This window comes from Sminthopsis crassicaudata, chromosome 1 (genome assembly GCF_048593235.1).
Source record: "Sminthopsis crassicaudata isolate SCR6 chromosome 1, ASM4859323v1, whole genome shotgun sequence".
Lineage (NCBI taxonomy): Eukaryota > Metazoa > Chordata > Mammalia > Dasyuromorphia > Dasyuridae > Sminthopsis > Sminthopsis crassicaudata.
In genome coordinates, this window is record NC_133617.1 from 505,238,786 (window position 1) to 505,310,874 (window position 72,089).

Here is a 72,089-nt window from a genome sequence, read left to right on the forward strand (position 1 = left end):
TTCCGGGCCACAATGGCAGCGAGAAGGCACACAGCAGCTTGAGCTCTGCGTTTTCTCTCAGGACTTACTTCATGAAAAGCCTTGGAATTAATGCTTGACTGGAAAAGAAACCCACAAATAATCACCAACAGAAGACATCCTTGAAATTTGCCAGAAAAGGTCTGTGTTTGCTTGGGGGAGGGGACAAACAGACTGGGCACAGCCTGTGGGCAAGCATTGAGAGGCAGCTCACACTTCTCAGAACAGAGGGAGGAAGGGTGCGATCTCTTCCGTTTCTGTGAAACGACCTTTAAGCCAGTGTGGATATTCCACCTTGGTAGCAAGCCAGGAGCAGCAGAGAAGGTGTAAACACTGGAGGTAAAGAATAAAACCCCAGAAAGCTAGCATCTCTCCTGACCCAGCCGCCCCCACCTCCATCCAGAGTGACTCAGCCCTTTCTTAGAGCCTCAGCGTGCAGACAAAGCCCAGCCATAGCTATCCTATTAGTGCCTTGCTACTGTCTCCCACAGTCTGTAGATAAAGCCCAGTAATACTATCCAGCCCCACCTCACTCCAGAAACAGACCAATTATTTCTCTTGTCAATTTGTTTTCTTTGATTCCCACTCTGACAAAATGAACAAAAAATTTAAAAGGGCTCTAACAATTGACAGCTTCTGTATGAAGAAAGAGCAGATTTCAAACCCTGAGGAGACTAAAAGCAGACTGTTTTCAGAGGAATCCCTTAAGGGGGATATGAGCTGCTCCTCAATACACAAAACTCTCATAGAGGAAATCAAAAAGGCTCTCATAGAGGAAATTGAAATGCTCTCACAAGAGAGCTAGAAGAGAAATGTGAAAAGGAAAGGGAAGTTTGGCAAGAGAGACTGGAGAAGTTATCCCACACATTTAAAGACAGAGTGGATAAAGAAAACAAATAATTGAGAAATAAAATCAGTGAGTTGGAAAAAGAAAACAGCTCTCTAAAAAATAAAGTTGATAAAATGGAAAAAATTTTCATAGAAGATAAAAGCTCAATTGGACAATTACAAAAAGATATTTAAAAAAGTGAGTGAAGAAAATATATCATTGAAAATTAGATTTGAACAAGTAGAAATGAATGACTCAAGGAGAAACCAAGAAGTAGTCAAGAAAAACCAGAAAAACAAAACAATTGAAAAGAATGTCAAGTACCTTATTGGAAAGACAACAGACCTGGAAAACAGATCCAGGAGAGAAAATTTCAGAATAATCGGACTCCCTGAAAAATGTGAGGGAAAAAAAAAAAAAGAACCTGCTCACTATTTATCAAATTATCAAATTATCAAAGAAATTATCAAAGAGAACTGCCCACATGTTTTGGAAACAGAGGGTAAAATAATTGAAAAAAATTCAATCACCTACTAAAAGGGACCCTAAAATCAAAATGCCAAGAAATATAGTGGCCAAGTTCAAGAACCATCAAACGAAGGAAAAAAATATTTGAAGCTGCTAGAAAAAAGCAATTCAGATATGGAGGAGCCACAATAAGGATAACCCAGGATCTAGCAGCGTCCACATTAAAAGAATGAAGGGCCTGGAATATGATATTCCAAAAGGCTAAGGAACATGGTATACAGTCAAGAATAACTTACCCAGCAAAAATGAACACCCTTTTCTAGGGAAGAAGATGGGTATTTAATGAAATAAATGAATTCCATCTATTCTTGATTAAAAAAACAGATCTACACAAAAGGTTCGATCTTCAAATACAGAACTCAAGAGATTTCTAAAAAGGTAAAAAGAAATCTTGAGAACTATACTTCTGCCATAAAGATATGTAAAGCACACATGTATAATTTGTCCTAGAAACTGGAGGTGGAAAGGAAATTATATCATAAAAAAGGATAAAGTAGTGATACTACATCTCATGAAGAGGCAAAGGTAACCTATTATATCTGAGAGAAAGAAAGGAGGGGGATGAACATATTGTGCATCAATAGACATATTTGATTAATGGTAAAACTTCTTCCACTTCATTGAAAAGTGGGAGGGAAGGAGTAAGCTAAGGGGAAATTATGAGGAAAAGGGGTAAAATAGAGGGAGGAAGTTTAAGGTGGGGGAGGGATACTAAAAAGGGAGGGCTGTAAAAAAACAAGTGGTACTCACAAGTTTAATACTGGGGAGGGGTGTAAGAAAGAAGGAAACGAGAAAAGCATAAGCAGGGGTTAACAGGATGGCAAGCAATATAGAATTAGTCATTCTAACCACAAATATGAATGGGGAAACTCCCCTATAAAGAGGAAGCAGTTAGCAGACTGGATTAAAAGCCAGAATCCTACAATATGTAGTTTACAGGAAACACACCTGAAACAGGGTGATACATTCAGAATAAAAGTAAAAGGGTGGAGCAGAATCTACAATGCTTCAGGTGAAGCCAAAAAAGCAGGGATAGCCATCCTCATCTTAAATCAAGCAAAAACAAAAATTGATCTAATTAAAAGAGATAAGGAAGGGCATCATATCCTGCTAAAGGGTAGCATAGATAATGAAGCAGTATCAATATTAAACATATATGCACCAAGTGATGCAGCATCTAAATTCTTAAAAGAGAAAATAAGAGAGCAGCAAAAAGAAATAGACAGCAAAACTATAATAGTGGGAGATCTCAACCTTGCACTCTCAGAATTAGATAAATCAAAACAAAAAATAAATAAGAAAGAAGTCAAAGAGGTAAATAGAATACTAAAAATGTTTGATATGATAGATCTTTGGCGAAAGCTAAATAGAGACAGAAAAACCTACACTTTCTTCTCAGCAGTACATGGAACCTATACGAAAATTGATCGTATACTAGGACATAAAAACCTCAAAATCAAATGTAGTAAGGCATTAATAGTTAATGCATCCTTTTCAGACCAGAGTGAAATGAAAATTACATTCAATAAAAATCCAGGGGAAAATAGACCAAAAAATAATTGGAAACTAAATAATGTTATACTAAAGAATGATTGGGTAAAACAGCAAATCATAGACATAATTAATAACTTCACCCATGAAAATGACAATAATGAAACATCATACCAAAATGTGTGGGGTACAGCCGAAGCAGTAATAAGGGAAATTTTATATCTCTAGAGGCTTACTTGCATAAAATAGAGAAAGAGAAGGTCAAAGAATTGGGCTTACAACTAAAAACGCTAGAAAAGGAACAAATTAAAAACCCCCAGACAAACAAAAAATTTGAAATTCTAAAAATAAAAAGTGAGATTAATAAAACTGAAAGTAAAAAAAAATATTGAATTAATTAATAAAACTAAGAGTTGGTTCTATGAAAAAACAAACAAAATAGATAAACCTTTACTAAATCTGATTAAAAAAGGGAAAGGGGAAAGCAAATTGTTAGTCTTAAAAATGAAAAGGGAGAACTCACCACTAATGAAGAAGAAATTAGAACAATAGATAGGAGCTACTTTGCTCAACTTTATGCCAATAAATTCGGTAACTTAAATGAAATGGAAGAATACCTTCAAAAATATAGCTTGGCCAGATTAACAGAGGAAGAAGTAAATAGTCTAAATAGTACCATTTCAGAAAAAGAAATAGAACAAGCTATTAACCAACTCCCTAAAAAAAATCCCCAGGACCAGATGGATTTTCATGTGAATTCTACCAAACATTTAAAGAACAACTAACTCCAATGCTATATAAACTATTTGAAAAAATAAGGATTGAAGGAGTCCTACCAAATTCCTTTTATGACACAGACATGGTACTGATACCTAAACCAGGTAGGCTGAAAACAGAGAAAGAAAATTATAGACCAATCTCCTTAATGAATATTGATGCTAAAATCTTAAATAAAATACTAGCAAAAAGACTACAGAAAATCATCCCCAGGATAATACACTATGACCAAGTGGGATTTATAACAGGAATGCAAGGCTCGTTCAATATTAGGAAAACTATTAGCATAATTGACTATATCAATAACCAAATTAACAAAAACCATATGATCATCTCAATAGATGGAGGAAAAAGCATTTGATAAAATCCAACATCCATTCCTACTAAAAACACTTGAAAGTATAGGAATAAATGGACTATTCCTTAAAATAATAAGGAGCATATATTTAAAACCGTCAATAAACATTATATGTAATGGAAATAAACTGGAACCTTTCCCAGTAAGATCAAGAGTGAAACAAGGTTGCCCACTATCACCATTACTATTCAATATTGTACTAGAAATGCTAGCCTTGGCTATAAGAGCCAAGAAAGAGATTTAAGGAATTAGAGTACATAAGGAGGAAATCAAACTATCACTCTTTGCAGATGACATGATGGTATACTTAGAAACCCCAAAGACTCTGCTAAAAAGCTATTAGAAATAATCCAGAATTTTAGCAAAGTTGCAGGATACAAAATAAATCCACATAAATTCTCAGTATTTTTATACATTACCAACACAATCCAACTGCAAGAGATACAAAGAGAAATTCCATTCAAAATAACAGTCTATTGTATAAAATATTTGGGAATATATCTACCAAAGGAAAGCCAGGAATTATATGAGCAAAATTACAAAACACTTGCCACAAAAATAAAGTCAGATTTAAATAATTGGAAAGATATTAAGTGCTCTTGGATAGGCAGAGCGAATATAATCAAGATGACAATACTCCCTAAACTAATCTATTTATTTAGTGCTATACCAATCAGACTCCCAAGAAACTATTTTAATGACCTAGAAAAAATAAGAACAAAGTTCATAATGGAAGAACAAAAGATCGAGAATTTCAAGGGAAGTAATGAAAAAAAATCAAATGAAAGTGGCCTAGCTGTACCTGATCTAGAACTATATTATAAAGCAGCAGTCACCAAAACTTTTTGGTATTGGCTAAGAAATAGACTAGTTGATTAGTGGAATAGGTTAGATTCGCAAGATAGTGAATAAAAATAGCAACCTAGTGTTTGACAAACCCAAAGATCCCAACTTCTGCGACAAGAATTCATTATTTGACAAAAAACTGCTGGGAAAACTGGAAATTAGTATGGCAGAAAGTAGACAGGAACCCACACATGGACCCACATATTAAGACAAGATCAAAATGGGTCCATGATATAGACATAAAGAATGAGATCATAAATAAGTTAGAGGAACATAGGATAGTTTACCTCTCAAACTTCTGGAGGAGGAAGGAATTCGTGACCAAAGGAGAACTAGAGATTATTATTGATCACAAAATAGAAAATTTTGATTACATCAAATTAAAAAGCTTTTGTACAGACAAAACTAATGCAAACAAGATTAGAAGGAAAGTAACAAATTGGGAAAACATTTTTTACAGTTAAAGGTTCTGATAAAGTCCTCACCTCCAAAATATATAGAGAACTGACTCTAATTCATGAGAAATCAAGCCATTCTCCAATTGATAAGTGTTCAAAGGGTATGAACAGACAATTTTCAGATGATGAAATTGAAACTATTTCCACTCATGTGAAAGAGTCTTCCAAATCACTATTGATCAGAGAAATGCAAATTAAGACAACTGTGAGATACCTGTCAGATTAGCTAAGATAACAGGAACAAATAATGATAAATGTTGGAGGGGATGTGGGAAAACTGGGACACTGATGCATTGTTGGTGGAGTTGTGAAAGAATCCAACCATTCTGGAGAGCAATCTGGAATTATGCCCAAAAAGTTATCAAACTGTTAATACCCTTTGGTTCAGCAGTTCTACTATTGGGCTTCTATCCCATGGAAATATTAAAGAAGGGAAAGGGACCTATATGTGCCAAAATGTTTGTTGGCAGCCCTTTTTGTTGTGACTAGAAACTGGAAAATTAAAGGATGCCCATCAATTGGAGAATGGTTGGGTAAATTATGGTATATGAAGGTTATGGAATATTATTGTTCTGCAAGAAATGATGAACAGGATGAATACAGAGAGGCTTGGAGAGACTTACATGAACTGATGCTGAGTGAAATGAGAAGAACTAGGAGATCATTATACACTTCAACAGTGATACTGTATGAGGATGTACTCTGATGGAAGTGGATATCTTCAACATAGAGAAGAGCTAATCCAATTCCAATTGATCAATGATGGACAGAATCAGCTACACCCAGAAAAGGAACACTGGGAGCTGAGTGTAAACTGTTAGTATTTTTTTGTTTTTCTCCCCAGGTTATTTTTACCTTCTGAATCCAGTTCTTCCTTTGCAACAACAACAATAAAATTCAGTTCTTCACATATATATTGTACCTAGGATATACTATAACATATTTAATATATGTATGGGAATGCCTGCCATCTAGGGGAGGGGGTGGAGTGAAGGAGGGGAAAATTCAGAACAGAAGGGAGTACAAGGGATAATTTTGTAAAATTTTTCCTATGCATATATACTGCAAAAAATGTTATAATTATAAAATTACTTTTAAAAATTCAATTGTGAGTTTTGTGTGTATTGAGTATTTAAATAGTTGCCCTATACATGATCTCATTAGGCATTGAACACTAAACTTCTGTAAATCCCATTTAAACTTGCCCGAAACATGAGCTACATCTAAGCTTTGTTGAAAATATTTTTATCTAAAAATACAGATTGGGAAATTTAGGGCCAAAATGAGCCTTTTTTTTCCCCCTGAGGCTGGGGTTAAGTGACTTGCCCAGGGTCACACAGCTAGGAAGTGTTAAGTGTCTGAGACCATATTTGAACTCAGATCCTCCTGAATTCAAGGCTGGTGTTCTATCCACTGAGCCACCTAGATGCCCCCATGAGCCCATTAAAAAAATAAAATAGAAATATTATCCTTTTTTTAAAAAAGAGGCTAGGATCTTCTAGGACATAGATCTGAGTTATATGAGATCAGAACTGTGGTATAATGGTAAGAAGAGTGATGCCCCTGTGTTGTGAATATTTGATTCACTCTCTCCCTATTTCTCCCTTGTATCAATAGTTTAGGATTTTGCCAGATTACAGACAACCTGATGAGAGTAAAAATGATAGGATTGAAATATAGTCTGACAATTTTGCAGGATTAGAAAAAAATATCAATTAAAGAAGCCTTCCATTTTAAATTTTGTTTAAAATTCAAAACTTCTTTTGGAATCTAATTTTCAATATGTTTAGAGAATCCATTGAAAAGCTGGCTAGAGAAACAACTTTATGATACATAGCTTTCTTCCTCTTGGGAATGGGTATTTTGTTCTCATCTTAAAATAAGAGCCACTGAAAGGCCAAGGTAATATGAAAAGCCCCTGAGAATCTAGCATCCCAAGTGAAGTGAGTAGAACCAAGAGATTGATCAACTCTGATGGATATAACTCTTTTTAACAAGTAGGTGATTCAGGCCAATTCCAATAAATTTTTGATGGAGAGAGTCATTTGCATTCAGAAAGAAAACTATGGAGACTGAATGTGGATCACAACATGATATTTTTACCTTTTGTTTTTCATTTTTTTCTCATATTTTCCCTTTTTGAAATATTTGTTTCTCATTTTCCCCCCTTTTGATATATTTCTTGCGCAGGATGATAAATGTGGAAATATGTATAGAAGTATACACATTTAACATATATTGGATTACTTGATGTCTAGGTGAGGAGATGAGTAGAAGAGAGGGAGAAACATTTGGAATACAAGGTTTTGCGAGATTGAATGTTGAAAACTATCTTTGCATACATTTTGAAAATAGAAAGCTCTTATTTAAAAAAGAACAAAACAAAATGGAAAAGTCACAGAAGCTTGAATAAATAATGCAATTAACAGAAATAAAGCTAGCTTCCCAAACATAAGCAATTTTTATCCACAAGCTTGTGCTTTTGATATTTTCATATAATTTATGCTTTTGACACATTTTTTGCCTCTTTCTTTTGGATCTCACTTCAATTCTCTGTGTATGTATGTAGAAAATGTTAGAATCAATAGCAAAAATCAGTAGTGTTTACTTGGTCAGTATGATTTTTTTTCTTCATTACCTCTTAGTTAACATTTGCAGAATTATAGTGTTTTCACAGAACAGCTACATCTTCCTTAGTTGAATCCAAGTTGAAGAAGCAAAGAAATATAATATAGAAGGCAGAGTCCTATTGCCAGTTAGAAGATGTAAACAAATTGCTTCTTACCTATGTGATATTGGAAAAGTCATTTCTCTTTTTTGGGCCTCTGTGACCTCTCTTGGGTTTTTTCCAACTCTAAATGCTAATAGAGAAATAAAATAAAGTTCTAAATTCACAAACCAAGAACAGGATCATAGAATTTCCTATTTGGAAGGAACAACAGTGGCCATCTAGTCCAATCTATATATCTAGTGAAAAAAATACATCTATATATCATACTTGGCAAGTTGTCATCTCAGCTGTTCTGCAAATACATTAAATGAGTGGAACCTGCTACAGCTTGAGGCAACCCATATTCTTTTTGGGTAAATAATTATTAGTAAGTTTTTCTTTGTTTAGACATGAATTACTCTCTCTTCACCCTGTTCTCTCTAGTTGTCATCAGCTAAGCATAATAAGGGCAATTCCTTTTCCATATGATGGCCTTCCAAATACTTTAAGCAAGATACTTATTCTTATTATGGTACTGTTTCCAATGTTCTCACCATATACTGGTCAAAATCTTCAGGATGCTCTTCAACTTATTAGTGCTCTCTTTAATATAGTGTGGCCAGCCATAACACAACATGTAATGTGAACATGGCAAGACGTAATGGAACTTTTGTCCCTGTTTTGGATACTCTGCCATTCTGAATGCAATTTAAAACTATTATTTGCTTTTTGTTGGTTACTGTAGCTTATTTTTGACACATATTGAGCTTGCTGCTTAATAATTCTCTTAAGCCTAAAACAAAACAAAACAAACAAAAAGGAAATTACCTCCCCAAAGAAACAAAAATCGAAAACAAGCAAACAAAAGAAATCTTAGTTGATTACAGCTCTCTATCTTATACTGTAAGAATGGTTTTTGTCTTTTATTTTCTAAGTGTCCATATTCATTTATACTTGGAAAATATAGGTTTTATTCAGAGACCTGATTCCAAAAATTATTATCATGGAAGCTTTGACTAGGTCCCTTCCTGATCTGAGCTAGTTTATGTGTGCTTAAGTAACCTCATGACTCCCATCTTCCAGGAACCCATGACATTAATGTGGACACTTGTGTTCACCCAATATAAACAGTCCATTAAAGCTCAGGAAATCTAGCAGCATATGTCTATACAGTAGCTTGGATTATAGGTATGGTATGGTGACACCTGAATGTCAAGTTGATTTTTTAAATGTCTCTCAGTCATTTTTTTTTAATTATACATATATCTTCATTATTTTTTCCTCATTATATTTGGTCCCTCTCTTTGGATTGTTGAAACAGCATATCTCCTAACTCTGCCATCTAACATATCTTTCCCATCTGCAAATTTCACAAGCATACTCTCAATAGTTTTATCCAACTCATTGAAATAAATGTCATATAATACAGGACAAGGACAGATACCTGGAGATTCTGGCACTTTCTAAGTTGACAGTATACTATTAATTACTTTTTCTTGTATCAAGACATTAAATCAATGTTGAATCCAACTAACTATACTACCATCAAGCCCACATCTCTCCTTCTTGTCCATGAGGATAATACTTTCATGAAATCTTCTTATTGCAAAGTGATTCTTTCTTGCTTCAATATGTTTTCAAAATCTTAATGAAATACTCCTTTTCTCTTTTATTGGTGTTTGCAATTTGGGATAAGTATGTCATTTTCACTTTGTCCCCACTTACCTTTCTAGTAGTTTAAATCTGGGGTAAAACATGATGTTTGATGTTTGTTATTGAGAAGTATTTGTTTCAGAATTTAAAATAACTTGGAGCTATGTAAAACACAGGTGATCATTTCATGATTACATCACAACTGCATTGAGGTGTAAAAAGTATTCCTGGCAAATGTGGTTCAGGTAGAATCTTTGTGTTTATTTGGCAATAGAGATATCTTGATAGTAGATAGAATTTATGTTTGTTCTTTGTAAAAAAAATAAATGGGTCATATAAAATTGTATCTGTTTAAGCCAGTGGTCCTACCTGCTTTGGACTCTCATATATTTTTATCCCTACAAAGTCAGAAAATAGGGAACTTCTGTGGTTCATTTATCTAAGTGTTTAGTTTTTTCATCACAAATAAATGAATAAATACTTGCTTATTGCCTTGTTATGAGAATAAAGGCACTAAAGAGAAACAATTCTTACATTTAAGAAGCTTATTTTAATTTTGAAATATATAATATACATAGTGGGGTGGTGGTCAGTGATAGGCATTTTAGTATAAAAAAATCTCAGAGATGATAAATGGAAACACTGGACAGGCTATTTTTCCCGTTTTGATCTGATGTTTCTTGTGCAGCATGATAAATGTGGAACTATGTTTAGAATAATTGTACATGTTTAACTTATATTGGATTACTTGCTGTCTAGAGGAGGGAGATGATGAGAAGGGAGGGAGAAAAATTTTAAACCCAAAGTTTTGCAAGGATGAATATTGAAAACTATCTTTACATGTATTTTAAAGTAAAAAGCTATTATTTTGGAAAATATTTAGGATTCTGATATGAGAGCCTTTCTATGCAAACAGAATACGGGAGTTAGAGTACAGACAAACTGGTCCTCTCTACACAATTCTACTATTGGTACCACGTATCTGCTATTATCCCTTATCTAATCATTACTGGCTTATTTTGGCTTTCTTGTACAACTATATGCCATTACCTATCATAGACATATTTATAAATTATCAGTTTTTTTTTTTTCTTAGCAATCACAAACTCTTTAGAGTATCTCCTACCTTTTAATTCATGGCAATCTTCCCTCAATCTATACAAGGTTGTGAACATAAACAATTTCAGAAAAACACCTTTCCCCTAGTTTTCCTGAGTAACATTTGCATTTCAGGTAAAGGCATCCTAGAAATGTAGCTCTTTATAATCTCAACTGGACAGTTCCTATTACATTTAAATTTTAAGTTTTGTTTTAGTTTGTTTGGAGTATGTGAGAGGGAGTGGGATACACTAATGGACTTGTGGAAAGGTGTAAGGAATGGCAATACAGTAGCTTTTGCTCTTTTGTTAAAACTGAGATATGAAGTCATCCATGGTTTTGAAAAATCAATACACTAACTTTTATTAAGTATCTACTGGGTACAAATTACTGTTTGATATTGGGAGAAGGAGAGATGGTCCAACAAGTACCCTACTACTTCTAATGTAACCTTAGTGTCCTCTTCAATACTTTTCATCATCACTGTACCCATTTGTTGCATAAATTGGGATAGCTAAATGGCACAGTGAATAGTGCACTAGGCCTGAAGTCAGGAACACTCATTTTTTTTTAATTCAAATGTATCTCAGAAATTCCTAGTGGTATGACCCTAAGCAAGTCACTTAACCCTGATTGGTTGAGTTTCCTCATCTTTAAATCGAGCTAGAAAAGGAAATAGTAAACCATCTGGCATCTTTGTCAAGAAACTCCCAAAGAGTCAGACATGACCAAAACCAATGAACAACAATACAAGAAAGAGACTGAGCATTGCTGAAGGTCAATTAACAGTTATTGTTGATTCATAATTTGCCTTTGGTAAGGAATGTAAAGCTTATTACCTACCTACTGGTGCTTAAATTCTCTATTCTGAATTTTTCTGGTCTTTGAAGATTAAGCACTGAGTCACTAGGACAATACTTTCCAATGACCACCTTGGACAACTCATACATCAGAACTTGTCAGAATTCTAACAAAATCTTTGGCACTTAAGGTCATATTGATACTACAATAAGACTTTGGCTTGGCGATGCTCTCTATGTATATGAATCTTTGAAAAATTAATTTAGAGTGATTTAGAGGTGAGGACATCCATTGTAAACATCAGTATATGTTCAAAAGGAAACTGGGTTTATATAGAATACTGGATATCATAGATTATGATTAGAAATTGATATAGGTTATTCAGGTGATACAAGTCTGAAAACTTATTCTAAGAACTCCACTGTTATCCTGGAAATACAAAACCATTCTTCCATAGGGAAAGCCACTTAAGTGAATGAATCCCCTTTGTAAGATCATGAAAACAAATAAACAAAACCAAGCAAACAACAAAATAAACATGTTATTACTAATACGAGACTAAAAAAAGTGGAGTATGAATGAGTTTCAATTTATTCCAATAGAACTGATGAGATCATGGAATCACTGAAGTGATAATATTACTCCAACAATTCATATTTATATAGGTTTTCCTCATAAACACCCTGTGAAGTTGCAGGTAGACTTATTTATCCCCATCTTACAGTTGAGAAAACTCAAGATTAATAGTTTGAGTTGTTACAAATCAGACTAGTAATGTATAAAATGCATGTCCCTGACCTCAGTGATATCATTCTTCCCCACATTGTTAAACATCTTATTCTGAATTTGGCTGTTTTACTGAACAGAAAAAGATGTAGTGATAAGATAAATACTTATTGAAATAAGTTAACAATAAAAGGCTTTTGGTGTTTTGCACATTGATTTAACAACTTCATTCAGCATAACCTTGGTAACTAATCCCCAAATGTGTAGAAGTAGAAAGTCATTCTTTTTCAGAGAAAGAATATATCTGGTGGAACACAGATTTCAATTTTCAGGGAGAAATGCCTCCAAGAGCATTTTCAAAATGGGGACCAAAAAGTCACATTCCCATAAGCCTTCTCTATGAGGACAATTTTTACTTAATCATACTTATCTCTGGCCTTCCAGAATTATAAAAATGAATGATATAGAGTTTATGGAGCATTTACAACTTCTCTGAATATAAGATGCTTTGTAAAGTTACATAGATCTATGCTTCTTGTAAACGTATATCTATCTTTTCTATTTATACTCATCTAACCTATAATAACCCTTTGGTATTAGATTAATAATAATGATAAATTAAAATCACAATTATGTTTCCAACAGTTACTGGAAAGAGCTAGGAGTTCTCTTTAGTTATTTGCATACTGAGTTACTGAGTTATTTTGTGCTTTTGAGTGTAGAACAGAGCTGAGTTCTAAAACCTACTCCAAGAATCCTTTCTGAATAACTCAGATACAAAATATGTTGTTGTAAGAATCAAATGTGATAATATAAATTTATTTTGTAAAGTTAAATGTTATATAAACATTATCTATTATTATTTTATTAACATTATAATCATTATCATATTTATACTTATCTTTCTATCTGACATTCAATAATACAAAATCAGTCACCTCTTTATATTTCTTTTAATTCTGTTTGTTCATTATATCAGCTTGAAAAAATGTGTGATCTTATTCAATGTGGCTCAAAGAACATTACATTTGGAATATGAGACCTTGATTATACTTCTGGTTCTTCCATTTGTTAGAAATATGATTTAGCATCAGACTTTTTACATCTTGGAGCCTCCTTTTCTTCTATGGATGATCAAATTGGAATGGGAGATTTTTAAGCATAAGCTGATTCACATTTCTTTCTGCAGGAAAAATTAAAACAAGGGCCACACTAAAACAAGAGAAATAAAAAGAAATAGAACTATAGCAACTAGGAGAAATATTGTGTACATTTACTCCTGAGCAAAAATGGGTGCCTGATTCCAAAGTTAACACCACAGGAGTTTGAGCATCTTCACTCTAGAAGGCTTTTTAAAATTCTAAGATAGTAAATATATGCATTTAAGCTGATTTTACTGATTTACTTTTCTGGTACAAAGTTCACAAACTTCAAATATGTGCAGTTTCATGGAGACAAAAATTAATTTTACAAGCTACAGAAGCATGTCTTTGTTTGAAGACACAAAGACGGCAGGATTCATTAGCCATTCATTCTTCAACAATATAGCAAGTACTCCCATTACAAATGAGCAGAGGCTGCCCTATCATTGAACCATTCAACCCTGTACTTCCTTATGATCATTTCCTCCCCATGTATGTTTCTAAGAATAATACTTTGTATTCACGTAGGATTTGTCTCTGTGAAGCCTTGCAGATGTTACTTAATTAATCCTGAAAATATCCCAGTGAGTTTGGCAGAAGGTATTATTATGCTCATTTTGCAGACAGTGAAGCTGCAAAGCTGAGTGACTTCCTCAGAGTCATAAAGTGAGTCAAGGGTGGTATTAGAAATAGGTCTCACTTCCAATTCAGGGCTGTATCTCCTAGAAGCTAAGCAGTTCTAATGAAGCTCTTACATCCCTAGTGATTATTTAGGTGTCTGGTATGACTCAACTAATCCTGACTTTCCCTGCCCACTGCCACAATAAAAATGAACCTTAAAAAAGAATGGTATAGCAGGTTAAGAGAAATCGCACAAGGAAGTAGAAGGTGTGCTTCTTTTAGATTTGAATGGATCAATTTACACATTTTAAAGAATTAAAAACATTAAATAGGCTTATTTGCACCTTACAAAGGTTATGAGATTTTAGTAGCTTATTTGCATAGGCAAAGATCAGGAAAACCCAAGAACTAGTTCATTATCTTGGCTCACTGCTCAGCTACTTCCCTAGTCTTTTTTCTATGAACCATACACAACTTCATATCCATTATGACAAGGTGAAAAATAAGCCCACTATAAGTTTTTATATACATAAAGTTCTATAAAGTGCAAATTGATATTCCCAAATCTGAAAGGAACATATCTTAAACTAAAATTGACACAAATTAAGTTTTGAGTGATTGGGGAAAGATTCAGAATCACACAAGTTCAGAACTGAAAGACACTTTGAAGACCATGTAATTCAATCAAACCCTACCTAAAATAATTTTTAACTATCAGGTAGTGTTACTAACCACTATCCTTATCCTATTTAATTGGAAATGTCAAGAGCTGTCCATTCCCATAATCACCTTTGGGTCACACATCCACCTTACTTCCAGAAATCATGAAGGAATACTGAATTCTTTATGTTCTACAGGAACTTTATCTTCTACAGCAAGTCTTTCCTAATCTATAGTAATTCCCAGTGTCTTCCCTCTGTTTGCATACTATCTACTCCATTAGATTTTGAGTTCATTGAAAGGAGTGGAGATCTTTTGTCTCTTTTTGTATCACCAGGCTTTTTGATACTGTCAATCTCAAGAACTTATGAAAAATTATGTCAAAATTTGATTGCTTAGAGAAAGTCATCAATATTGTATGTCAATTTCATGGCATGTTTGTTTGCCTGGGTTTCTAGATAATGGATGATGCCCCTTGTGTTTTCCCAATCACCACTGAAGTGAGAAACTGCTTGTTCCCATGCTTTTTTAGTGTAACATTTTTTTGTCATGTTGCCAGATTTCTTCAACAAGGACAGACAGCATCAAATCAGCTTCCATGCTGATGATAATTATTCAACTTTAAAAGATTACAAGCTAAGACTAAAGTAAAGGGAATGTTGGTGCAGGATTTTCCATTTGCAGATTTTTGTACACTCAATGCAGCCTCTGAAGCCAAGATGCAACAAAGTATGGCCTTATTCTTTGCTATTTTTATTAAATTTTGGCCTTACAATGAACATAAAGAATACATAGGGTCTCTATCAATTAGCACCATACCATATAAATATGGAACCATTGATTACAGAAAATGACCAAGTTTTGAACACTGTGGATAAGCTCACTTACTTTTGGCAGTCTACTTTTCAGGGATGAACATATTGATATAGAAATTGACTATGTATTGCCAGAGCTAACTCAGTGTTGGGAACGGTCTGAAGGAAAATGTGGGACAAAAGAAATATTAGATTGCTTACAAAACTGTAAAGAGCTATCATGCTGACTTAATTGTTTTATACCTGTGAAACCTGAACAATACGCTAAGGCCATGCCAGGAAAATGAATCATTTCCATTTCAATTTTCTAAGAAAGATTCTGAAGGTCACCAGGCAAGATAAGCTACGAGATACTTGGGTCCTTTCTCAAGCTTAACTTCTAAGTATTCATACTTATTGTAGAGAACACAATACCAATAGATTAGCCACATTATTCAAATGTCAAATATGTTTGCTTAAAAGACCATTTTATGAAGAACTCACAGAGGGCAAGTGCTTACATAGTGGTCAGGAAAAGCAATACAAGGACACTTCCAAGGTCTCTCTCAAGAAATATGGAATTGATTGTGTCATGGGAGATGCTAACACAGGAATATCCAGCATGGTGTGCCCTTATTAGAGAAGGTGCAGTGCTTTAAAAGCAAAGCAGAATTGAATTAGCTCAAAAGAAACATGAGACATGCTAATATAGACATCTCTGCCTCAAATGTTCACATAGTTTATTTGTGTCTGACTTGTGATAGAGAATTTCAAATTCATATTGATTTTATATATATATATATATATATATATATACATATGTATATGTATATATATAAACATTCATGTATGTATACATATATTTGTGTATATATGTACTTATATACATATGAATACATATATATATATACATTTTACACAGATACACACACATACAATATGACTTCTATGGAATATCTGGCATAACTTTCAATAAGGGCCAGTTGTTAGATAAAGACAATTTCTGGGAGTACTTAGCTCTGGGAATCATGGAACAGGGGTTTGCTTCAGGATACAGGTTAACTTGAGATAAGAGAGAACTTCAGCAAAACAACTGTGTGGACATGTATACATATATTGTATTTAATTTACACTCTAACATATTTAACATGTATTGGTCAACCTGCCATCTGGGGGGGGGGAGGAGGGGAAAAATTGGAACAAATGGTTTGGCAATTGTCAATGTTGTAAAATTACCCATGTATATATCTGGTAAATAAAAACTATTAGATATGAAAAAAAATAAATAATGAGAGAAGAACTTACATGTTTTTGTTAGGTTCTTATGAGTATTGCTGGCATCAGCTAGGTCACTGTGAAGCTGAGTGAACTTTCACAGCCAAATCCCTCAAGCAAGATCTTTACTACTATCACCTACGCAGTATCCTTATGGCCTTGAATACAGTATCCCTTTTATCTAATTTCTAGTCACTAGTCCTTTCATTTGGTCCTGAATTGAGCAAAAAATCCATCCTCTCCACTCCAAGAGATGAGGAGCAGGCACATTTCACAAGTATCTTTTTACAGAATATCCAATGTGGACTTTTCTTAAAGAATTAGTAAGGGTAAATTTCTCTTTTCCAAAACAATAGGTTCCACTTTTAGGTGGTTTTACTTGTTAGCAGGTTTCCCCCACCTTTTTTTTTTTTTTTTTTTTTTTTTGGTGAAACCTAAATTTATTTCTTTGAAATTTCATTTCTTTACTGCCTATTCTTCCCTCTGAAACCAACTAGAACAAGTGTAATCTCTTTCCAGTGATATAATCTTTCATGAACTTGGAGAAGGCTACTTTGTTCCTGTCCCCCCCAAAAAAAAAGGAAAGAAAAGAAAGAAAGAGAGAGAGAGAGAGAGAGAGAGAGAGAGAGAGAGAGAGAGAGAGAGAGAGAGAGAGAGAGAGGGGGGGGGGGGGGAGGGAGGGAGGGAGGAGAGAAAACAAACCAAAAAACTGTTCTTTTGTTAATCATCTTTAGTCCCTTTAAATAAACCTATACAGCATGATGGTTTCCCTTTTTAAAAGACCTCCGGGGTTTTGTATATTTATCTGTAAAACAAAAGGGTCATGCTTTATGATCTCTAAGATTATTGCTAAGTCTGAAACCTTGGGATTCTATGAGTTATCTTGCTCCTTTATTGTAGTCCCTTGTTCTAGAGGGATAGAAGTTAGAAATAACAATATTGAAGACTGTATGAAATGTAACTATCTTTCTGATTTTTTCCCAGCTGAATTTATTTTAATTTATTTTTTCTAGGCTACCTTTTACAAATTTTCATTAGCTATGGCACATATTCATATTTGTTTCTAATATCACACAGAACCATCATTTTAGATTTGGAATGAACTTTAGATTTCATTTTTACAACATTTTTTGAATATGCTTCCTGCTTCCCTCTGATACTGCTGTAATTCTGGTGTAGTCCATTATCATTTTATGCCTGGAGAGCTGCAATCATTGTCTGATGGGTCAATCTGCTTTAGGTCTCACCCCACTTTAATACATCCACTTTTCAGTTTTCAAAATAAATCATTGTCTTAAAATCCAAATCCAAATCTCCTTTCAGTCTGTCTATCTGTCTGTCTGTCTCTGTCTCTTTCTCTGTATCTCTCTCTGTCTCTCTTTCTGTCTCTGTCTCTCCTTTCTTTCTACACACACACACACACACACACACACACACACACACACACACACACACACACCCCCTCAATTCCATCAACTTCCTATCATCTCCAGAATCAAAAACAAAGCCCTTTGGTTATTGTTTAAAACCTTTTCTAGGCTTCTTGTTCCTACTTCTTACCATGTACTCTTCAAGCACTGGCCTCTCTGCTGTCCAATGAACAAGACACCCTATCTTTTGGGCTCTGGACGTATTTTGACTGTCTCTCAATCCTAGAATGCAACTCTTCCTTATTTCTTCTTATTTAATTTGCTGATTTCCTTTAAGCATCTGATGAAATCCTATTTTCTAGAGGAAACTTTCCCAATATTAAAAAAAAAAACTTATTTTTAATTTATGGAATAAAACAAGCATTTATATGACACAGCACAATATAAAAAATTGCCCACAAAACTACGAACATTTGTTATTCCTTTTAACTACACAACAATATTAGCATATAATGTCTTTTCTTTCTCTCCTACCCCCCACCTCACTCTGGAGATAGCTATTATTAGACACACATAGATACTTTATCTATCTATCCATTGATCTATTGATCTATCTGCCCAGAGAGAGAGAATACATATGTATATACATATATATATATATATATATGTGTATATGTGTGTGTATAATACATATATATTATATATTTACATATATACTTAGATTTATCAGTTCTTTCTCTGGCTACAGATAACATGTTTACTCATGTTCTTTATAGTTCATTTGGTTATTAATATAAATCAAAATAACTTATTTTCTCAAAATTGTTTTTAGAACAATTTTGTTATTATTATCTACAATATTCTCTTGGTTCTGTTCATTTCATTCTTTATTATTATGTGCACATCTTTCTTTTGGTTGCCACCACAAAGTGAAGTACTATAATCCACTCCTCTTAGAGCCAGTGCATACACGGAATTACTGGTTACAGTAAACAGAGAATTTTTATTTTAAAGATACACTTTAAGTTTAATCTGCATAATGAACATTTTCTCCCTCACTTTTTAAAGCTCAGACAACCAGCAAAACAATCAATCAAGCCCTGATTTTTAATGTTTTCTGATTCCCAAGGTGTAAACAAAGAAATTATAAATACTGTCAAGTTCATTTATCTTGGCAATATATTTTTCAGGGATATACATAGAAAAGATAAGATTGACACACACATTGCCATAGCTAGGTCAGTGTTTGGAGGACTCTGAAAGAAAGTGTGGAAGAGTAGAGGTAGTAAATTGCTTAACAAAGTAAAGGCCTACAGATTCATTGTGCTGACTTCATTGTTGTATACCTGTGAAACCTGCAGAGTATACCAGTGTCATAATAGGAAACTGAATTACCTCTTCTGAATTGTCTTAGAAAGATTCTGAACATTATCTGGCAAGTTAAGGTACTGAACACTCAGGTCCTCTTTGAGCTGAATTGCCAAGCATTAAAACTTTATTATACAGAATGCAATTCTGTTGAACACATTGGTTGAATGCCAAAAGTACTTTTACATAAAAGACTACTTTATTAACAACTCACACAAGGCAAATGTTCACATGAGATCAGAAGCAATACAAGGATTCTCTTAAAGTTTCTCAAGTACTTTGAAAATGATTGCTTGACCTGAGAGATAACTGGCACAGGATTTTCTAGTGTGGTATTCCTGTGTCAAAGAAGTACCTGTGCTCCAGAGCTAAGCAGAATTGAAGTAGTTAAAAAAAATAAATAAAATAAAACACAAACATAAAACATGTAAATTTGGTCTCCACTCCAAATGTTCACATTGACTATTTGTAGCCAAACAGTGGCAGAATTCCAAGCTTACATTATTCTAATCAGCCACAGTCAAACACCTGACGCCACCATAAAGATCTCATTTTAGTCTTCTTCAAGAATAAAAGACAAAAACAATTCATTATGTTAATTACATTTTTCCCTTGCTAAAATTTTTAATGGAATGGTAAACATTGCAATTAGTTTATATCCTTAATATTATAATATAGTTTTCTAGATGGAGAAAGATTGTAATCTTGTCTCCTGGTAGAATAATCTTCATACCTCTCATATTATTGCCCAACCCCCAAACATTCAATAGTTCTCAAGTGTTCACAGAAGAAATGCCAAACAACATATAACATCATATACCAAGGTTGAAATGGGTTCCTGATTTAGACATAAAGAGTGATATTATAAGTAAATTAGAAGAACATAGAATAGCTTACTCTTAGATATGTAGAGAAGGCAGAAATCTGTGACCAAAGAAGAACTAGAGCTCATTATTGAACATAAAATAGATAATTTTGATTATATTACTGTAAAATTTTTTGTACAAACAAAACTAATACAGACAAGATTAGAAGGGAAGAAATAAATTGGGAAAACATTTTTATATTCAAGAATTCTGATAAAGGCCTCATTTCTAAAAGGGATATTGAGAAGTGACTCAAATTTATAAGAATTCAGGCCATTTTTCAATTGATAAATAGTCAAAAAACAAAGAACAATTTCAAATGAACAAATTGAAACCATCTCTAAGCATACAAAAAGATGCTCTAAATCACTACTGATCAGAGAAAGGCAAATTAAGACAACTTTGAGGTACTACTCCACACCTCTCAGATTGGCTAAACTGACAAGGAAAGACAAAATATTGGAGGGGAAGTGGGAAAACTGGGACACTGATACATTGTTGGTAGAACTGTGAATAAATCCAGCCATTGTGGAGAACAATTTGGAACTATGCCCAAAGAGCTAACAAACTGTGCTTATCCTTTAATCCAACAGTGTTTCTAATAGGTTTATATCCCAAAGAGATCTTAAAGGAGGGAAAGGCACCCACATGTGCAAAAATGTTTGTGATATCCCTTTTTGTAGTGGCAAGAAACTGGAAACTGAGTGGAGGCTCATCAATTAGAGAATTGCTAAATAACATATGATATATGAATGTTATGGAATATTATTGTTCTGTAAGAAACGATCTAGAGCATGATTACAGAGAGGCCTGGAGAGACTAGTAGAACCAAGAAATCATTGTACACAGCAGTAACAAATTTATATGATGATCAATTCTTATAGACATTGCTCTTCACAACAATGAGGTGATTAAGGACATTTCCCATGATCTTTTGATAATAAGTGCCATCTATACCCAGAAAGAGGACTGTGGAAACTAAGTGTATATCAGAATATAGCATTTGCACTTCTTTTGTTGTTGTTTGCTTGAATTTTATTTCCTTTCTCATTTTCTTCCTTTTTGACCAGATTTTTCTTATGGGGCAATATAATTGTATAACTAATTATGCCTATATTAAATTTACATACATTTTTACTATATTTAATACATATTGGATTATTTGCCACCTGGGAAGGAGGTGGGAAGAAGGAGCAAAACTTGGAATACAAGGTTTCACAAGGGTGAATGTTGGAAAATTATCTTTGCATATATTTTGAAAATAAAAAGCTTCAATTTTAAAAATGCCAAATTCTTCAGCTTGTCATTTATGGATTTCCATAATGTGTCCATAAATACTGTCAATTTATTTTGTACTAATAGATTAAGGATTGAGAATGCTTCACATGTATACAAAACTGGCTTGATTACTAATAATCACCTTAAAGTTGTTTACTCTTTTTCAACCAGCTGTACTTTCCCAGTACCTTCTCTGTGTTCCTACAGCACATCTCCCTTATCTCTATTGTCTTCCTTCATCTCACACTTCCTTCATTCTTCCCACCCTTCCTCCCTCCCATCCTCCTTTCTTTCCTCCCTCCTTTCCTTCCTCCCTTCCTTTCTTCTTTAATTCCTTCCTCCATCCTTTTCTTCCTTGGTCCCTTTCTTTTCCCTCCCTTCCTTCCTTTCTCCCTTTCTTTCTTCCATTTCTCCTTTCCTCCCTTCCTTCCTTATTCCCCTTTCTTCCTCCCTTTCTTCTTCCTTCTTCATTTCCTTTCTTCCTTCCTTCCCTCCCCTTCCATGTGTCCTGTTAGGGTATATACCCATGCCATAAATACAAATCACTAGGACTCTCAGGGATTTACCCTTTCCAAGGTCAGGTCCTAGTTGGTCATTGTTTGGATCCTGATTACTCAGGATTACTTCCATTTGCACCCATTCCCATTTGCAGTTATTCTAATCTATCTTTGGCCACTGGATCCAGATATCTCTGGAGGAAAAAGTGAGGGAAGTGAGCTTGCACTGCCCCCCTCACTTAAATCCAATTCATTTATATGTTATGGCATCACCTCCCTGATATCATGGTCCTCCTTGAGAATAAAGGACAAACAATAGATAAAATCTTAGAAGCCTTTAAGGACTTTGCAGATGTAATATCCTTCATCATTTTTTTTTTTGCTCATCCTGTCTTCCCTCCCAATTTAGAAGTAATCCCTCCCTGTATATTCCACTCACATTTCATTGTATCTCTTTCATTTCCTTTATCATGTCCTGTTTTTTGTTTGTTTGTTTTGTTTTGTTTTGTTTTCTGAGAAAATCATTAATTGAGATAATGGGGAAAAATAATATTGATTTCCTTTGTCAATGGAAGAAGTCCCTAGAGAAAATAAATAGAATTTCACTGTTGGCATCTTTTTGGAACCAAGGCAAACGTTGGTATCTTCAGATGGAATTGAAGTTGTAGAGTTTATAAAATGTTCTAGGAAAATTAACACTATTCTTTTTGGTAATATTTCCCATCCCTGAATTCCCCCAAAAGATAGATGATAATACTAAAAATTTGATAGCACTTTAAGTATACTCTCAAACTTGGCAAGCCCAACAACTCTAATATGTTGGCATTGATTGTTTTAATACTTAATTCCTGCTGAGGATCATGGTATGACACAGTTAACACTCAAAAGGACCAGAGAGGCCAACTATAACAATCCCCTAATCTTACACAAGAATGATATAAGGCTCATAGAAGTTGCATTAATCATATATTAAATAAGGATCAGAAATAAGATGCAGATCCACATCTCACTTTACTGCAAATCCTGTTTTTATTTAAATATACCATTCAGTCTTTCAAGCAACACACACAAACTTGATCTATATTACATATAGATGACATCTGTCTGGGAGCAAAAGTATACTTTATCTGAGACACATCCAGGTATAGATAGGAACTATTCATGAAATTCCAGGCATTCAGTATAGCTTTTACAAAGTATTTAAAATGACACATCCCAGTTGTAGAATGCCTAAGAAAACAATTACCATATGCAATTATTTACAGGCAAAATTTTTGGGATAAAAGAATGAAAACTAAACAGTATATATTTGTATACTATGACCAAAATACATGTTAGAACTGTGGAGTACCTGAATTTTCAAATTATTGGCTTTCCAGTGACTGCATTGTCTTTCAGAAAGGAGTACACTTTCTTCTCAGCAGGTTATGGAACCTATAGAAAAATTGATTATATACTAGGACATAAAAGCCTCAAAATCAAATACACTAAGGAAGAAATAGTAAATGTATCCTTTACAGACCACAATGAAATGAAAATTGCATTCCATAAAAAGCCAGGGGAAAATAGACCAAAAATAATTCAAAACTAAATAATCTCATACTAAAGAATTATTGGGTGAAACAGCAACTCATAGACATAATTAATAACTTCACCCAAGAAAATGACAATAATGAGACATCATACCAAAATGTGTGGGATACAGCCAAAGCAGTAATAAGGGGAAGTTGTATATCTCTAGAGGCCTACTTGCATAAAATAGATAAAGAGAAGGTCAACAATTTGGGCTTACAACTAAAAATGCTAGAAAAGGAACAAATTAAAAACCCCCAGACAAGCACAAAACTTGAAATTCTACAAATAAAAGGTGAGATTAATAAAAATGAAAGTAAAAAAAAAAAAACTATTGAATTAATTAATAATAAAACTAAGAGTTGGTTCTATGAAAAAAACAACAAAATAGACAAACCCTTAGTAAATCTGATTTAAGAAAGGAAAGAGGAAAAGCAAATTGATAGTCTTAACATGAAAAGGGAGAACTCACCACTAATGAAGAGGAAATTAGAAAAATAGCTAGGAGCTACTTTGCCCAACTTTATGCCAATAAATTCGGTAACTTAAATGAAATGGAAGAATACCTTCAAAAATATAGCTTGGCCAGATTAACAGAGGAAGAAGTAAATAGTCTAAATAGTACCATCTCAGAAAAAGAAATAGAACAAGCTATTAACCAACTCCCTAAGAAAAAATCCCCAGTACCAGATGGATTTTCATGTGAATTCTACCAAACATTTAAAGAACAACTAACTCCAATGCTATATAAACTATTTGAAAAAATAAGGATTGAAGGAGTCCTAACAAATTCCTTTTATGACACAGACATGGTACTGATACCTAAACCAGGTAGGCTGAAAACAGAGAAAGAAAATTATAGACCAATCTCCTTAATGAATATTGATGCTAAAATCTTAAATAAAATACTAGCAAAAAGACTACAGAAAATCATCCCCAGGATAATACACTATGATCAAGTGGGATTTATAACAGGAATGCAAGGCTCGTTCAATATTAGGAAAACTATTAGCATAATTGACTATATCAATAACCAAATTAACAAAAACCATATGATCATCTCAATAGATGCAGCAAAAGCATTTGATAAAATCCAGCATCCATTCCTACTAAAAACACTTGAAAGTATAGGAATAAATGGACTATTCCTTAAAATAATAAGGAGCATATATTTAAAACCGTCAATAAACATTATATGTAATGGAGATAAACTAGAACCTTTCCCAGTAAGATCAGGAGTGAAACAAGGTTGCCCACTATCACCATTACTGTTCAATATTGTACTAGAAATGCTAGCCTTGGCAATAAGAGCCAAGAAAGAGATTTAAGGAATTAGAGTACATAAGGAGGAAATCAAACTATCACTCTTTGCAGATGACATGATGGTATACTTAGAAACCCCAAAGACTCTGCTAAAAAGCTATTAGAAATAATTCAGAACTTTAGCAAAGTGGCAGGACACAAAATAAATCCACATAAATTCTCAGCATTTTTATACATTACCAACACAATCCAAAAGCAAGAGATACAAAGAGAAATTCCATTCAAAATAACGGTCTATTGTATAAAATATTTGGGAATATATCTACCAAAGGAAAGTCAGGAATTATATGAGCAAAATTACAAAACACTTGCCACAAAAATAAAGTCAGATTTAAATAATTGGAAAGACATTAAGTGCTCTTGGATAGGCAGAGTGAATATAATCAAGATGACAATACTCCCTAAACTAATCTATTTATTTAGTGCTATACCAATCAGAATCCCAAGAAACTATTTTAATGACCTAGAAAAAATAACAACAAAGTTCATATGGAAGAACAAAAGATCGAGAATTTCAAGGGAAGTAATGAAAAAAATCAAATGAAAGTGGCCTAGCTGTACCTGATCTAGAACTATATTATAAAACAGCAGTCACATAGACTAGTTGATCAGTGGAATAGTTTAGGTTCACAGGACAACATAGTGAATAAAAATAGCAATCTAGTATTTGACAAACCCAAAGATTCCAACTTTTGGGATAAGAATTCATTATTTGACAAAAACTGCTGGAAAAACTGGAAATTAGTATGGCAGAAACTAGACATGGACCCACACATGGACCCACATATTAAGATAAGATCAAAATGGGTCCATGATTTAGACATAAAGAATGAGATCATAAATAAATTAGAGGAACATAGGATAGTTTACCTCTCAGACTTCTGGAGGAGGAAGGAATTTGTGACCAAAGGAGAACTAGAGATCATTATTGATCACAAAACAGAAAATTTTGATTACATCAAATTAAAAAGCTTTTGTACAGACAAAACTTATGCAAACAAGATTAGAAGGAAAGTAACAAATTGGGAAAACGTTTTTTACAGTTAAAGGTTCTGATAAAGGCCTCACCTCCAAAATATACAGAGAATTGACTCTAATTCATAAGAAATCAAGCCATTCTCCAATTGATAAGTGGTCAAAGGATATGAACAGACAATTTTCAGATGATGAAACTGAAACTATTTCCACTCATATGAAAGAGTGTTCCAAATCACTATTGATCAGAGAAATGCAAATTAAGACAACTCTGAGATACCACTACACACCTGTCAGATTGGCTAAGATGACAGGAACAAAATGATGAATGATGAATGAGGAGATGTGGGAAAACTGGGACACTAATGCATTGTTGGTGGAGTTGTGAAAGAATCCAGCCATTCTGGAGAGCAATCTGGAATATGCCCAAAAAGTTACCAAAATGTGCATACCCTTTGACCCAGCAGTGCTACTACTGGGCTTATATCCCAAAGAAATACTAAAGAAGGGAAAGGGACCTGTATGTGTCAAAATGTTTGTGGCAGCCCTTTTCATAGTGGCTAGAAACTGGAAAATGAATGGATGTCCATCAATTGGAGAATGGTTGGGTAAATTATGGTATATGAAGGTTATGGAATATTATTGTTATGTAAGAAATAACCAGCAGGATGAATACAGAGAGGCTTGGAGAGACTTACATCAACTGATGCTGAATGAAATGAGCAGAACTAGGAGATACACTTCAACAACAATATAATATGAGGATATATTCTGATGGAAGTGGATATCTTCAACACAGAGACGAGTTAATCCAATTCCAATTGATCAATGATGGACAGAATCAGCTACACACAGAGAAGGAACACTGGAAAATGAGTGTAAACTGTTAGCATTATTTTTGTTTTTCTTCCCAGGTAATTTTTACCTTCCGAATCCAATTCTTCTTTTGCAACAACAACAACAAAATTTGGTTCTGCATATATATATTGCACCTAGGATATACTATAACATATGTAATACGTATGGGAATACTTGCCATCTAGGGGAGGGAGTGGAGGGAAGGAGGGGAAAAATTCACAACAGAAGGAGGACAAGGAATAATGTTGTAAAAAATTACCTATACATATGTACTGTCAAAAATGTTATAATTATAAAATTAATAAAAAAAAAGAAAAAAAAAAAGAATGTCTTTGATTGGTAGACAGTATATCACCAAAGGTTAGACAAGAAGCCTTTAGGTATGCTCAGAGTTTATCTTCAAATATTTCTTCCAGATGAAGGCCTGTTTGAGTTGTAAGGAAGGACTTCCATGTGACAAGGCACTTTTCATAGTAGCTATTTTTCTCAGCCATATATGTAAATGCCAACTTATCATTTTGCATGTTTTCTTTGCATCTGTCCCATTCAGCTTTCATAACATTAGTAGCACATTCTAACTTATCTTCTTGTTTTCCTATCTCTCCTGTAAGCAATTTCTTTTCAGCCTTTTTGTAGTTCAAAGCTTCAACTCTGGAATAGAGTTCTGCTTGAATTTGGCGTCTTCTTTTTATAATTCCCCTTAAATATTTCACTATAAAGAATATATTCATGTGCAACTGGAAGCAGTGTCTCAGAAAAGTTTTAAGTGGTCTTAAAATACTTGTCAATGCAGCCTGGCACATCTTTCAGGGAGTCTACCAGACCATCTGTAGATGCTGACCACCAGGTGTAGATTGGTCCATATTCCTTCATTTCCTCAAAATACTCCTTTTCTTCCTTGTAAATTCTATAAGATATTTTGTCTATTAAGTTTACTTCCTGGCTGTCTTCAACAATGAAATGATCCAAACCAGTTCCAATTGTTCAGTAATGAACTGAATCAACTACATCCGGAGAGAGAACTATGGGAAATGACTGTGGACCACAACATAGCAATTTCCACTTTTTCTGTTATTGTTTGATTGCATCTTTCCTTCTCAGGTTTTTTTTACCTTCTTTCTACATTTGAACTTTCTTGAGCAGCAAGGGAAGGGATGGGGGAAAGGAGGGGAAAATTTGGAACAGAAGGTTTTGCAAGGGTTGAAAAAACCTCCCCATGTATATGTTGTATAAATAAAAAACTATAATGAAAAAATAAAATTAAAATTAAAAAAATGATAAAAAATGTTTACTTTCTGGCTAAATGTTCCCACATATTCATTCATTTCACTGAACTCATCTAGGAAGTTTTTACTTCTCTCATTGAAGATGCTACAGTTGTGACTGTCTGTCCTATCCTGGTAAGCAATCCAGGACCTTTTTTCTTATGCGAAGAGAGCTTCCAGGCTTGCAATAAGAAACACTTTGAAGTCTTCATTAAAAATTAAAGTTGAATGATCACCACTTTGATTTAAGATTTATGCAGTGCTTTTCTTCATGTCTCAATGAAGTCATCATTAAATTGTTCCATCATGCCTTTCATTATGAATTTTTCTGGCAAAGGAGGAATAATGAGGTTGGGATATGCTTTTTCAAGTTTTCCCTTTATCCATAGGAAATCTTGATAACATCTTTGAACTTCAATTCACTAGAATCAAATTCACCAGGAGATGTCTTAGTTGTAACTCTGTAAGTGATGAAAGTTTCAATTGTAGTAATATGGTTTTTCCAGATCATCAACTGTAATGAAAAGATTCTTTGAGACTAGCTTATCTGGTTTATCATGGGTATGTTGACATCACAGGATTAAAAGAGTTCATGTCCATTAGAAAGGCATCCTTTTGGATACCTCCAAGTAATCCTCATCCTCATCTAGGTCCAGTACCTCATACTGCAGCACTGCTGCTCCACGATCACCTAGTCCGGCTGCCTGCTCCCACTGTCACCTCCTGTTCCAACTGGGGGGGGCCCTAAAGAGAAGGAATGCAGTGACCCAGCTCTTGCCCATCCATTCCCAGCCCATGGTTATCATCGCATGTTTAATACTATTTGCAAACATGTCTCTTTTCTTAATAGATTATAACTTCCTGGAGTAAATAAACAATTTTCTACCATCATTCATTTCACTTTCTCATCCAGAACCTAGTATAATTATTCCTCACACATAGTAGGCACTTAATTCACTTATATCATTTTACAAATGCCAGTGATTTCAAGAGCTAAAAAAAGTTCTATCAAACAATATCATTATTATGAGAGCTAGAACTGGGGAACATATTAGAATACTCAATATGCCTCACTGCCTCATATTATCTGCAATAATGGAGAAAGAGCAGTAGTGTGAATAATCCAAAAAATAGTGAAAAAATGTAAAAAAAATCATTTACATTTGCTTTTGGAATCAAATTTCATATTTATGTTGGAATGTATTATTTGCAAATGCCATCACAGTATAATATCCTGCAATTCATATTTTGTTATTGCTCATTAAGCAGCCTGAAAGAATAGAAAAATAAAATGATGTACAGACCCTTCAGAACTACAGCACAGTTAATATTATTAGCACTGAAATTAGAACATAGTGGGTGCTTCAGGGAGCAAGTAAATAGCTCCAATATTGAAATCTATCTATATATATACATATATAAATTTTCTAGAGAATGAAGATCTCATTTAGCTAAAGACTTACAGAGAAATAGAAATTTCTTTTGTTAGTGGACATAAGACTGGCCACAAGCCTGGTAATTTTGAAAGAATTTCATTCATCACTTAAAAGAATTTAATACATTTATTTGATGCACAGACTAAAGCAAAATGTAGCTGAGTTTATATTCTAAACAATTTCTTTTTATCTAAGTACTTTCTCAGTACTCTTGTATACCTGATATACTGGAAGTGGGGTATGGGAAAAAAATAAAATTATGGATTTTTGGTATCTTTTCTCTGCAGTTATTTCATAAATTATGACTTTACTTGGTATTCTCTTAATATTAAGCATTCTAGTAGTCAGAAAGGTAGGTGTAATAAAATATAAAAGCATGTCCTGATTTAATTCTATAAGGACAATTATTCTAAGATTCCATCACATCCTTATCACGCCATGTCTGACAGTTCCAAATGAAGCATTTTTTTAGTCTATCATGATATGATTTTGTAATTGTTAAAGAGGAGGATATAAGAAAATCCAAATAATCCAGAGTTGTCTTGCTAGTTTCTCTGGTCCCAGCTAGCCAATTGCCCCTCCTGTCCATGATCTCTATAGCTATGCTGAGACTTTTATGACTACCATTAAAACTCTCACTAACCAGTTAAAATCCTCACCTAACTTTGATCTTTTTTTTCCCTTTAACTGATCCAGTAAGGAGTTGAGATTCAAATGGATTGGGATGGGGAAGGATAGTGTTCAGATATATGGGATACTACTCTAGTTTAAGAGTTTAGCTGGTCCTAGTTTTAATTCTAGATTGAGATACTTAAATTCTTGAGTAGCAAGAGAAAAGGGAGAAATTTAATATTTTCCTTGTGGAAGAAAATATCCCTTTCAGGATGACAGCAGTGTCTCTATTGGGCCTGAATCTCAAAGAGATCATAAAAAAGGGCAAAGGACCTACATATGCAAAAATGTTTGTAGCAGCCCTTTGCCTGAATTGTCAAAGAACTAGAAGCTGAGTGGATGCCTATCAGTTGGGTATGTCTGAAAAGTTATGATATATGAATATAATGAAATATAAATTTTCTATAAGAAATTTTCAGAAGGATGATTTCAGAAAGTTTTGGAGACACTTATATGAATGATGCTATATGTGAGTAGAACCAAGGGAACATTGGACACAGCCACAAGAAGATTATGTGATGATCAGTTCTGATGGACAATTCTTTCTTTTCAGCAATAAAATGATTCAGGCCAATTCCGATAGATTTGTGATAGAGTAATTTGCATACAGAAAGAGGACTGTCAGGACTAAATGTGGACTACAACATAATATTTTCATTTTTTTATTGTTGATTATTTACTTTTTGTTTTCTTTCTCATTTTTTTTCTCCTTCTTGATCTGACTTTTCTTGTGCAACATGATAAATGTGAAAATTGGTATAGAAGAATTGTATATGTTTAACATGTATTGGATTATTTGCTCTCCAGGGGAGAGGGTGGGAGAAGGGAGGGAGAAAAATTTGGAACACAAGGCTTTATAAGGGTGAATATTGAAAACTAGCTTTGCATATATTTTGAAAATAAAAAGTATTTTGAATTAAAAATATCCTCAGATATTTTAAGATGCCATGAAAGAAAAATAGACTGTATGTCATAATTTGTTAACTTGTTTATTGGATTGTTCTGTTTTCACCCAAAAGATATAGATATATTAGCACCAATTAAGTAAAACTTACTTACACTTTATTCTAATATAAAGAAAGACTACATTGGATTCTCCGTGAAGGTAGAGTTTCTCTCTCTCTTTCTCTCTCTCTCTCTCTCTCTCTCTCTCTCTCTCTCTCTCTCTCTCTCTCTCTCTCTCTCTCTCTCTCTCTCTTTCTCTCTCTCTTGGAGATTTTAAAGAACAGGAAGGTTAATTATATGACATTTTAATTGCTGTACCCAGAAGAAGAAAGAAAAAGGAAGAGAGAAATGATAGAGGGAAAGGGAAAAGATGGAGTGGAAGAAAAGAGTCAGAGAGACAGAGAGGAATACTAATGACTGGAGCCAATTTAGAAGATGAGATGTCTTGCCTTCAAGGTAGGACTAAATAAATGATTATCCACTTGTTTCAGTTTCCTTGGATTTTCTTTCTTTCCTCCCTCCCTCCTCCATTACCTTCTTTCTTTCCTTCCTTCCTTCCTTTCTTCTTTCCTTTTTTTAAATTAATTTTATAATTATAAAAAATTTTGACAGTACATATGCATGAGTAATTTTTTTAAAAAACAGAATCCCTTGTATTAATTTTTTCCAAATTTCCCCCTCCCTCCTTATACTCCCTCTCCTAGATGACAGGCAATCCCATACATATTATATGTGTCACAGTATAACCTAGATACTATATATATGTGTGTAAATACAATTTTCTTGTTGCACGTTAAGAATTGGATTCCGAAGGTATAAGTAACCTGGGTAGAAAGACAGTAGTGCTAACAGTTTACATTCAATTCCCAGTGTTCCTTCTTTGGGTGTAGTTGTTTCTGTCCATCATTGATCAACTGGAAGTGAGTTGGATCTTCTTTATGTTGAAGATATCCACTTCCATCAGAATATATCTTCATATAGTATTGTTGTTGAAGTGTATAGTGATCTTCTGGTTCTGCTCATTTCACTCAGCATCAGTTGATGTAAGTCTCTCCAAGCTTCTCTGTATTCATCCTGCTGGTCATTTCTTACAGAGCAATAATATTCCATAACATTCATATACCACAATTTACCCAACCATTCTCCAATTGATGGACATCCATTCATTTTCCAGTTTTTAGCCACTACGAAAAGAGCTGCCACAAACATTTTGGCACATACAGGTCCCTTTCCCTTCTTTAGTATTTCTTTGGGATATAAGCCCAGTAGTAGCTCTGCTGGATCAAAGGGTATGCACATTTTGATAACTTTTTGGGCATAGTTCCAAATTGCTTTCCAGAATGGCCGGATTCTTTCACAACTCCACCAACAATGCATTAGTGTCCCAGTTTTCCAACATCTCCTCCAACATTAATCATTATTTGTTCCTGTCATCTTAGCCAATCTGACAGGTATGTAGTGGTATCTCAGAGTTATCTTAATTTCCATTTCTCTCATCAGTAGTGATTTGGAACACTCTTTCATATGAGTGGATATAATTTCAATTTCATCATCTGAGAATTGTCTGTACATATCCTTTGGCCATTTATCAATTGGAGAATGGTTTGATTTCTTATAAATTAGGGTCAGTTCTCTATATATTTTGGAGATGAGGCCTTTATCAGAACCTTTAACTGTAAAAATATTTTTCCCAATTTGATACTTCCTTTCTAATCTTGTTTGCATTAGTTTTGTTTGTACAGAAACTCTATTTTGTGATCAATAATGATCTTTAGTTCTCCTCTGGTCATAAATTCCTTCCTCCTCCACAGGTCTGAGAAGTAGACTATCCTCTGTTTCTCTAATCTATTTATGGTCTCATTCTTTATGCCTAAATCATGGACCCATCCTTCCTTCTTTCCTTCCTTCTTTACTCCCTCTCTCTCTCCCTCCCTCTCATTCTCCTTCCCTTTCTTCTCTGTCTCTGTCTCTCTCCCCCCATCCCTCATTCCCTCTATGCCTTCCTTCCTTCTTTCTTTCTTTCTTTCTTTCTTTCTTTCTTTCTTTCTTTCTTTCTTTCTTTCTTTCTTTCTTTCTTTCTTTCTTTCTTTCTTTCTTTCTTTCTTTCTTTCTTTCTTTTTCTTTCTTTCTTTTCTTTCTTTCTTCCTTTCCTTCCTTCCTTCCTTTCTTTCTTCCTTCCTTTCCTTTCCTTTCCTTTCCTTTCCTTTCCTTTCCTTTCTTCCTTTCCTTTCCTTTCCTTTCCTTTCCTTTCCTTTCCTTTCCTTTCCTTTCCTTTCCTTTCCTTTCCTTTCCTTTCCTTTCCTTTCCTTTCCTTTCCTTTCCTTTCCTTTCCTTTCCTTTCCTTTCCTTTCCTTTCCTTTCCTTTCCTTTCCTTTCCTTTCCTTTCCTTTCCTTTCCTTTCCCTTCCTTCCTTCCTTCCTTCCTTCCTTCCTTCCTTCCTTCCTTCCTTCCTTCCTTCCTTCCTTCCTTCCTTCCTTCCTTCCTTCCTTCTTTCTTTCTTTCTTTCTTTCTTTCTTTCTTTCTTTCTTTCTTTCTTTCTTTCTTTCTTTCTTTCTTTCTTTCTTTCTTTCTTTCTTTCTTTCTTTCTTCCTTCCTTCCTTCCTTCCTTCCTTCCTTCCTTCCTTCCTTTCTTTCTAGCACTTTTCTCACAAGGATTTAAAGTTAGGTATTTCAATTGAGAGTTGCTACTATATTGATCCCAGGTCTTCAGAACTGAAGATCCATTGTTCTTTTCACCACACCATACTTCCTTTTAGAAAAAACAAGCAAACAAACAAACTAAAGTAGCATTTCTAATACACATCCACACCCCCCATCCATATCACACCTCAGCATACCTCCATTCCAATGTCTTTTTAGTAAAAGAAATGCTAAAATATTTTGTTAAATATGCTCTAATTTCTAAAATGATATGAATATTTTCAATGTCAAATGTTTCCAATTCAACTTCAGTTTAAGGATTTGTTTTGTTTGTTTTGTTTTATTTTGTTTTGTTTTGTTTTGTTTTGTTTTGCTTTGGTGTCCCTTCCAAATATATTAGTAGCTCTGGATGGCAGGCAATTTTCAAAGAAAACTGTGTATATGTGTTTGTGTGTGGGTGTATATGAGAAAGAGAGAGAGAGTCGAAAGGCACATTTTTTTCTAAGGTGCTTTGGAAAGAAGAATCCAAATGGAAAATAAAAGGCATATTATTAACATGTTGAGTGACATAATCATTCTATGAATGATTCAGTACACATCCCGTGTTACTGTTTTTGCATCTTCTGACAGATGATCCATGAACCAAATAGTGAATAAACCTGTCAAGAAATCTGAGTAGGGTGACTTCTCTTTATGCAAGAATATTGTAAGTTGTTCAAAGAAATGAATTGAAGACCTCATTTTTAGCAACCTCCACATTTCTCGTAGTCTTGTCCTTGAAAATTTATGATTAACAAAAATAGTAGCAGGTCTTGAATCAGCCTTATATTGCAGCCTTATCATCTTGAAATGCATTGCTAAAGAGATATTTGTTTAATAAATGGGGGGGGGGGAAGCATACACAAAAAAAACCTCTTTTTCCATGAACAGTCATTCAATATATCTATGTATTAACCCCTAATCTTTTAGGCTTACATAAATGTAAAAGTTACTATCTATACCATATATTAATGAAAAATCCAACAATAAAATTGACCCAAATCATTATTTACACTGTTTAAGCTTTGAGAAAGGTCATAGTCAAAGTTACCTTTGATTATTTCTAGGATCCTTGAGTTTTAATTATGTAATATATTCTTACTATTCTGTTATTTCAGGATATTAGGTAAAAAATCTTCTCAATAATTCTATACAACTTATTCATAAAATAAAGATTAAAAGACTTTTCTAAATAAACCAAATCTCTCAATTCTCTCTTTGTGTGTTTCTCTGTCTCTGTCTCTCCAACCAAGCTAGGAAAAGACTATACAGAGAAATTTTCAAAGGTGCAGTAAGAGAATCCAGAATCCATCATTTTTTTATGGGAAGTGTGGCAACTGAAGCTGGTGTGATACTGGCTGAAGGGAGAATAATCATCTTCTAAATGGAACAGACAATGTGATGAAATGGAAAAGATTCTCAACAGGGACCCAGGAAACACATGAGTTTCACTCCTTGATCTCTCACTAACCAACCATCTGAGGGATGATGGATAAATTATTTAGCCTTTTTTGAACTTCAGAATCCTATTCAGGAAAATAAGATCAGACTGTATGAACTGTAATTTCCCTTTTAGTTCTAAAATCATTTATTTTCTTTTCTTTGCTCCTCTAGCAAGTATCTTGTATGCCTTTCTGCCTTTAACTCAATTCAAATTTGCTGTATCTTTATTAAAATGTGTTCATTTTGTGGCCCAACCTAAGCTTTCTCTGATAGCTATGGGCATAAAAAATTTGATAGTCTCAATTCTTGACACTCTTAACTGCCTACTCAAATAATTCTTTTTGTTTGTTTTTAAAAAGACTGCTAGATGGTTCAGGACGGTGAATTGGCATTAGAAAGGTCCTGTAGCCCATTCTACTTAATATTTGCCAAGGGTGTAACCAGGCAAAGAAAGGAATCAGGCAAACTTCCAGAAGCAATATTTCCACACCTGCAGGCTGATTGTTTGGCCAGAGTACCAACAGCAGTGATAGAATGAAATATTATACTCAGTATAATGAAGTTTAAAAAAATGTTAGTGCATTCATATTTTTATCATTTAACTTAAACTTTATTATCCTCTAGGATATTCTAGCAAGAGATTTTGAAGTTTTATCTTAGAGATATGGCTATTTTGAGGTTGAGTGGGGAAGACTACTTTCAAAAATAAAAATAAACTAGCATCATTTTGCATCTAGAACTTTCTACCCTCTAGAAATGGTGCACGATTATTAATTGGACTCAATGATTAGGCATTCTCTAAAATAAAATTCAGCAGAAAAAGACAGATAATATCCCTTGAACAACTCCAGTTTTCTTTTTTTTCTGCTAGTTGAGCAGCAAATTGTCATTGTGCTCACATGTGAGTTAAGGTAAACAAATGGGCATTGTCTCATTCGTATTTGAAACTTTGGGCAAAATATTTTTAAGCAATTACATTTTCTTCAGATATTGTTGAGAATTCATAGTTATTGGTTAAATGTTAAAACTTCACCTCAATAAAAACAAACCCACACCCATACTATTTGACTAAATAGTAACTCTTAGAAGAATGGACAAGTGACATCTGCTTTGCAACACTGTAGGTTTGAATTCTAGTTCATTCCATGCCAATCACTTTCTAACTCAAATACTTTCATCCCCATTCAACATTCATTCAAAGACCTTGATGTAAGCCCAAAGTGAACAGCAGAGATCAGGGACAGATTGGGTTGCAAAGGAAATAGGAATACACTATAAAATAGTTCAGAAAATTTCTAAAGATGAAGGAAATCATTTATAAAATAATTATCTGTGTATAATATACCGAGGAAATTTAGTGCCAAAATAGTAGAGTGAGGAAGAAAACCTTTGAAGCTCTTTTAAATTCCTCTCCAAGTGATTAGAAAAACTACCTCAGAATTGACCTTTGAAGCATTGAAACAACTTTCCAGCTAAATAGAAAAGGTTTATCTCACTGGAGTGGATAGAAGTGAGAATGAAGTCCAAGAGCAGCAGTAGCAGCCAGCTTCACAGAAGGAACCTGCAGCAACTGGTAATCCAACCATGAACTCCCACTCTCCTGCAAACCATCAGCTCCCCCAAGCAAGTGAGCACTCTGTGGTGGAAAGCAAGGCCTATAAACTCTAGTGACCCCACTCCAAGCACAAGCTACTAACAAGGCCTAGACCCCATTTCTGATCAGTAGTGTAGCCCTGCCCCAGGGATGATTAACAGCTCAATCTCATTCCTAGGGCCTACCAGCACAAATATCCTATTTCCATAGCAATCATGCAACAGGGTCCCTCCCCTAGGGCAGACAATCAATAGGATTCCCTCCTCCAGGCCAGCCAAAAGAAATACTCTGTTACCATAGTAAATCAGGAACAATCCTCTACCTTTGGAGCAGGCCAGCAACTAAAACCCACACCCTGGAGACACCAACAGGAAATTTCGACATCCAAGTACAAGCCAGAAGGGAAACCTACACTCCACAGAAAACAAAGTAAGCCCTGAAGCTTAGTGTAAACCCCTGACAGAGCCCTAGAAGAAAAAAAGCTTGTGACAGTGCAGGACCACAACCAACTCGCACAAAAATGCACCAAGTCACTAAAATAAGGCAGAAAAAAAGAGGGGAATGAAAGACCTGATTATAGACATTTACTATGATGATAGGAAGGATCAAAGCATAAAGTTCAAAAAACATTACAAAGTCAAAATGGCTAGATGTGAAGTCTCAAAGAAAAATGTGATTTGGTATCAGGCCCACAAAGAATTTCTGAAAAAGCTTTAAAAGAATTTTAAAAAGCAAATTAGAGAAGTAAAAGGAAAATTGGGAAAAGAAAAGAGCAATGTAAGAGAATAAGGGGAAAAAGAATCAATAGGACAGGAAAAGATATACAAAACTTTACTGAGGAAAATAAGTCCTTAAAAATAGAATTGGCCAAATGGAAAAGAAAGTCTACTAAGGAAATTGAAGAAATCTGCTGAAGAAAATAATTTCTTAAAAATTATAATTGACCAAATATAAACTAATGAATAGATGAGACATCAAGATACAATGAAACAAAATTTTAAAAAATAAATAAATAAATTATACATATATATTAAAATAGTATATATAAAAAGTAAAATATTTTCATTTTAAAAAATGACTTAGAAACAGATGGAAGAAAAATAATAAAAGAACTATTGAAATACTGAAAACCATGATTACAAAAAGCCTGGATAACATTTTAAAACAAATTATCCCGATATAGGGTATATTCTGATAACCAGAGACCAAAATAGAAATGGAAAGAATACATCAATCCCAACCTGAAAGAAATCCCAAAATGAAAACAATGAGGATTAGATTAGCTAGATTCCGTAGCTCACAGAACAGATATTAAGTGTTTCAAATTTTCAAAAAGAAACAATTTATATATCATGGAACTACAGTTAGGATGATACAGGATTTGGCAGCTTTCACATTAATAAAAAATCAGGGGGGCAGATCCAAGATGGCTAAGAAGACACAGGCTTCTTTCTGAGCTCCCTTCTACCCTCCCTTACTGATTACCAAAGCAGTAGATCAGCACAGAAGTTACACAAACTTTAAAGGTATAGTGTACCCCAAAATGCCAGCATTTAACAAAACCTGGCCACACCCACCCAGCACCAGGAGTGATTCAGCATAACCACAGTGCAATAGGTTCCATGAACTGCTGAGAAGAAAGTGTACTCCTTTCTGTTTCCATTCAGTTTTCCCCGAAGATCTATCATACCTAACTTTCTTCTCAGCAGTTCATGGAACCTATATAAAAATTGATCATATATTATTTGACATAAAGACCTCAAAATTAAATGCAGAAAGGCAGAAATATAAATGCATTCTTTTCAGATCACAATGCAATACATTCAACAAAAAGCTATGGGGTAAATAGACCAAAAAGTAATTGGAAACTAAATAATCTCATCCTAAAGAATGAATGAGTGAAACAGCAAATGATAGAGACGATTAATAATTTTACCCAAAAGAATGACGACAATGAAACAACATACCAAAATTGTGGGCTGGAGCCATAGCGGTAAAAAGGGGAAATTTTGTATCTATAAAGGCTTACTTAAATAAAAGAGAAAGAGAAGATTAATGAATTGGGCTTGCAACTTTAAAAGCTAGAAAAATAGCAAATTAAACCTGTCAATCAAATACTAAACTTTTAATTCTAAAATTAAAAGGAGAATTTAATAAAATTGAAAGTAAACAACAACAACAACAACAACAAACTATTGAATTAATAAATAAAACTAAGAGTTGGTTTTATGAAAAAACCAACAAAATAGATAAACCTTTGGTAAATTTGATGAGAAAAAGAAAAGAGGAAAATCAAATTGTTAGTCTTAAAAATGTAAAGGGAGAACTTTCCACCAATGAAGAGGAAAGGAGAGCAATATTTAGGAGTTATTTTGGCCAACTTTATGCCAATAAATTTGATAACTTAAATAAATGATTGATTATCTTTAAAAATATAGCCTACCCAGATTAACAGAGGAGGAAATAAATTGTTTAAATAGTTCCATTTTAGAAAAAGAAATAGAACAAGCTATTAACCAACTCCCTAAGGAAAAATCCTCAGGAACAGATGGATTTACATGTGAATTTTACCAAACATTTAAAGAACAATTAATTCCAATGCTATATAAACTATTTGAAAAAAATGGGGAATGAAGGATTCTTACCAAACTCCTTTTATGACACAGACATGGTACTGATACCTGAAACAGGTAGATTGAAGACAGAGAAAGAAAATTATAAACCAATCTCACCAGTGAATATTGATGCAAAAACAATAAATAAAATACTAGCAAAAAGATTACAGAAAATCACCCCCAGGATAATACACCACAACCTAGTAGGATTTATACCAGGAATGTAGGGCTGATTCAATATTAGGAAAACTATTAGCATAAAAGATTATATCAATAACCACATTAACAAAAACCATATGATCATGTCAATAGATGCAAAAAAAGCATTTGATAAAATCCAACATCTATTCCTATTAAAAAAAAAAAAAAAACACACACACAAAAAAAAAAAAAAAAAAAACACTTGAGAGTATAGGAATAAATGGACTTTTCCTTAAAATAGTCAGTAGTGTCTATTTAAAATCATTAGTAAGCATCATATGTAATGAGGATAAACTGGAACCATTCCCAATAAGATCAGGTGTAAAACAAGGTTGCCCACTATCACTATTACTATTCAATATTGCATTAGAAATGTTAGCTTCGGTAAAGAGTTGAGAAAGAGATTAAAGGAATTAGAGTAAGTAATGAGGAAACTAAATTATCACTCTTTGCTGATGATATGATGGTACACTTAAAGAACCCCAGAAATTCTACTAAAAAGCTATTGGAAATAATCCACAACTTTAGCAAAGTTGCAGGATACAAAATAAACCCCCATAAATCATCAGCATTCTTATATATCACTAATAAAATCCAACATCCAAATACAAAGAGAAATTCCATTTAAAGTAACTACCAATTATAAAATATTTGGGAATCTATCTGCCAAGGGAAAGTCAGGAATTATGTGAGCAAAACTATAAAACAATTTCCATATAAATAAAGTCAGATCTAACCAATTGGAAAAATATGCAATGCTCTTGGATGTATCAAGCAAATATAATAAAGAGGAAAATACTGCATAAACTAATCTATTCATTAATGCTATACCAATCAGACTCCCCAAAAAACTATTTTAATGACCTAGAAAAAAAAAAACAACAAAATTCATCTGGAAGAACAAAAGGTCAAGACTTTCAAGGGAATTAATGAAAAAATAAAATAAAATGAAGGTGACCTAGCTGTACCAGATCTAAAAGTATATTATAAACTATTTGTTATTGGCTAAGAAATAGACTAGCTGATCAGTGGAATAGGTTAAGTTCACAAGGAAAAATAGTCAATAATTTTAATAATCTAGTGTTTGAGAAACTCAAAACCCCCAGCTTTTGGGATAAGAATTCAGTGTTTGACAAAAATTGCTGGGAAATTTGGAAATTAGTATGGCAGAAACTAGGCATGGATTCACACTTAATACTGTACACCAAAATAAGGGCAAAATGGGTTCATGATCTAGGCATAAAAAATGAGATTATAAATAAATTAGAATAATAGGATTGTTTACCTCTGAGATCTGTGGAGAAGGAAGTAATTTGTGACCAAAGAAGAACTAGAAATCATTATTGATTGCAAAATAGAAAATTTTGATTATATCAAATTGAAAAGCTTTTGTACAAACAAAACTAATGCAGACAAGATTAGAAGGGAAACAATAAACTGGGAAAACATTTTTTATTGTCAAAGGTTCTGATAAAGGCCTCATTTCCAAAATATATAGAGAATTGACTCTAATCTATAGGAAATGAAGCTGTTCTCTAATTGATAAATGGTCAAAGGATATACAGAGAATTTTCAGATGAAGAAATTGAAACTATTTCTAGCCATATGAAAAGATGTTCCCAATCATTATTAATGAGAGAAATGGAAATTAAAACAACTCTGAGATACCACTACACACCTCTCAGATTGGTTAGGAAGACATGAAGGGGGGAGGGGAGGTAGGAAAACTGTTGCATTGATATATTGTTGGTGGAGTTGAGAATTCTCCAACCTTTTGGGGAGAGCAATTGAGAACTATGCTCAAAAAGTTATCAAATTGTTTTACCCTTTGATCCAGCAGTGTTACTACTTGGCTTATATCCCAAAGAGATCTTAAAGAAGGGAAAGGGACCTGTATGTGCAAAAATGTTTATGGTGGCCCTTTTTGTAGGGGTTAGAAACTGGAAATTGAATGGATGTCCATCAATTGGAGAATGGCTGAATAAGTTGTGGTATATAAATACTATGTGATATTATTGTTCTATAAGGAATAACCAGCGGAATCATTTCAGAAAGGCCTGGAGAGATTTACTTGAACTGATGCTGGGTGAAATGAGCAAGACCAGGAGATCATTATATACTTCAACAACAATACTATATGATGATGGATTCTGACATGGCTCTCTTCAACAATGAGATGAACCAAATCTGTTCCATTTGTTCAATAATGAAGAGAACCAACTATGCCCAATGAAAGAACTATGGGAAATGAGTGTGAACCACAACATAACATTTCCACTTTACTTCTAAAATTTGTTTTAGTTCCATCATCATCATAATTAATGATGGCTAGTATTATATAGCATTTTAATGTTTTCAAAGGTCTTTACAAATATTAATTCATTTTATCTTCCCAACAACCTGGAAAATAGGTGCTATTGTTATCCTTGTTTTACAGATAAGGTAATTGAGGTAGAGGTTGTGACTAGCCCAGGGCCATATAGTTAAATAAGTGTCTCTGGCTAGATTTGAATTGAGATCATCCATTAGTAGGTAACTTAGGCCAAAAGAATTTGTTTCTTAATCTTTTCCTGACCAAATGGATTTACACTTTTGTGTATTAATAGTATGACCATGGCATGTTATCTAATGTCTCATTGGCTTCAGGCAACTTTTTTTTAAACTATAAAGAACAAATACATTGAAGATTTCCATTGACAGTGAAAGAAAATTTCCATATGGAGAATCTCCCCAATCAAGGAAAGTATTGATCCAAAAACAACAAAAGAGGAGTAGTTGTTAGTGATTCAAGTAATCACTAGTGCCAGTCAAGAAGAAGGTAAGAACCAGAAATGAAAAGAAGAGAAAACTGAGAGAAGAAGGAAGAGTAGAATGAATTCCAATGTTGGAATTTTTACAACTTGATTTTGATTCCCAACTAGTCATTTCACTTCATCAAACCTCAGTTTACTCATTTGGATAAAAATGACATTAGAAAATATGATTTCTTAGGTTCCTTCCTTATCTGACATGCTGTGTTTCCAAGGATCCATTATATATATATATATATATATATATATATATATATACATATATATATATATATATATACATATAAAGTTTTAACTAAGTAAGAGCTATTAAACATTTTGTAGATTTGTATCAAAAAATTTGATAGAATCTTTTTTTTTTTTTTTAACTGGTGTTCTTGAGAAACACCAGGCTAAACCAGGGCTTCTCAAATTATTTCCATTCACCCAAGAAATTTTCACATGACCCTGGATACATAATGGTATGTGTGTGTAAGTATTTATATTAAGCATTTTCTAATAGTAAATAGTAATTTCATGAAAAAAATCAGAGTTTAAAGTGTGATACACTAGAAGGCAAAGGTGTTAGTATTACAACCAAAAATCATCTACCCAGTAAAACTGAATATAATAATTTTTTTGGGGGGGAGGGATATTTAACAAAATAGAGGCCTTTTAAGTACTTCTAAATAAAGGACCAGATCTGAAAAATAAAATTACCTGAAAACACAAAACTTTAAAAAGGTTGAAAAAAAAAAAGAAAGAGAAAACACAAGAAATTCAATAATGTTAAACTATTTATATTACATATGATAAGATTGTTAAGGAGCATGCCTAAGTGAAGGGTCAAGTCAATTCTCTGAGAACCTCCACAGTTCATATCATAACACTTGAAGGAGTTGCAAAACAGCCTTTACTTATGCAGAAATTCCTTATGGATTGGGAATGAAATAAATTGGAGGCAATGGGAAGAAGAGAGAGGTCAGAGAACACAAGTGCCTCTCAGTCTCCTTGTATCATCATCATCCTCTCACATGAAGGTCTGAGAGCCACTGGCAGGTGGCACCCATATTACAACATAAGATAATATTTATAACTCAAATCTATTATTCTAAGAGCAATTAGGAATATATGTAAACAAGGATGTAGACATAAGGTAATTTAGATGGAATGATTTGCCCTCAAAAACAAAACAAAATAAAGGAATGAAAATTAAAATTACATCAGAAGAAGAGAAGAATATAAGAGAGAGAGAAAGAGTGAATGGGGTGAAGTAGACCACATAAAAGACATATGAAAGAGCTATTACAATGGAGGGAAAGATAGGGATGGAGGGAAACATTATAATATGTAAACCTTACCCTTATCAAAACTAGGTCAAAGAGGGAACAACATACAAAATCAATTTGATATTAAAATTGATCTTTTTTCTCTAAGGAAGTAAGAGTGTATGTATATTGGAGAAGGTAGTGATCAGAAGCAAAAAACTTGAGGAGGAAAAGAGAAGGAAGAGAAAGGGGGATAAAGAAGTGAATTAGAAAACAGAATATTACAACATATTGTTTACAAGAAACACATATGCATTTGAAATACACACTGGATAAAAGTAAGGGCCTAGAGAAAAATCTATCATGCTTCACCTGAAGCAGTAAAATCAAGGGTAGCAATCCTGATCTCAAACAAAACAATAGCAAAAGTAGGTCTATTTAAGAGAGAAAGAAGACTATCTTGCTGAAAGGTGTCAATGGACAATGAAATGATATTGCCATTAAACATACATCCATTAGATTATATATAATTTTTGAAGAAATTGAATGAGTTAAATTGATAATAAATTTATACTAGTGGGATACCTCAACTTTTCACTTTCAGAACCAGATAAATCTAAGGAAAAAAATAATAAATAAGAAAGAAGTTAAAAAGGATAATAAAATTCTGGGGAAAAAAAGTTAGATATTACATATCTCTGGGAAAAATTGAATGGGTATAGAACAGAATATACCTTTTTTTTCTTCTCAGTACATGGCACCCACACAAAACTGTCCCTATATCAGGATACAAAAACCTCACAACCAAATGAAGAAAAACAGAAATAGTAAACACATTTTTTTTCATGTAATAATGCAATAAATACTTCATTCAGTAATGGAATGGAAAGAAAGTGAAAAGAACAAAAATTAAATGGATATTAAATAATCTAATACTAAAATGTTGATGAACAAATAGAAATAATTGTTAAAGTCATTAAAGAAAACAGCAATGAAATAACATAACAAAATTTATAGGATACAGCCAAAGAAGTTCTTATGGAAAATGTTATATCTCTAATACTTATATCAAATAAGTAGGGGAAAAAATAAAAACAGATCAATGAATTGAGCATGGAAGTAAAAAAAATAGAAAAGGAATGAATTAAAATTCCATCAATTGAGCATCACATTGGAAATTCAGATTCAATATTAGGAAAACTATCAGCATAATTGACCATATAACAAATGAACAAATCATGGGATTATCTCAGTAGATGTAGAAAAAAACTGTTTTGACAAAATGCAATGTGCATTCCTATTAAAAACTCTAAGGAACATAGAAATAATTGTACTTTTTCTCAAAAAGTATTTATATAAATCATCATCAAGCATTATATGTAATTGAAAGAAGCTAAAAGCTTTCTGAATAAATCAGGATAGAAATAAGGATGCCCATTCAACATTGTATAAAGCTTTAGAAGTTCAGAGAATAAAAAGTAATTGAAGTAATTAGAATAGGCAATGGAAAAACAAAACTACCAATTTCTGCAGATGATATGTTACTATACTTATGGAAACCTAGAGAATCAACCAAAATAACCACTTGGAAAAATTAACAACTATAGCAAAATTGAAGGACATAAAATAAACCCACAAAAATTTCTATATATTACCAACAAAGTCCAGCAGCAAGAGATATAAAGAAAACACAATTATAAAGTGCTTTTCACACAAATAAAATGAGATCTAAATATCTTGGAATAATATTAATTGTTCATGAGTAGACTCAAGCCAATAAAATAAAAACAATTGTAATTAAATAAATTTATTTATTCTATGCCACACCAATCAAACTAAAAAAATCAATAATGATCTCTAGTTCTTCTTTGGACATAAATTCATTCCTCTTCGACAGGTCTGAGAGGTAAACTATCCTATGTTCCTCTAATTTATTTATAATCTCATTCTTAATTCCTAGGTCATGAACCCATTTTTACCTGACCTTGGTATATGGTGTTAAATGTGGATCAATACCTAGTTTCTGCCATATTAATTTCCAATTTCCCCAGCAATTTTTGTCAAACATTGACTTCTTATCCCAAAGGCTGGGGTCTTTGGGTTTGTCAAACACTAGGTTATTAGAGTTATTGATTATTTGTCCTTTGGACCTAATCTATTCCACTGATCAACTAGTCTACTTCTTAGCCAATACCAAATGATTTTGGTAACTGCTGCTTTATAATATAATTTTAGATGTGGTACAGCTAGGCCACTTTCATTTGATTTTTTTTTTCATTAATTCCCTTGAAATTTTTTCAGGTGAATTTTGTTGTTATTTTTTCTAGGTCATTAAAATAGTTTTTTGGGAGTCTGATTGGTATAGCACTAAAAAAAATAGATTAGTTTAGGTAGTATTGTCATCTTTATTATATTTGCTCGCCCTATCCAAGAGCATTTAATATTTTTCCAATTGGTTAGATGAGACTTAATTTGTGTGGAAAGTGTTTTGTAGTTTTGCTCCTATAGTTTCTGATTTTCCCTTGGCAGATAGATGCCTAAATATTTTATACTATCGGTAGTTACTTTAAATGGAATTTCTCTCTGTAGCTCTAACTGTTGGATAACCTTAATTTAATCTTAAAGATAGTCAGAAATTGGCGCTCACCCTTCCAAGAAAAGCTTACAAACTTCTGAGACAAAATAGTATGGGAAGGAGAATTGTGTTAATCAAGAATTAATATTGATTTCTTAATGATTAATAATAAGTAAACATAAAATGATTTTCCAATTATTTTTTGCAGTAGAACTTATATCTTAATAGGTAATCAAAGCACAACATACAAAAATGAAATGAGTTATAGCTTGAAAGGAAATAATATGACACTTATGTGGGATCATTGCTGAATCGGCAGTAAAAAGTCAGACCACAGACTTGCTGTAGCAAAGATGACATTTAGCCCAAATCCTGAAGAGGGAATAAAATAAATAAATAAACAAATAAATGCATATATATATATATACATACGTATGTATATATATATATATATGTGTGTGTGTGTGTGTGTGCATATATATATATATATATAATATGCATATGGTGCAATTAAAATAACTCCATCTCAACATTTAAACAAATTATTTATGACAAAAATTATATATAGTAATAAGTAATCCAAAACAATTACAATAGATTTGGTTTGGAAAATGCCATCTATATCCAGAGAGAGAACTAAGAAGTCTGAATGAGGATCAAAGCATATTTTTACTTTTTTTGTTTGCTTGATTCCTTGCTTTTTTTTTCTTGTTCTGATTTTTTTTCACAATGTGACAAATATGGAATTATGCTTAAAATGGTTGAGCATGTGTAACCAATATCATACTGCTGATATAGCAAGGGGGAGGGGGAAGGAAGAGAGGGAAGGAGAAAATGTTTGAAACTTGAGGTCTTACAGAGATCAATGTTGAAAGCTATCTTTACAAATATTTGAAAACATAAAAAGTAAAAATATGCTTTGATCCTCATTCAGACTTCTTAGTTCTCTCTCTGGATATAGATGGCATTTTCCAAACCAAATCTATTGTAATTGTTTTGGATTACTTTATAGTTGAGGGGAACTGAATCTATCATGCTTAATAATCACATAATCTTGTCATAACTGTACAAAATTTTCCTGGGTCTGCTCACTTTCCTCAACATCAGTTGATGTAATTCTTTCCAGGCTATTCTGAAATCAGCTTGCTCATCTTTATATGTATATGTATATGTGTATATATATATATATATATACATATATATATATATGTCTATGTATGTATATATATATTTATATTTATATACACACATATATAGACATATAAATATAGATATAGATATCTATATGTATATATACACATATACACAAATAGAATATAAATATAGATATAGATATCTATCTGTATGTGAATATATATATATATATATATATATTTTTTTTTTTTAACCAATCTCAATTGATAGGCAGTTTTCATTTCCTCTCCACTACAAAAAGAGCTGCAAAAACCATTTATTTACATATGAGTCCTTTTTCCTCTTTTATGATCTCTTTGGGATACAGACTCAGTAGGTATAGACAGTTTATAGTTCTTTTGGCCTAGTTTCAAATTGTTCTCCAGAATAGTTTTCTCAACTCTAACAACAATGCATTAATATGCCAGTGTTCCCACATCCCCTCCAACATTTTTCATTGTCTTTTCCTGTCATTTTAGCTAATCTGATAGGTGTGAAGTGATATCTCACAGTTGTTTAATATACAATAGCAATTTAGAGCATTTTTCATGTGAGTAGAAATGGCTTAAATTTATTTTTTTTCATCTTAAAATTACCCATCTCTTTTGACCACTTATAAATTGTGGAATGAATTGCATTCTTATAAATTTGAGCCAGTTATCTATATATTTTAGAAATGAGACCTTTATCAGAAACACTGGCTGTAAATATTGTTTCCCAGCTTCTTGATTCCCTTCTAATTTTGGCTGTAATGGTTTTGTTTGTGCAAAACCATTTTACTTTAATGCAATCAAAATTATACATTTTATAGTTTAAAATGTTTTTTTTGTTTTTCTTTGGTCATAAATTTCTCACTTTTCCAAAGGACTGCCAGGTAAATAATTCCTTGTTCTCCTAATTTGTATATTGTATCACATTTGATGTCAAAATCATTTATCCATTCCATCCTTGTTATAAAATCATGACATTGGTCTATCCCTAGTTTTTCTTATACTATTTTCCATTTTGGCCAGAAACTATTGTAAAATTGAATTCTTACTTGAGTAGCTGGAGTCTTTGGATTTGTCAGAGTAGATTACTATAGTCATTGATTATTGCATCTTGTGTATACATAAGCTATTCTACTGATCTATCACTCCATCCCTCAGCCAGCAGCAAATAGTTTTTATAACTGCCACTTTATAATATAATTTTTGATCTGGTATAGCTAGTCACCTTGGTTTACATCTCTTTTCATTAATTCCCTTGATATTCTAGACCTCCCAGATGAATTTTGTTATACTTTTCTACCTCTTTAAAATCATTTTTAATAGTTTGATTCTATAGCACTGAAAAAGTAGAATAGTTTGTGAAGAATTTTCATTTTTATTAGATTAGCTCAGCCTACCCATGAGCAATTGATATTTTCCCAATTGTTCAGACCCAACTTTGCTTGTATGAAAAGTGTTTATAATTGTGTTCATATTGTTCTTGGGTTTCTCTGGGCAAGTAGACTCCCAAATATTTTATATTTTCTTCAATTATTATAAATGGGATATTTCTTTGTATCTTTCACTGCTGAGCTTTTTTGGTAATGCAGAGAAAATTTTGGTGATTGCAAAGGTTTTATTTTACAACCTGAAATTTTATTAAAGTTGATAATTCTTTCAAGTAATTTTTCAAATTAATTCTCTAGAAATCTCTAAATACATAATCATATCTTATGCAAAGAGTAATTGTTTTGTTTCCTCATTTCTTCCTATAATTCCTTCAATTTCTTTTTCTTTTTTTGTTAAAGTTAACATGTTTATTATAATTGAATAATAGTGGTTGTAATGTGTATAAATGTTTCACTCCTAATGTTATTGGGAATATTTTTTGTTGAATATCCAATTCATTGATCTCCTCTTTCTCTATTTTATTTATATTATTAGAGATATAAAACTCTTTCTAAGAATTGCTTTAACTTCATCCCATATGAACATCCCATATGTTGTCTCAATATTGTCATTCTCTTTGATGAAATTATTAATTGTTTCTATCATCATTCCTTTTTTATCCCTTCCCATTTTACTTCTAGTCTTGATTGTGTCTAAGGTCAATGACTACTAGGTCTACTTTTTTCCCCCAATAAATTTGATTTTATAACAAGGATGAAATGGATTCATGATGTTGACATAAAGGGTAATACTATAAGCAAATTAGGGAAACAATTAATTCCAATACTACATTAATTATTCAGAAAAATATACAAAGAAGGAGACCACATTCCTTTTATGGTACTAATATGGTGCCGATACCTAAACTAGGAAGGGCCAAAATGGACAAAGGAAATTATAGGCCAATTTCCCTAATGAATATTTGAGCAAAAATTTTAAATAACAAATTAGCAAAGAGATTATATCAGTATGTTATTCTCTGATTTATACCAGGAATGCAGAATTGATTCAATATCATGAAAACTATCAGTATATATCAATAACCAAACTAACAGAAATCGTGATTATCTCAATAGATACATTTGATTCCTGCTTTATGTTATGGTGTTTTTACACATCTCTTCTTTCTTCTTTCTGCTAAGTCAAAGTCATTTACTTTAATTCTCCTATTTAACTTATGTTACTCTTACTTAACCTCCCCTCATCCATGGATTACTCCCTTATCTTCTCCCTCCATTTTACATCCTGCTTCTACCCCCATTTCTTTCTTTATAAATTTTAGAAGGCAGTAATATCCTTAAGTGTTTTTCACAAAGGATCTCTTTGAAGTGGTGATTCATGGATTTTTTCTATTTCTACTTTTCCCTCATGATCTATCACTGCAGGTCAGTTTTCTTGGATTATTTCTCACATTTTTGTGTCAAAGTTCAAAGTTGATTTTTTTTTTTTGTTTTTTTTTTGTTTTTGTTTTTGTTTTTTTTTTTGGTCACAACTTTCAGGTTGTCCAATTATTTTTATACTTTTCTTCTTGATCTGTTTTACAGATCCATTGGAGTTTTTAATATGATGCTTCACATTCTATTTTTATTTTGTTTCATTATTTGTATTCTATTTTACTCACTGACTTCCCCTTGTACAATTCTAATTTTCAAAGAGATATTTTCATTTTTAAGATGCTGTATTTCCTTTTCTATTCTCATAGTAAATTTCTATGGTTGGATTCTTTCTTCTTTGCTGGTTCATTTTTAAATTATAATTATTGTTTTTAATAAGGAGCAAGAATGTAAGCACATCTAATTATGGGGTGGGATAATAGTGCCTTTAGCTTCATTCAGTTCTCTCCTCTGACCAGGAATCCCAAACTAAAAGTTTCACCCTCCTGCAAATGCCTGAAACCAGCAGCTTCCTGCCCCACTGCTTCTGCACATACCAGTATGCTGGTTCCTTCTTGTCCAGGGCCATGTCTCAGTAGTATTACTGGGTCTGATGTTCCTAATCAGCCAACATTAACTCACACCCCCAACTCTTCAAGTCGTCTGAAAGGTGAAAGTTTCTGGCTCTAGTTGAACTTCCAGCCACACCCAGCCAGTTTAGGGGTGCCTACATGGTGTTTCAGTGGAGATATTTGCACTTTTAATTGGGTTAATCCTTGCCTGGGGTCCTCAGATCTTCTTGAGTTGTTTCTGGAAGACCTCTGTTCTGCCCCAAGTTTTCTTGATCTTCTACCAGTCTGTTTCCCCTAAAGCACATTTTTGTTGTTGTTGTTGTTTTTCCTGTTTGTGGTGGGAAATTTGGACCTTCTCTGCCATCTTTTCAGAATCCTCAACAAGATATCGTTTTCTTCAGCCCATGCTTGTGCTTTTTTTTCTAAATTGTTGACCATTGTTTACCCTCAAGCTATTAAGATTTTTCTCATAATTCTCTTGTATATCTCTCATTTCTTTTCCTAATTTTTCTTCTTTTACTTGATTTTTAAAATATTTTTTGAGCTCTTCCAAGAACTTTTTGAGCTTAAAACCATTCAGACTGCCAGTTTAAGTTTGACATATAGGCATTTTGCCATTGCTGTCTTTTTCTGGGTTTGTATACTGATTTTCTTTGTTGCTATAGTAGCTTTCTATGATCAAGACTTTTTTTTTTTAATTTTATTTTATTATTTTTTTGTATTTGAGCTCCCTTCCTAGCTCCTGAGCTTCTTTTGTTGTGGGACAAGGGGTTCTCACTGGTTTTCCATTATGGGATAGGAGGTGTTGCTTCTTTTCAGACAGTGCTGGGTTAGTCTAGCCTAGTCCTGCCTGTTGGGCTAGAGTTTGGGGGGGCTAGCAATTTGCCTTCTGCACTTGGGTTGAAGATCTCACAGCTGGCCTGCTGAGGCAGGAAGGAGGGGTCTCTGTTACTTTGCTTTGATAAAAGCCTCCTGCTAGTTTCCCTGCAGCAAGTCTAAGGTGGGCCTTTTGAGCAAGTGCCTTTCCTGATATCCTTCCAACATATCTACATGAAGCAAGGTCCTTAACATACCTAAAATTGGAAAATTGTTTCATTCTGAATTCACTCAGAAGCCATTTGGAGTCTTGATTTAGCTTTGTTTCTGAGAGAAAATGGGGAGAGTTTAGGCAATTTTCTGGCTTCTATCCACCATCTTCAAATTTTTTCTCTAATATTTACTATTTCTTTACTTCAACAAGACATTCACCCTCCCCATAGCAGCTATTTCAAACCTTTTTCTCTTCAATTCTCCTATGTCCCTCTAGCCATTCAGTTAAGGACCTTGCTTCATGTTTTATTAAGAAAATAGGCAATATTTAGCATGCGTTTTCTTCTCTTTTTTTCTATAATTCAACAAAAGTTTTAATCACTTCTATCCTGTTCTCTAGTTCCTGATGTAGGGGTTTTGTCTCTCTTTGAAGTTAATATTCTATAGACATTTAAAATTCAATTTGTACAAAACATTTCTTTATTTATCCCTCAAAATATTTACCTTCTGAATGTCTTTATTTCTGTAGATGGCATCACCATCTTTTCAGTCATAAAGGTTTACAATTTTGGCTTTACCTACTACTTGCCATATTCAGATCCTCTACATATCTAGTCATTTAGAAATGTTGACATTCCTACAACATTTCTCCCCTTTTCTCAACTCCTATAATCTTCTAGTTCAGCTCCTCACTACTCTTTAAGTGGACTATTTCATTAGACTCCTAATTGGTTTCCCTGTCTCAAGTCTTTCTCCTTTCCAATCACTTATTCATATATTTTTAAAGCAATTGTCCAAAAGTGATTTTACTAATTGGTCTACTCTTCTTAGTAAACTCCATTGACCCTATTTTGCCTCTATAATGAAATAACATTCTCTCTTTGGCATTTTTACTTTACTTTGCAATCTGTTCTCATTCCATTTTACTAGATTTATTATATTTTACTTTACCTTTTGTACTTCATAATCCAGAATAAGCTGCCTGATTGATCATTCTTCTTCACACAAGTAACTCCATGCCTTTGAATTGATTGTCCTCCATGACTGAAATGCAATTACTTCTAATATTACTGAGACTTCTGGAATTCTTTATTTCCTTCAAAACTCAGTTTATATCACATTCTATATGAAAGCTGTCTTCAACCTTTCAGTTCTTAGTAGTCCATAATTAACATATTTTAATGTAAAATGTGTATGATTTTTAAAAAATCTTCTAGAATTCTTGAATCTTTAAAAGCTTCTTGAAAGCAAAAACAATTTCATTTCTTTATTTATGCAGAAGTACAAAATTCTGCCTTTGTATAAGCAGTGTCTGGCTTAATAAATTTGGTATCAGACAAAGACAAATACTTGGTAAGAGTATATTATTTGTGATATCCACAATGAAAGGTAATGAAAGATTATGAGGAATATTACTTATTAAAACAGGGAAGTATTAGAAAACCGCCAGTTCAAAGAAAATTATTTTAAGTTAGACAAGCCAAAGTTTCCAAAGGAAACTTATAAATCAAAATGGAAGGCAGATAGCAAACAAGGTAAACTGGAAAATATCTGATATGATTTTAAAAATTACATTCTTTTTACCAGCAAGGCCACTATACTGACATTCCAATATCACATTGTTGGATATATTTAGAGGAGGCAGAAAGGACAATAAACAGAACAAAAAAAGTGGTAAAAGCAAGTTGATCAAACTAGTTTTACAGAAGAATTGCAAACATCTAGATCCAAAATAGATAGCATTTGGAAATTTGCAAGATAATTAGAGCAAGAAAAGATCCCAAATATGTAGAGAACTGCCCCATCCAAACAAAAATAACTTAGATCATACCAATTAACATACATTCCTAAATTTCCATTTTTTATAAACACACTCATAAGAATAATCTGTAGGTCATTAAGGGCATTTATATTAGGATATTAATAGTGTTCAAGCATGAGATATTTTAAATTAAGCTCCATAGAAAATCTTTACCATCAAACAATACAATGAAAAAATGTAGCTAATACAAGGTGCTACTTATTGTTTTATTGTTTTTTATTTAGATTATTTTTAAAGCATTTGATTTGGCAAAAGAAAGCCTAATTGGCTTTCTCCCAACATTGTTTCTTGTTTATATGTCAAACATAATAATAGACATAATATTCTTCAATAACTATCTGATCAGCATAATCAGATGAGGCATTATTAAATAAGAAAATATGTTATCTGAAGGTGTTTACTCATTCATAAAGGAAATCCAGCAAAGAGTGCAAATTTGAAAGACTAGAGCACATAGATGTTCATATCCTACAGATTTTTCTGTTGAAGATGACATTGGGCTAGTTGCATCATCCACTATAATATTGAAAAATCTTCTGTATGAGAATAATGATCATACAAAAGAGTTTAGTGAAATCAACCCTATAGGTAAAACATGTGGAAAAAGAATGACTTTTTTTCCTACACATTATATCAGGTATACACACACACATACATATATATGTTTGTGTGTATGTATATATATATATATATATATATATATATATATAATATGTAGATAGCCTATAAAATTTGTCTATTGCATTGTGTTTGTAGATTCATATACATCCACACAAATAATATGATTATGTTTGTATATGTATAGAAATATATATATATAATATATATTTATATAGTTAATTTATGTAAAGATGAGAGAGAGAAATAGAGATATCCAAAAATTGAAATTAAGGCAACAAGCATTCATTAAATGCTTTTTGTTGTATGCAATTCAAAGCATTTGAAATACAACAAAAAGAAAAAATATCTATCATCTTAAAGAGCATACATTTTAATGAGTGAAGACTATACATGAAGAAATACTGAATAAGGCATCAAATTAAGCTGAAGATTAAACAGGGGAAGGAAGTCTTTGTGAAATTGTGAAAAATCTTTTAATAATCTCAAACATCTCTCTGAAACAATAATATCAGTACTCTACTAATGGTATTATTTAACTACATCATATATCAATTATACATACTCATTATACTATATAATCAAATAGATATACACACATTATATGTTTGTTTTTTCGAGGCAACTGGAATTAAGTGACTTGCTCAGAATCACACAGGTAGCAAGTGTTAAGTGTCTAGATTGAATTTGAACTCAGATCCTGTTGATTACAGGGTCAGTGTTCTATCTACTGTACCATCTAGCTGCCCCTCCTATTTGCCTCTCAGTTCAAGGAATAATTCAGGCTTTGAAGAATTAAAACAAACATTGCACTGAGGAAAGGCTACAACAATTAAAGACTTAGAAAGGAGTAAAAGCAAAGGATTTCATCAAATAAATTTGCTGGTCATATAGTGAGAGTAAAAGATAACCAGTGGAGAACTTGTATTCTCCCATTACTATTCTTGAAATATCATAGGAAATCAAGACAATCTAACAATTTGAGGTATTAACCTATAGGTATAGACAAGGGTTACACAGGATGGATTTTATCTCAGACTTGGGTTGGAATTCAAGTATAGCCTCTGTATGGGGCTTCCTAATAGGATAAAAAAACCACAACAGAAAATAACCCAAAACAAAACCAACTGACCAACCGACCAAAACAAAACAAAACAAAACAAAAACAGAAACAAAACTTTTCATTTAAAAAACAAAACAAAACAAAACAAACAAACAAACAAAAAAAAAAAAAAACCCAAGACTATAAGGATTTTTTTCTACTTCTTTTCTGTTTGTCATCCTTTAATTTTTTTTTTCATGAACTATTCACACTAATGACATCATAAATCTATTTGAACATATGAATATGTGTCTAATAAACAGCTCATACACCAGAAAAACTTTGTGTGATACAGAGATTATGGAAAGAGAACACATTTCTAGATTTTAATGAAGTAGAATAACTGGTTATTGTTGCCCTAAAGAGCCAAATTCAGGAGGAAATCTCAAATTCTAGGTGAATAAGAGTTTACTTCTGAAGATGTCCTTGGGCCATTAGGAGACAATGTATTTTCAACTTTTTGGAATTTCTGAGAGATAATTGATCATAAATTCTCTTACCTGATAAATCAATTACTTTTGTTTTCTGTGATTCCTTCCTTTCATGGATTCAGATGGAAGTGATAGCTCGAATTCTTGTACATTAAGAAGATCTGGAAATACATGCAACATGCTGCCTTGAATAAAAATGTGGAGCTGAGGGGTTAACTGGGATCTCTCCATGATGTGAGGCCATTAAAGTGAGTTAGTATGGATGTAGGGATTTTAAAAGATAGCATCAAAATTATTTGGATTCTCAAAGGAAATAAGCATTGATTTTTTCTAATATAGCAATCCTCTGGATCTCTCAGCCCCCCTCCATTTCCATAAATTTGGTATTTACTAGTTGGCAGGTTTTAGACCTGGAGAAATGAAAATTTTAGGTTTCAAGGGTGTAACTCTATAGGTTTACATCTCTAAAACTATATTTCAGGGGTTCTCTCCTATTTACTTTCACTTTGAGAAAGTTCAAGAATTAAAGATAAGTGACTAGTAGTAAAGATATATACTAAAATGACCTAGTAAAAACAGCATATATAAAACACTATCCCAATAAACCTACTCTTCAATACATATAGAGTCCAAAATTGAATTAAATAGTGGTGATACAAACATATAAGGAAAATTCTAGTCAAGGGAAATCAATCTTCCAGTACTTCTGACAATTAATTCTCTTCTCTTTCTATGAAATCTATTCTGGAAATCAATGTCAGGTCTAGTTCTTGGTTATTTCAGTAGCCCACTTTATTTTTTGCTACCAGAAGTTCTACTCCGAAGCTACTTCAGGTGCAAAGCAATTATTCCTTTGTAGTTATTCTTGTGACTGTTTCTTCAGCTGGCCATTATATGGAACATAATAGCATAGCAGTTATTATGTTACTAGAAGCCATATTGGGCTAATGTAGCAGAAAGAGTGAGTTATTCCTTCCTTCCCTTCCCAAGAACAAATATTCCCTCTAAGAAGCGGAGTTATTTCATTCTTGGCTTAAACTGTATCAAATTCTGGAATTTCATATGTTAACAGAATTTGTTATTTAAAGTCCATAGGGATATAGTCAACATGTTAGTTTTCCCAATATTTGCTGTCCCCTTAATTCCATCAGCAAAAATGTTCCCACCCTTTTAAAGAGTGTCAACAATTTCTTAACACATTCTTTTTATTGATATCCCGTTAACTGTATTGTATGTCTTTTGCTTTCTGTGACTATACTAACAAAGTAAAAGTAGAAATCAATAAATAAAGTAATTTTTGTCCTGCTATGGTCAAAAAGTAACTTTTTCCTACACTAATATGCTACAAAAATTATTTTATTTCTTTGCCTCACCTAATTGTGAATTTTTGGTTTTGATTCTCCTTCCATCTTTGAACCTGTCTTCCACTCTGCCTCTATAGTTCACTAATCTGTCTAGTATTGACTTACTGCTTTATGCTCAAGTTTCAGTTATGGTGGAATTCTGTGGTACTCTTCAGTTTTCAAGCAGGAGAGCTCTCAGAGGACAGTGTCAATTTCTGTTACTTACAGGTACTTAACAGACCCCTTAATTAACCTTACCCAGTGGCTGATACTGGCAAGTATACCATTACATTGGAAAAAATTGTAAGTGCAAAAATTTAAACTTCCATTATCTACTATTAACTGTATTTGTGATATATGAATTATTTTCATTAGATAAAAAGCCTAAATTTCTTTATAATTCCAAATTCATTACTATTTATCAAAAATTAGCTTTCTCTGTGGTCATTTATAAAACCCATGCTGAAAGATGTAATCTTTCAAGATCTATGCCAAAGGAACTTCCTAGAATGGCAATAGTGGTGAAAGGATTGACATTGTTCTCTCCCTGGTAACACCATTGTCAACAACAGTTAACCATTTGTTGTTATTCAGTCATATCTGACTTTTTCTGACCTTATTTGGGTTTTTATTGCCAAAGATACTGGAGTGGTTTGTCATTTCCTTCTCTAGTTTATTTTACCAATGGAGAAACTGAGGGAAACACAATTAACTGAGTAGCCCAGAATCACACTGTTGATGAGTTTTTGATGTCAGCTTTGAAAATAAATTCTCCTGACTCTAGTTTCAGAGTTCTATCCACTATTTTAGCTGTCTCTCTTAATAATTAGAGATATGCAAAAGTGGAATGGAGTATAACAGGAGGTGGTGAGTTCGCATGATTGGAGTTCTTCAAGCAGATGCTGGAAAATGAAATGTTGAATAAGTAATAAACCCACAGGTTCTGAGGTCTCTTTCAACTCTGAAATCCTGTTATTTTGAGAAGTACAAATGAAACCATGTCAATGCTAATAATTCACATTTAGTTAGCACATTAAGGTTTATAAAGCTTTTCTTTTCAACAACCTAGGGATGTAGGATTTTCCTTATATTATAGATGAAGAAACTGAAGTTTAGAAATGATATGATTTTTTGAGGATCAAATTAAGTATCTAAGTTCATCTGTAAGTAGTGAAGGATAAGGGAAGGAAATATGCTTTTATTAAATATCTATGATATCCAGGCACTGAGCTAAAAGTCATTATAAATATAGACAGAATTTAGGTATGGATAATATAGAGACTGAGATAAAGATAATACAACCAAATAAATTATTTGATTCTCACAACAATCCTGGGAGGGAGGTACTATCATTATCATCATTATAAAGTTGATGAAACTGAGGCATGCAGAAGTTAAGTTACCTAATTTCGCCTAACTACCAAGTGTCTGAAGAATGATTTGGATCTAGGTGTTCCTGAGTTACAAAGCCAGTACTGTGTCTATTGATTCTGAGACTCTTGTACCACCATGATATTCTTTCTCTAAATTTCTTTCTTAAAAAATGCAGCTTGTGTTTTACTTTGCTATTTTAGCCTAAAGTTTAATTTGAGAAAAGTATAACTTTTATCACTTCTTATTTTGATTTAGGTTATATGTTTTATAAATTAATATTTTGAGAGGCAGAGCAAAGATGGCAAAGAAAAGATAAGAACTTACTGGAGTTCTCCCCCAAATCCTATTAAATAATGACTCTAAATAAATGTTAGTGCATCATAACCCACAAAAAGAAGGACTAAGACAATTTTCCCGATGAAGGCAACTTGGAAGGTAATCAGGAGAAGTCTGTTTCATTGAGTGGCTCTGCAGCACAATTACAGCACAACCATGCCAGCACAGCCTGGGCTCTGGGAAAGCAGGAACAGGCTATGGGGCTTTAAATTGGGAGCCATGGTAGTAATCTCTAGACCTCTCAACCAATAGAGGACAAGGACATCTCAGCAGGAAAGGTTCTGTGTGCTAGGATGTGAGGGGAGCCCCAGCTCAGGATCAACTCTGGGAGCTACTGAATTAATAGACATAGCATTAGTGTTGTTGCAGTAGTAGTAGCAGCAACAATAGTGGCTTTTAGAGAAAACACAAAGATGAGTATGTGTGTGTGTGGGGGGGTGCGGAACAACTGGTCAGAGGGAGATTGTAGGAGCCTGTTTGCTGGCACTGAAACAGGACTCTGTTTCTTTGCCACTCAGATCTGGGTAGCAGTGTGGCTCACAGTACAGATCCCTAGAAGGATCTCTGAAAATAGCTACACAAAATCCCTAAATTTTGGAACATTACACCATCCATCCTAGAAACAGAATTCTACTTTAATAAATAGTTAAACGCCAAGTAATAGGCTGGGGAAATGAGCAAACAACAGAAAAGGATTCTGACTATAGAAAGCTACTATGGTGTCAAGGAAAATCAAAATACTCACTCAGAAAGTGATGCAAAAAAATATAAAAAGCTAATGAGATAAACAATGTTTTAAAAACCAAAGTTCACTGAATGGGAAAAGAGATACACAAACTCATTGAAGAAAATAATTCCTTAAAAATTTGAATGTGCAAATGGAAGCTAATAACTACATAACAAATCAAGAAACAATAAAGCAATACCAAAAGAATGAAAAAATAGAAAACAATGTGAAATAACTTATTGAAAAAACAATTGATCTGAAAAATAGATCAAGGAGAACTAATTTTAAAGTTATTGGTCTATCTGAAAGCCACAATCAAAAAAACAATCTGTACATCATTTTCAAAAAATTGTCAAGGAAAACTGTATGGATGTTCTAGAACCAAAGAAAAACATAGAAATGGAAAGAACTCATTGATCACTTTCTGAAAGAGGTTCCAAGATAAAAATTCCTAGGAATACTATAGCCAAATTCCAGAACTCCCAGATCAAGGTAAAAATATTATAAATATGCAGAAAGATGTATAATGGAACCATAGTTATAATAATAGGTTTAGCAACATCTATTAAAAGATGGGGGCATGAAATATGATATTACAATAGACAGAAGTGGAGCTAGGATTATAACCAAGAATAAAATGCTCAGCAAAGCTGAGTATAATCCTTTAGAGGAAAAGGTGCTCATTCTATAAAATAGAGGATTGCCAAGTATGCATGATAAAAAGACCAGGGCTAAATGAAAAAGTTGATTTTTAAATACAGGACTCTAGAGAAACAAAGAAATAATCAGGAAAAATGATATCACTTACTAAAGGTTATCTGTTTACATTCTTCCTTAGGAGAATGATACTTGTAACTAATTAGCATGTTATTATTATGATGGCAGTTTTGATGGAGAATGTATAGACAGAATACACAGGTGTAAGTTAAATATGAAGGAATAGTATCTTTAAAAAAGATGCAATTAGTGGTAAGAAAGGAATGTACTGGGAGAAAGGGAAAGGAAGAAGTGGAATGGTGTAAATTATGTGCCATTAAAAAAAAAAAAAAAGACAAGTAAAAGCTTTTACAGTGGAAGGGAAGAGGGTTTAGAAAGGATGAGTGACTTACTCTCATCAGAATTGGTTCCAAGAGGAAATAACATACACTCTCAATTTGGGGATAGAAGACTGCCTTACCCTGCAGGAAAATAATAGAGGAATGGAATAAGGGTAATGGGGAGGGTGATAAAAGAGAGGGCCTATTGGGAAAGGGAGTGGTCAGTAGAAATTTAAATGACTTGCCTAAGAAATATATAATTAGTAAGGGTTTAAGGAAAGTTTTGAACTTCAGTATTCCTGACTTCATATCTAGAACTTCTGGACTTCATCACCAACATGCTCCAATAGGTAATCAATAAATTCCAAAGTTTTAGGCTTCTGAGACTTTAGTTCCTAGTTGTACTCAGTTTTTGAATTATAGAAAAGAAACCAGCCTTCTGACAAGGGAGTTCCATTAGACTATCTATTGTTATTTAATGTGTAAGAATCTGCTATTATCTATTCTTTGGTTTTCCTACTTATTTTGCTGATTTTACTACCTAGATAACATTGGGAAAGTTTAATTTTAATTAGATGTATTTGGGATTAGCCTTGCCCTCCCAGTCTGTTGTCTTGAACCTTAATTTTCCCTTAATTGCATTTTATTTAAACTAATTACTTAATGGCTAAATCATTTTAAATGTGCCTATTTTCACAGAAATCACAGGACCATCTGGCTGAACTTTTTGAATCTGTTTTTCTTTTTCTTTAGGATACTTAATGAACCCATCAATCAATAAGCATTTGTTTAGTTATGTGCTATGTGATTGGCACTATGCTAAGCACTGGGGATACAAAGAAGAACATAACCCAGTCTTCAATTATCTTACATTTTAACTGGTGAGACACAAATAATTTGCATGTAATAACATATAAATTATATTATTGTATTAAGTATGTTCTATGACATATGCAATAAATAATAGAACACTCAATTTATAAAGTATATATATATATGTGTATATATATATATATATATATATATATATATATATATATATATATATATATATATATATATATATATATATATATATATATATATTTCTAAAACAAATATAAAATACCTTAGAGGGGAGCATACTACTAGATTAAGGGAATAAAGAGAGCTTCTTATAGAAGGTAAGACTTGAACTAAACATTGATGGAAACTAATAATCCCAAGATGATGAGATAAGCAGAAAATTAATTCCAGATTTGGAGATAGGAAGGAAACAGAGAATTATTTATAAGGAACAGTTAATAAACTAGTATGGCTGAAATGTAAAGTGTACAAAATGAAATAATATGTAAGAAGATGGAAAATATAGGAACAAACCAGTTGTGAAATATATATATATATATATATATATATATATATATATATATATATATATATAGTGGAGTATTTTTATAGAGGAATATTTTGTTTTGTCCTAAGGCAATAGAGAATGCTTGAAATTTATATAGTAGGGGAACAACATCATCATATCTGAAAATTGTTTAGGTAGTTATATTGAGGATGAATCATAATGGGCAAACACTTGAAGAAAGAAAATGAGATTAGATCCTGATTGTCCATCCTATTTGGGCAACCAGGCAAGACATAATCAGTTTCTGAATTAGAATATTGCCTATGCTGAAGAATGGAATGAAAGATATTTTAGAGTTAAGACTGATTTTAATGGTATTAAATACTTCCATAGAGTAATCTTTTTCCAGTACATTATAGAAACAAATATTCATTCAAAACTTACTATGTGTTGTACCAGATATTTGGAATACAAATATAAAGTCAAAACCATTTAGGTTCTCAACAACCTTACATTTGAAGGGGGAATAACAAGCATATATGATTGACATCTAGAAAGGAACACTTTGGTCCAGAAATTTACAGGAAATATGAGAGGTACCATCACAGAATAGATTGACATGCCCTGTTCAGGCACAAAGGCAGAACTATAGTACCATGGGTTATGGTTACACAACTAGGTGTTAGAAGGTTAAAAAGTGGTAATTGAGGCTATAGAAAAGATAGTCTGAGAATAAAAAGTAAAATAAGTCAAGGCAGTTAGGTAATATAATGGATACAGTGTTAAGACTAATAAGAAAGAATTGAGTTCTTATCTGGCCTCAGACACTTATTATTTGTACTATATTGGGAAAGTTGACCTGATATGCAGGAACTACTTCACAACTTAGCTCTCCTTCAGTTTCTCCAACTGCACAATGAGGGGAATAGCACCTACCTACCAGGGTTGTTGTAAGGATCAAATCAGACAATATTTGTAATGTACTTAATGCCATGCCTAGAACATAGTAGGTGCTAAATAAATGCTTATCAATTTCCTTTATTTCCTTATATTGTTAGGGTTTTCCCTTAAATTAAGGTCAAGGAGTGGCAATTGCAAAACAGAATATGTATTTCAGGAAGGAAGTTCTTTTAGGTCAAGGCTGACTGAAGACAAATAAGGGAGTAGGAATCATGTTATGCAACTTATAGTCTTAAAATACATCCTGGGTCACTGAAATCTCACTTTTCTAGTCTTGCAGCCAGGATATGTCAGAGGCAGCACTTGAACCACCTTGATTCTGGGGCCAGCTTGTTCTTCTCTATGCCATGGCTGGTTCTCTAGCCTTTAAAAAAAATCAACAATCTCCCTCTGTCATACACTTAAACAAAAAAAATTCCAATAACTGTCCTCTAGGGGAAAAGCCACATTTTATGTTTTCTTTTATTTTCTTCAGTCTTTAAGAAAAGGGAGGAAGGTGAATTCCATAACATTTAGAATATATTATTGAGACATCTCTAAAACAAAATAATTAAATATTTTTCTATTGATTTATATCATAATCAGCCTTAGAAACTTATAGAAAGTGGAATTTAGTAAAGGAGTATAATAAGAAAATTTGGTATGAAGCACCTCCCACCTTTATACTTTGTTTATTTATTTATTTACTTAATTTTGTGTTGCCTATGATACACTTTCTTATCAGAACACACAGAGTATGGAGTAAGTATAAATCTTTTTCTTTTTTTTTTCCCTTTGTAAGGTACTTACTCAATAGGTCCCTCTTTTTTTTTTCTTTTTTTTTTAAATAGTTTTTATTTACCAGATATATGCATAGGTAATTTTACAACATCGACAATTGCCAAACCTTTTGTTCTAATTTTTCCCCTCCTTCCCTCCCTCAGATGGCAGGTTGACCAATACATGTTAAATATGTTAGAGTAAAAATTAAATACAATATATGTATACATGTCCAAACAGTTCAACAGGTCCCTCTTAAGCATGATAGAGATTTCTTGTTTGCTTTTGTTTTTGTTTTATTAGCTGGGCCCCTTGTGGAGTTATGAGTCTAGGTCCAATTTGTTTTCAACTCCTAATCCAGATGCTCATTGCCAATTATTTCAGAGATGATTTTATAATTCTAATGATAAACCTAACCTTTAGATAGATAGATAGATCTATGTATCTATATGGAGAGAGACACACATGCAGAGACAGAGAGAGCTTTTATATTTTTACCTTTTGAGGTTGTTAGATTGGAGGAGTTTTGCAGAAAACAATTATTTTTGACATATTTCCCTTCAAATATGTTTGGAAGAGGAAGCCTTCATCTATGTTTGAGAAGACAGTTCGTGGTACATAGTAAACACTTAATAAATGCTTGTTGACTGACTGACAATCATGTCTAGAAACTAGACATTGTTAAATATATTTGTGCTTTATGTTTCTATTTAACTAAAATCTCCATGAGGGCAGGAATTGATCTTATCAATATTTTATATCTCCTACAGCACCTAGCATAGTGCTATGTACCCACTTCAGACAGCACTGTTACTGAAAGTGACCTACAAAAATGTTTTGTTGAAAAAAAAATGCTATCTCTTCAACTCTGATGGATGACTCTTTTCAACAATGAGGTAATTTAGGCCAATTACAATAGATCTGTGATGTAAAGAGCCATTTGCATCCCAAAAGAGCACTGGGGACTGGATATGGATCACTCATTGCAAATCTATGAAAAAGGTCCTTCAACTGCTAAGGTTTAAGGAGAAATTCCCATAAGTTTTTCTATTCATTCTGAGTGTTAAAATTATAAAGTGTCATACAAATGAAAATATAGAATTTGGTATAGAATAACAAGTATCAGGTTTTGCATAATTTGTAGTAAGTATGGGAACACATTATTTTGAATTTTATTTAAATGAACTTGGAAGAGGAAGAAGCATTTCAAATCACTTTAGAAATTATCTTCTTTGATCATAGCAACAACTCTAACATTTAAATGCTATTATTATTCCCATTTTACAAATAAAAGAAATGGGACTGAGAGATGTTACATGACTTGCCAAGGTCATACATCTAATAATGCATCTGAGCCAGCATTTGAACTAAGGTCTTCTTGACTCAAAATACAGCTTTTCACTAATGAAAACTAGTTGTCTATGTCCATATATGTAGATAACTTGAAAAAAAAATTAGGGACCACTTTCTTTCTTTCTTTTTTTTTTTTTTTGAAATTTATTTTATTTTATATTTTTTTAATTATAGCTTTTTATTGACAGAACATACGCATGGGTAATTTTTTACAACATTATCCCTTGCACACACTTCTGTTCCAACTTTTTCCTTCCCTTTCTTGACCTCCTCCCCTAGATGGCAAGCAGTCATATACATGTTACATATATTAAAGTATATCCTAGATACAATATATGTGTGCATATTTGTACAGCTCTCTTGTTGCACAAGAAGAATTGGATTCAGAAGGTAAAAATAATCTGGGAAGAAAAACAAAAATGCAAGTATTCCACATTCATTTTCCAGTATTTCTTCCCCTGAGTATAGGTAATTCTGTCCATCATTGATCAATTGGAACTGAATTAGATCTTCTCTTTGTCAAAGATATCCACTTCCATCAGAATACATCCTCATATGTGTTAGGATTTTTACAAGGTGCTAAGTCACTGGAATGGATAAGAGACAATAATTATCTAATTTAGCATAGTTGGATCTGATCCTACAAGGAGATGTTATGGGCCAGAACCTGAGACAAGGTAATGTACTTGGTTCACACCTTTAAAGGAGTTCAAACCTTTAAAGACGTTTACACCTTTGAAGGAATTTGTTCATTGGTCCATGCATGAGATTCACACCTTTAAGAGAGCATACTTTTAAGGAGCTCCCACAAGCCCAGGGAGTACCCACAAGCCCATTATCTGGAAGGATATAAGGAGCCAGGATTCAGTGGGGAGAGTTAGAGTCTGGTTTGAATCAATGAGAGAACTTCCAGGGAGAACTTCAGGGAAGCTCAAAGAAATTCAGAGAGCCAAGATTTCAGTGGAGAGATTCACAAGTCCAGGAGATTCACAAGTCTAAAGGAAAAGCCTACTCATGGACATCTGGGGAGATTCACAACTAGCATTGACTTCTGGGAAACCCACAATCCCACACTTTTGGAGACAGAGTCAAGATTTCATTCCAACTTCAGTGTTGGTGCTGACTGGAGACACTTGGACAAGAGCTCTCAGGAACCAGAGAGAGAGGCCTCTAAGAAAGCTAGCCGAGCCCCAAGTGAAGGAGACAAGACTTGACAGAGAAAATAAAGGATCTGGAGATAAGATTTGGAGAGACAGTAAAAGATTTTAACTCCTGGCTGCATTTTGGGATTATTGAACTGAACTGAAAGGAAGGCTACCTCCAGAAGCTCCCCAAGAAACTTGCTCCCAGAGAAAGATCACGATTTAGAGAAACAGAACATTGAACATATAGTATTGTTTGTTGAAGTGAATAATGATCTCCTGGTTTTGCTCATTTCACTCAGCATCAGTTCATGTAAGTCTCTCCAAGCCTCTCTTTATTCATCATGCTGGTCATTTCTTACAGAACAATGATATTCTATGACATTCATATACCACAATTTACCCAACCATTCTCCAATTGATGGGCATCCATTCATTTTCCAGTTTCTAGACACTACATAAAGGCCTGCTACAAACATTTTGGCAGATACAGGTTCCTTTCCCTTCTTTAATATCTCTTTGAAATATAAGCCCGGTAGTAACACTACTGGATAAAAGGGAAAGTGTGGTTTGATAACTTTTTGAGCATAGTTCCAAATTGCTCTCCAGAATGGTTGCATTCATTCACAACTCCACCAACAATGCATCAGTGTCCCAGTTTTCCCACATTCCCTCGAACATTCATCATTATCTTTTCCTGTCATCTTAGCCAATCTGACAGGTGTGTAGTGGTATCTCAGAGTGGTCTTAATTTGCATTTCTTTGATCAATAGTGATTTGGAACACCCTTTCATATGAGTAAAAATAGTTTCAATTTCATCATCTGAAAATTGTCTGTTCATATCCTTTGACCAATTATCAATTGGAGAACGGCTTGATTTCTTTTAAATTAGAGTCAATTGTCTATATATTTTGGAAATGAGGCATTTATAAGAACTTTTAAGTGTAAAAATGTTTTCCCAGTTTATTACTTCCCTTCTAATATTGTTTGCATTAGTTTTGCTTGTGCATAGGCTCCTGACTTTCACTCTTATTTATTTTGATTCTGCATCCTAATGCTTATCTTGAGGAAAGCTGTTTTGCACTGGTATCATCAGTCTTATTAAAAACACGACTCTAGTCCATTTTAGGTGATAAAGAAAGTAAAAGTAAAAGTAATCAACAACCTCCAAAACCAGACATAAAAGCTCTGCTTGCTAGGTTATTATTATGTAAAAATAACAATATTTTCCAAATGATTAATAATTTGATGAGATTGTTTATTTCATTTTTTCAAGAAATTTGTTCTTGAAAAATTGTGGCAGGAGAAGGAGGAAAATATAACATAGCTAATGCACAAGATGTGTTTTTTCAAGCTAAAAGTTCTATGTATATATAAATATGTATGTGAATGATTATTTATACATATGTATAAATACACACATATATGTATGTGTATACATACATATATAGATATTTTTTATCCATATAATAACAGCAATCCTCTTTAATCCTTAATTCTAAATGTAATCCTTCAAGTTCAAAAAGCACCTTAGCATGCCAATTACAGATTTCTGAGTAATAAGCATGGCAAAGATTGTTTTCTGGGTTAGGGAAAGTATGAGTAAGACTTTCACCAGTCCTTTACTGTGTTAGACAGGAATCAATATTGTTACATTAGGAGTGGGGAAATTGTATTTCATGGAGTGTCACTGCTACTGCTCATTCATGCTCACAGGTGATTTCAGGGTGGGAGAAGAAAAGTAAAATGAAGTGGGACATCAAAATATATTTTGAAAAACATGAAAGGGACCAAGGACAAAAGTACAAATAAAGTACAAAAACATACACACACAAACATGAACACAGAAATATATATATATATATATATATATATATATATATATATATATATATATATGTATATATATATATATATATATATGTATATATATATATATATACATATATATATATACATATATATATATATAAACCTTGTATACATGTGTGTGTATGTATGTATAAATTTCCATTACATAGTATCACAATTAACTCTATATCCAAAATAGTTAATAAAGCTGCTATATTCATCCTATTTTCAAAGCCATGGGTATATTTTCAATAATTCTAATTTTTTGGACTCTGATCAGCATTTAAAATGCACAATATTTCCTGCTATCCCCTGAGGATATTAAACTATGAGATGCATTTATAGAAATAGTTTCCAAATGGCCTCTCTAAATGAAATCAGTTTTCTTCTAAGAATACATATTGCAGATAATCTTTAAATTCATTGAGAGTCCTTGACTATGGAATATAATAAAAATCAATTGTAGAAAAGGAAACCAACTGCAGCATTACATAAAAGTAGTACTACTTTACATAACCCTCATTTTATTGTCTTGCTCTAGGCAAAGGATAATGTTGAATGTGATAAGTCATCTACAGCAGTAGCCTCCCTTCTTTGTGTAAATAGAGTCAAAGAATCATACCTTGACCTCGATGTTATTAGTTTAGGTGAAATCACAAAAGGTTTTTTTTATTTTTTTAATTTTTTTTAATGTGGAAAAAAAAAGGTTTGAATTGGCCATTCAATATTAATATTAAGTTTTCTGTCGTCTACCTCATTACCTTGGTAGATGGCTAGTATTAAAAGCAGTGAAGCATGGAATCAGTAACCTGGGTCTTTGCCATTTCTGCAGTGCTGCAGATCCACATATTATACAATTTAGACAGAAATTATATATGTTGAGTGTGCTTTACTGGAATATCCTGTAAGTTCAGTGGGCTAAAAATTATAGCTTTATTATGATACTTTCAGGTTTTGCAACTTAAAATTATGAGTAAAAAGCACTGTTATTAATAAATAGAACTGAAAAACCAGTGAACATGATAAGAAGAATATCTGTTTATTTTGCTCAGTATTTGTAAATATAGAAATCTAAACTTGTTTTCCTCTTCAGAATTTTCTAAAAAGGAATATTTAGCTGAATTTATATTATAAATCAATATAAAATGTGAAATGAGTTATAGATCTATAAAAACTGTCAATCACTCTACTAGATTTTTAACATTAAACTTTTTTAAAATAATATCATTTCTTTGTTTCTAAATATATTTTTTCTTTCTTCCTTCACCCAACAGCCATAACAGTGATAATATTTTTCACTTGTTTTCTTTGTTATTGATATATTTTTGCATTATATCACCTTTGTATAACTCTGCCTTCTACATGAACCAATCTTTTTAAAATTATTTTTTAAAGAGTTAAAAATCTTTTGATGTGAACCACCATCACATAAAATGTATTAGATAGTATATTAAATATTTCATAACTGCTCAACTTGAATAAGAAAAAGGAAACAATATATTCGCAACTCTTTTTTGAGGACAAGATTGGCCATAAAATAATTTGGCATTCTGTTCTTTGTTCCTCTAATTTACATTGTTAAAGTACTTGTGTATATTGCATCTCTGATTCAACTTACATCATTCTGCTTCAGTTTACATTCATCATATACATCATTTTATTTCTCAGTATCATTTCATTTATAAACTACAATTTATTGAATCTTTTCCTAATGGACCCTAACTTTTTATTTATTTTTTTAAATTTAATTTATTATTTATTCATTTTTATTATTATTCACAAAAGTGTTGCTGGGACTCTTTTTGAATATATTGCAAATTTATTCAATCTTTGACTTTACATATATATATATATATATATATATATATATATATATATATATATATATATATATATATATATATATATATATACCAGTTAAAACTCTGTATAAATAGATATGAAAATTTTAGTTTTTTGCATAATTCCAAATAGCACACCAGAATGGGTAAACCAATTTACAACTTTATCTACAGAATATCATCATGTCTCTCTTCCCATGAGCTCTTCAACATTTATTATTTCTAACATTTGTTGTTCTTGCAAATTTGCTATACAACAAAAATTAAAGTGAAAAAATCAATACCTCTTGGTATTTGGATTATGGTGATCATTATATCCTCAGAGGATGACACATAAATATTCTACTTAGTATCTTAAGTCTCTTCAATCTTTTCTAAAGATAAGTCCACTATTGTTCCCATTCATGTTTTATCTACTCTAGGTGAATTGGGCTAATGGATCATGGATCTTTTGAAAAAGAAGGACATACATTCTGTGCAAGCTATATTCCCTGTCCTCAGTGAAACATGTACATAATGATGACTGCATTCATTATTGATTTTATTTCCTTTTTTTTTTTTTCATTTATTTCTCAAACCTTTGAAATCTTACTTCCAACCTCATTACTCATTTGAATTTGTTTTCTCCAAAGTAACCAACAATATTTTGCTTGTCAAATTGAATGGTCTTTTTTCAGGCTTCATCCTTCTTGACTTATCTACTGTATTTGCTATTATTTACTTATTTATCTCCTTTATATTCTTTTCTCTTTGGATTTTTAAGGTGCCATTATTTAAAATCTTTTCTTTTGTAACCTTTAATGAAATGATCTTTGCTAAATCCTCATTCATATCTTGTTCAAATTTATCCTGTCTTTTTTTGGTGACTTGATTAGATTTTATGGATATAATTATAATCTATATTCAGTTGGTGCCCAGATACTTATGCCCATAGATATATACACACATAGAAAGATGTGCGTTTAATATATATTTATATTCTTTTCTGACACTATTTAGATAGAAATAGAGATAGAGATAGATAATGATAGAGGTATCAATCTGTCATCGCAACTTCAATCATATATTACCAATTGTCCAGTAAAAATTTCAAAATATATGTCCCAGAGACAGATTGATTTCAACAAGTCTAAAATAAAATTTCATATCTTTACTTCTGTTCTCTCACCCAATGCAAAACTTCCTTATTTCTGTCAAAGGCATTACCATTCTTCTAAAATTCCAGATTTATATCCTTGTTATTATACTTGATTTCTCTCTCCCTTAGTTCACATATCTAAAAAGCTCCCAAATCTTATTGTTTTTCTGACCACAACATCTTTTTCATTTGAATCATTCTCTCTACTTATATAGCTATCACTCTTGTTCAGGATCTTATTATCACATATTCAGATTATTGTTAAAGCTTCATAATGGGTCTGTCTGTCTTAAGTCTCTAACCGCTCCTGTCCATTTTATTAAATAAAGTTGCCAAAGTGATCTTTCTAAAGCACAGAGTTTACAGTTCTATACATATATATTTTTGGGGGGTGATATAAAGCTTTGATTTTAATTTAACTGTGATATTCCATAACTTTTAATTATTCAGAATAATATAAGTTATTTTAAAAACAAACAAACAAGGGTGAAGTATTTCAGGGAGAATATGGATTAATTAGAAGTATCGCATATTCTTCCCCAAAACAAGGCACAGAACTCTACTATTCATTTCTAATTCTGGACCATGCTTCTTTTCCACTTGCAAAATCTATCTAAGATATAGGCATCTATAGACTTTTCATTCAATGGCAAATCATAGTCTGAGCAATAAGCATCTTTCAACCACTGTTTGTTTTTTTCTGAATAGATAATTACTTATCACTCTTTTAAGTAATAATAAATTTCATTTGGAGGATATTGCGAAGTTTCAGAACTTGATGAAATCAGCAAAATGTCATCTGCAAATTAGGAATTTTGGGGAAAACATTGCTATTTATTGCAGGGATTACTAACTTGAGGTCTTTTTATATATTTGTATTTAATATAATTATTTATTGTTAATCCTATGTATTTTATGTTTATGCATAAAAATTTTAAAAAGGATGCATGGCATTCATCCTGATGGATAGCAATTTACAATC

The 72,089-nt window shown here is 32.8% G+C and overlaps 1 pseudogene; it reads right to left on the reverse strand.

Moving 5' to 3' along the window:
* Positions 1–27,278: 27,278 nt before the first annotated feature.
* On the reverse strand, positions 27,279–36,918 carry LOC141550634 (sorting nexin-7-like; annotated as a pseudogene).
* Positions 36,919–72,089: the final 35,171 nt, after the last annotated feature.